We start from the raw sequence: 72,089 nt of genomic DNA, 5'->3' as shown, positions 1-72,089 counted from the left end.
TTTAATTTTTAAAAATTTGTGTTTAGTTTTCTAAAAATTTTAAGTTTGGTGTCCTTTATATGTTCTTGTGCTCTTTAACTTTTTTAGTCTTGTTCTTAGAGGTCTTGTCAATCTTCAAGGTGTTCCTGTGTCTTTTTTGTGTTTTGATCTTAAAATTTTTAAGTTTGGTGTCTCTTGGTGTTTTTCTTTCAAATTTTCGAAAACTTGGGGCATTAGATCTAAAAATTTTAAGTTTTGTGTCATTTGTGTGTTTTTCTCTTTCATGATTAAATTCAAAAATAAAAATATCTTTCCTATCTTTATTTAATTATTAATTTCGAAAATTTTAAAACAAAAATTCAGATTTTAATTTTAAAATTTTTATCTTACCTTATCTTAGTTTTCAATTTTCAAAAATCAAATCTTTTCAAAATTAAAAATCTTATCTTTTTCAAAATCTTATCTTTTTCAAATTTCAAATTTTAAAAATCATATCTGTTTCAAAAATCAAATTTCAAATCTTATATTTTTAAATCTTTTTCATATCTTTTTAATTTCTTATATTATCTTTTCCTAATTTCAAATTTCAATTTCAAATATTTTCTTATCTTATCTTTTATTTTTAAAATCTTTTCTTAATTAATATCTTATCTTCTCTCTCTTCTTTTTCAAAACTTCCTAACTAACTCTTCTGTCTCTTAATTTTCAAAAACTTCTCTTCTTTCTCTCTCTTCTATTTTTGAAAATTCATTAACTAATTTTTAATTCTGTTTAAATTATTAACCTTAATTTTCAAAAAGTAATTAATAAATAAAATAAAAACAAAAATATTTTAATTCTTATTTATCTTTTCTATTTCTAATTCTTCTCTTTTTTATTTATGCTATTTGAATTCTACTCCTCTCTCATCTTCCATCTTCACTTTTCTATCTTCTTCTTCTTTCTTCACATCTCACTGGAAGCTCTTTTGTCCAAGTAGCACAAAAAGCTTTCTTCTCTTCTTTCTTTTTTCTTCTTGTTTATGACCAGGAACAGGGATAAAGAATCCCTCTTTGATTTGGATCCTGAACCTGAAAGGACTCTGAAGAAAAGTTTACAACAAGCTAGAGCACAACACTCCAGAAGAAACCTTTCAGAGAACTTTGAACAAGAATTAGGAGACATGGCCGAACCTGAAGGTGATGCAAGAAAGGTTCTTGGTGACTTCACCATGCCTACTTCTGACTTTTATGACAAAAGCATCTCTGTACCTGCCATTGGAGCTAACAATTTTGAGCTTAAGCCTCAGTTAGTCTCTCTTTTGCAACAGAACTGCAAATTCCATGGACTTCCAATGGAAGATCCACATCAGTTCTTAGCTGAATTCTTACAGATCTGTGATACTGTAAAGACTAATGGAGTAAATCCCGAACTCTACAAGCTTATGCTCTTTCCCTTTGCTGTAAGAGACAAAGCTAAGATATGGTTGGATTCTCAACCAAAAGAGAGCTTAGACTCTTGGGAAAAGCTGGTTAATATTTTTCTGGCTAAATTCTTTCCTCCTCAAAGGATGAGCAAAATTAGAGTGAAAGTTCAAACTTTCAGACAAAGAGAAGGTGAATCCCTCTATGAAACTTGGGAAAGATACAAGTAATTGATTAGGAGATGTCCTCCTGACATGATCTTAGAATGGTCTATCATAGGCATGTTCTATGATGGTCTGTCTGAGATGTCCAAAATTTCACTAGACAGCTCTGTAGGTGGATCACTCCACTTGAAGAAAACGCCTGCAGAAGCTAGAGAACTCATTGAGATGGTTGCAAATAACCAATTCATGTACACTTCTAAAAGAAATCATGTAAATCATGGGACCTCTTAGAAGAAAGGAGTTCATGAAGTTGATACTCTAAATGCCATGTTGGCTCAAAGTAGGATCTTGATCCAACAGGTCAATATGATCTCCCAGCATCTGACTGGAATGCAAACTGCAACTTGCAGTAATCAGGAAGCTTTTTTCTGAAATAGAAGCTTATGATCCTGATCAACCCACCATAGAGGAGGTGAATTACATGGGAGAACCCTATGTAAATACCTACAACCCTTCATGGAGGAACCATCCTAACCTCTACACGTGATCGGCTAGGAAATTTGATGTGAATATTTTTGTCGGTTAGGAAATTCACACAAATAATTCCGTTGATAGTATAGTTTCCAACCAACAAATCATACTCAAATCAAATTTTAAATGTGTTTTGGTTATCACAAGTACAAACCCTAATGAAAATAAATCGAAGTATTCAAACCTCGGGTCCTCACAAGGAATTGCAATGAAGTGATCAATTATTGGCTATGAAAGAACAAACGGGGTTTGATTTATAAAAGGGAAAGAAAATAAATGGCAAGGAAATAAAGGTAACAACTAAAGAGAACAAGTAATAAAGAGAGACATTTGATGACTTGCATCATCTACCTCTTTCTCTTGACTAAAAGGACCATAGAGTTAGTAATTTCTCATTCAATTAATGTAATTACTTGAACTAATTGATGAATTTTATGGTATATTTCTTTGAAAGGGATCTTGTTTGAATTTCAGGTGAAAATAGTAACAAAAGAGGAAGAAAGTAAGAAAAATGAGCTGGGTGTGTGAACTGGGCATGCCACTTGGTGCAAACGCCAATAACTTGAATGGGTGTGGCACGCCAGCTATCAATTCCAGAAGAGAGTTCATAAAGCTCACAATGGGTGTGGCACGCCAAGGCCAGGCATGGCACGCCAGTTATCTTTTCCAGAGAAGGGACTCCAAGCTTTATAATGGGCGTGCCACTTGGACTCCAGAGAAGGCACGCCAACTACAAATTCCAGAGAAGGATCCTTGAAGACTTACAAGGGGCGTGGCACGCCAAGCTGGGCGTGGCACACCAACCCTATCATCTACAATGGGCGTGGCACGCTAGTACAACTGAACAAAGGAGAATGGAGGAAGCATCAATTGGGCATGCCACTTGAGACTTGAGGTGTGGCACGCCAAGTCAAAGACTCAATGGGCATGCCACTTGGTACTAGAGGCGTGGCACGCCAAGCTCATGAGCTCTCAACACCACTATGGCGTGCCACACCAGACCTAGGCGCGGCACGCCAGTTCATTTGACTAGAGAAGGGAAGTAAAACTCCAAACAAGGGCGTGGCACACCAGATCGAAGGCGTGACACGCCAGCACAAGCCTCCAATGAAGAAGATCAATGGGCGTGCCACTTGGGACTTTAGGTGTGGTACGCCAAGAAAAAATAATAATGGGCGTGCCATTTGATGCTTAGGGCGTGGCACGCCAACCTTGCTTGCACCATGGGTGTGCCACTTGAATCCTGGGAAGTGTCAACAATCTTACGTGGTACGTGAGTGATTCACGTTGCACATGAAGTAGTGAATTAGCCCAAATTGCTCTTTAAAAATTCACATCGTACGTGAAGTATTCCACGTTGTACGTGGACTTGAAAACCTTCAATTGCTACCTCTGTTTAGTCCTGGCATGGTACGTGGAAAATCTCACATCCCATGTGAAAGTCCAGTCGTGCGTACGCATACCTCATGCGTCCGCATGATTGTCCAAAATCCTCTTTTTGGGCGTATGCATAGGTCATGCGTATGAACAATAGCCAATGTCCCACGTCTATTCTTCTACGTGCCACACCAACTTGGGGAGTCATTGTCTTTAATTGACGTGGCACACTGCTTTCCCCACGTTGCACTTGAAGCTCTTTGTTCAGTCCAGAGAAGTTTCTGTTTGCTTTTCCCTTTCTGTTCTTTGTGATTCTTGGCTTTCTTCTTCTTTAATATTTGTCAATTATCTTCTAAATTCTTCTGTAATCAATGAATACATACTAACTCAAAGTATTGCTCAATTAATCATGAAATCAATGCTTATATTGCAATAACTCTTAGTTTATTAAATGGAATTCTAAGAGAAAAACACTAAAGATGTGCACGTAACACACACTGAGGCTTCTCCCAGAAGCTCCAGCCAGCAATCCATGAAGGTGTCTGATGAGCGGATAATTTATACGCTTTTTGACATTGTTTTTAGTATGTTTTTAGTAGGATCTAGTTACTTTTAGGGATGTTTTCATTAGTTTTTATGTTAAATTCACATTTCTGGACTTTACTATGAGTTTGTGTGTTTTTCTATAATTTCAGGTATTTTCTGGCTGAAATTGAGGGACTTGAGCAGAAATCAGATTCAGAGGTTGAAAAAGGACTGCTGATGCTGTTGGATTCTGACCTTCCTGCACGCAAAGTGGATTTTCTGGAGCTACAGAACTCGAAATGGCACGCTTCCAATTGCGTTGGAAAGTAGACATCCAGGGCTTTCCAGAAATATATAATAGTCCATACTTTGGCCAAGAATTGACGACGTAAACTGGCGTTCAACGCCAGCCTTCTGCCCAAATCTGGCGTCCAGCGCCAGAAAAGGATCCAGAACCAGAGTTGAACGCCCAAACTGGCACAGAAACTGGCGTTCAACTCCACAAATGGCCTCTGCACGTGCTACACTTAAGCTCAGCCCAAACACACACCAAGTGGGCCCCGGAAGTGGATTTATGCATCAATTACTTACTCATGTAAACCCTAGTGACTAGTTTATTATAAATAGGACCTCTTACTATTGTATTAGGCATCTTTGGATTACCTTATGATCCTTTGATCACGTTTTAGGGGGCTGGCCATCTCGGCCATGCCTGGACCTTCACTTATGTATTTTTAACGGTAGAGTTTCTACACTCCATAGATTAAGGTGTGGAGCTCTGCTGTTCCTCAAAGATTAATGAAAGTACTACTGTTTTCTATTCAATTCATCTTATTTCGCTTCTAATATATCCATTCGCACCCAAGAACGTGATGAAGGTGATGATTATGTGTGACGCTCATCATCCTTCTCCCTTATGAACGCGTGCCTGACAAACACTTCTGTTCTACATGAATTAAGCTAGAATGAGTATCTCTTAGATCTCCTAACCAGAATCTTCGTGGCGTAAGCTAGAATGATGGCGGCATTCAAGAGAATCCGGAAGGTCTAAACCTTGTCTGTGGTATTCTGAGTAGGATTCAATGATTGAATGACTGTAACGAGCTTCAAACTCGCGAGTGCTGGGCGTTAGTGACAGACGCAAAAGGAGGGTGAATCCTATTCCAGCATGATCGAGAACCGACAGATGAATAGCCGTGCCGTGACAGGGTGCGTGAGCATATTATTCACTGAGAGGAGGGGATGTAGCCACTGACAACGGTGATGCCCTTGCATACAGCCAGCCATGGAAAGGAGTAAGACTGATTGGATGAAGATAGCAGGAAAGCAGAGGTTCAGAGGAACGAAAAGCATCTCCATTCGCTTATCTGAAATTCCTACCAATGAATTACATAAGTATCTCTATCCCTATTCTATTATTTAATATTCGAAAACACCATTATCACTTTATATCTGCCTGACTGAGATTTGCAAGGTGACCATAGCTTGCTTCATACCAACAATCTCCGTGGGATTCGACCCTTACTCACGTAAGGTATTACTTGGACGACCCAGTGCACTTGCTGGTTAGTTGTATCGAAGTTGTGACAATTATGAATTAAGATCAGAGCACCAAGCTTTGGAGCTATTACCAGGATTTGTTCAAGCCTGGAGATCACAATTTCGTGCACCAAGTTTTTGGCGCCGTTGCCGGGGATTGTTCGAGTTTGGACAACTGACTGTTCATCTTGTTGCTCAGATTAGGTAATTTTCTTTTTGTCTTGTTTTCAAAAAAAAAAAATTTTTTTTCAAATATCTTTCAAAAATTTCTTCCTTTGTTTTCGAAAAAAAAATTATTTTAAAATAAAAAATGTTTTCAAAAATATATTTTCCTTTCAGAATTTTTAAGAATGAATTCTAGTGTTTCATGGAGCATGTTGAAGCCTGGCTGGCTGTAGTGTTTTGGACTGGAGCTTTCTTTGAAAGCTTGGCTGGCTAGTGAGCCATGTCTAATTCCTGGACTGAAGCTTTAGACTAAGAATGCAAGATTCCTGGAATTCATATTAAAAATTTTGGAATCCTTATTTTTCTTTTTTTTAATTAATTTTTCGAAAAAAATCCAAAAAAATTAGAAAATCATAAAAATCAAAAATATTTTTTGTTCTTGTTTGAGTCTTGAGTCATATCATAAGTTTGGTGTCAATTGCATATGCATCTTGCATTTTTTTCGAAAATATCATGCATTCATAGTGTTCTTCATGATCTTCAAGTTGTTCTTGGTAAGTCTTCTTGTTTGATCTTGATGATTTTTTGTTTTGTGTCTTTTCATGTTTATCATATGCATTCTTGAATTCTTAGTGCGTAAGCATTAAAGAATTCTAAATTTGGTGTCTTGCATGTTTTCTTTGCATTAAAAATTTTTCAAAAATATGTTCTTGATGTTCATCATGTTCTTCATAGTGTTCTTGGTGTTCATCTTGACATTCATAGCATTCTTGCATGCATTCATTGTTTTGATCTAAAAATTTCATGCATTGCATAATTTTCATGTTTTCATAAAAATTCAAAAAATCAAAAAAATATCTTTCCCTTTTTCTCTCATCAAAATTCGAAAATTTGAGTTGACTTTTTTTAAAAATTTTTAAAATCAAATTGTTTCTCATGAGTCAAATCAAATTTTCAATTTGAAAATCTTATCTTTTTCAAAATCTTTTTCAAAAATCAAATCTTTTTTCAAAATTCTTAATTATTTTCGAAAATTCCAAAAAATTTTTCAAAAATCTTTTTCTTATTTTTATAACAAATTTTCGAAAATAACATAATCAATTAATGTTTTGATTCAAAAATTTGAAGTTTGTTACTTGCTTGTTAAGAAAGATTCAAACTTTGAGTTCTAGAATCATATCTTGTGATTTCTTATGAATCAAGTCATTAATTGTGATTTTAAAAATCAAATCTTTTTCAAAAACTAATTTCTATCATATCTTTTCAAAAATATCTTCTTATCTTATCTTTTTCAAAAATATCTTTTCAAAATATCTTTTCTAACTTCCTAACTTCTTATCTTTTCAAAATTTGTTTCAACTAACTAACTAACTTTTTGTTTGTTTCTTATCTTTTTCAAAACTACCTAACTAACTCTCTCTCTCTCTATTTTCGAAAATATCTTCCCCTTTTTCAAAATTTCTTTTTAATTAACTAATTATTTTTAATTTTTATTTTTGATTTCAAAAAAAAATTTTTGAAAAAAAAAAAATTTACTAAACATTTTTCAAAAACTATTTTCAAAAATCATTAACTCTTTTTCAAAATAATTTTCGAAAAACTTCCCTCCCCCATCTTACTCTATTTATTCATTCATATCCTAACATCTCATCTCACATCTCTTCCATTCGTACAGTTGTGCTTCTTCCTTTACATTACATTCTTTATCTCCCCTCTTTTCTTCCACTCACACAGGGATCCCTATACGGTGGTATAAAGGATCTCTATTATTATCATCATTTTCCTGTCCATTCTTCCTTGTCATATGAGCAGGAGCAAGGATAAGAACATTCTTGTGGAAGCAGATCCAGAACCTGAAAGGACTCTGAAGAGAAAATTAAGAGAAGCTAAAATACAACAATCCAGAGATAACCTTTCAGAAATTTTCGAACAGGCAGAGGAGATGGAAGCCGAAAATAATGATAATGTAAGGAAGATGCTTGGTGACTTTACTGCACCTAATTCCAATTTACATGGAAGAAGCATCTCCATTCCTGCCATTGGAGCAAACAACTTTGAGCTGAAACCTCAATTAGTTTCTCTAATGCAGCAGAACTGCAAGTTTCATGGACTTCCATCTGAAGATCCTTTTCAGTTCTTGACTGAATTCTTGCAGATATGTGATACTGTTAAGACTAATGGAGTAGATCCTGAAGTCTACAGGCTCATGCTTTTCCCTTTTGCTGTAAGAGACAGAGCTAGATTATGGTTGGATTCTCAACCCAAAGACAGCCTGAACTCTTGGGATAAGCTGGTCACGGCTTTCTTAGCCAAGTACTTTCCTCCTCAAAAGCTGAGCAAGCTTAGAGCTGATGTTCAAACCTTCAGACAGATAGAAGGTGAATCCCTCTATGAAGCTTGGGAAAGATACAAACAGTTGACCAAAAAGTGTCCTTCTGACATGCTTTCAGAATGGACCATCCTAGATATATTCTATGATGGTTTATCTGAGCTATCAAAGATGTCACTGGACACTTCTGCAGGTGGATCCATTCACCTAAAGAAAACGCCTGCAGAAGCTCAAGAACTCATTGACATGGTTGCTAATAACCAGTTCATGTACACTTCTGAAAGGAATCCTGTGAGTAATGGGACGCCTATGAAGAAGGGAGTTCTTGAGGTTGATACTCTGAATGCTATATTGGCTCAGAATAAAATATTGACTCAGCAAGTCAATATGATTTCTCAGAGTCTGCATGGAATGCAAGCTGCATCCAACAGTACTCAAGAGGCATCTTCTGAAGAAGAAGCTTATGATCCTGAGAACCCTGCAATAGCAGAGGTAAATTACTTAGGTGAACCTTATGGAAACACCTATAACTCATCATGGAGAAATCATCCAAATTTCCCATGGAAGGATCAAAAGCCCCAACAAGGCTTTAATAATGGTGGAAGAAACAGGTTTAGCAATAGCAAGCCTTTTCCATCATCAACTCAGCAACAGACAGAGAACTCTGAACAAAATGCTTCTAATTTAGCAAATCTAGTCTCTGATCTATCTAAGGCCACTGTAAGTTTCATGAATGAAACAAGGTCTTCCATTAGAAATCTGGAAGCACAAGTGGGCCAGCTGAGTAAAAGGATCACTGAAATCCCTCCTAGTACTCTCCCAAGCAATACAGAAGAGAACCCAAAAGGAGAGTGCAAGGCCATTGACATAAGTGCCATGGCCGAACCTGTGAGGAAAGGAGAGGACGTGAAGCCCAAGGAGGAAGACCTCCTGGGACGTCCATTGATCAATAAGGAGCTTCCCTCTGGGGAATCAAAGGACTCTGAGGCTCATCTAGAGACTATAGAGATCCCATTGAACCTCCTTATGCCCTTCATGAGCTCTGATGAGTATTCCTCTTCTGAAGAGAATGAGGATGTCACTGAAGAGCAAACTGCCAAGTTTCTTGGTGCAATCATGAAGCTGAATGCCAAATTGTTTGGCATTGATACATGGGAAGTTGAACCTCCCTTGTTCATCAATGAACTAAGTGATCTGGATCAACTGACATTGCCTCAGAAGAGACAGGATCCTGGAAAGTTCATAATCCCTTGTACCATAGGCACCATGATCTTTAAGGCTCTGTGTGACCTTGGTTCAGGAATAAACCTCATGCCCCTCTCTGTAATAGAAAAACTGGGAATCTATGGGGTGCAAGCTGCTAAAATCTCACTAGAGATGGCAGACAGCTCAAGAAGACAGGCTTATGGACAAGTAGAAGATGTATTAGTAAAGGTTGAGGGCCTTTACATCCCTGCTGATTTCATAGTCCTAGATACTGGAAAGGAAGAGGATGAATCCATCATCCTAGGAAGACCTTTCCTGGCCTCAGCAAGAGCTGTGATTGATGTTGACAGAGGTGAAATAGTCCTTCAATGGAATGAGAACTCCCTTGTATTCAAAACTCAAGGATCTCCCTCTGCAACCATGGAAAGGAAGCAGGAAAAGCTTCTCTCCAAGCAGAGTCAACCAGAGCCCCCACAGTCAAACTCTAAGTTTGGTGTTGGGAGGCCACAACCAAACTCTAAGTTTGGTGTTGAACTCCCATATCCAAACTCTAAATTTGGTGTTGGAGAGTCTCAACAAAGCTCTGCACATCTGTGAGGCTCCATGAGAGCCCACTGTCAAGCTATTGACATTAAAGAAGCGCTTGTTGGGAGGCAACCCAATGTTTATCTAATTCTTATTTTTATTGTTTTTCATGTTTTCTTAGGGTCATGATCATGCGGAGTCACAAAATAAATAGAAAAATCGAAAACGGAATCAAAAACAGCAGAAGAAAAATCACACCCTGGAGGAGCATCTGTCTGGCGTTCAGTGCCAGAACAGAGCATGGTTCTGGCGCTGAACGCCCAAAATGGGCAGCTTCTGGGCGCTGAACGCCAGAACAGGCATGGTTCTGGCGTTCAACGCCAGAAATGGCACACAGATGGGCGTTGAACGCCCAAAATGGCCACCAACCTGGCGCTGAACGCCCAGAGTTGGGTACAAAGGCATTTTTACATGCCTAATGGTGCAGGGATGTAAATGCCTTGACACCTCAGGATCTGTGGACCCCACAGGATCATCTCAGGATCTGTGGACCCCACAGGATCCACTCAGGATCTGTGGACCCCACAGGATCCCCACCTACCTCCACTCACTTCTTCTCACCACTCTCTTTCACACAACCTCATAAACACCCTTCCCTAAAAAAACCCTTCACCAATCACCTCAATCTCTCTTCCCCATTAAACCTTCACCACTCACATCCATCCACTCTTCCCAATAAACCTACCTCATAAACTCCACCTACCTTCAAAATTCAAAACCAATTTCCCACCCAAACCCACCCATATGGCCGAAACCTAACCCCCCTTCCCTTCCCTATATAAAGCCCTCCATTCTTCATCAAATTCACACAACACACCCCTCTACACTCCTCTTGGCTGAAACCACATCTCCCTCTCCCTCTCCATATTTCTTCTTCTTCTTCCTCTATTCTTTTGTTTATTGCTCGAGGGCGAGCAATATTCTAAGTTTGGTGTGGTAAAAGCATAGGTTTTTTGTTTTTCCATTACCATTGATGGCATCTAAGACCGGAGAATCCTCTAGAAGAGGGAAAGGGAAGACAAAAGCTTCCACATCCGAGTCATGGGAGATGGAAAGGTTCATCTCCAAAGCCCATCAAGACCACTTCTATGATGTTGTGGCCAAGAAAAAGGTGATCCCTGAGGTCCCTTTTAAACTCAAAAGAAATGAGTATCCGGAGATCCGACATGAAATTCAAAGAAGAGGTTGGGAAGTTCTAACAAATCCCATCCAACAAGTCGGCATCTTAATGGTTCAAGAGTTCTATGCCAATGCATGGATCACCAAGAACCATGATCAAAGTAAGAACCCGGATCCAAAGAACTATGTTACAATGGTTCGGGGGAAATACTTGAATTTTAGTCCGGAAAATGTGAGGTTGGCGTTCAACTTGCCATATATGGAAGAGAACGCACTCCCCTACACAAGGAGAGTCAACTTTGATCAAAGGTTGGACCAAGTCCTTATGGACATATGTGTAGAAGGAGCTCAATGGAAGATTGACTCCAAAGGCAAGCCGGTTCAACTAAGAAGATTGGACCTCAAGCCTATTGCTAGAGGATGGCTGGAGTTTATTCAATGCTCAATCATTCCCACTAGCAACCGGTCTGAAGTTACTATAAACCGGGCCATCATGATCCATAGCATCATGATTGGAGAAGAGGTGGAAGTTCATGAGATTATACCTCAAGAACTCTACAAGGTGGCTGACAAGTCCTCCACTATGGCAAGGTTAGCCTTTCCTCACCTCATTTGCCACCTATGCAATTCAGCTGGGATTGACATAGAGGGAGATATCCTCATCAAAGAGGACAAGCCCATCACTAAGAAAAAGATGGAGCAAGCAAGAGAGCCCAGTCATGGAGCTCAAGAGGCGCAAGAAGCTCACTTCCATGAGATCCCTGAGATGCCTCAAATGCACTTTCCTCCACAAAACTATTGGGAGCACATCAACACCTCCCTAGAAGAATTGAGTTCCAATATGGGACAACTAAGGGTGGAACATCAAGAGCACTCCATCATGCTTCATGAAATAAGAGAAGATCAAAAAGCAATGAGGGAGGAGCAACAAAGACAAGGAAGAGACATAGAAGAGCTCAAGGACATCATTGGTTCCTCAAGAAGGAAACGCCACCATCACTAAGGTGGATTCATTCCTTGTTTTTGCTTTCTCTGTTTTTCGTTTTCTATGTTATGTGCTTATCTATGTTTGTGCCTTCACTACATGATCATTAGTAGTTAGTAACTTTGTCTTAAAGATATAAATGTCCTATGAATCCATCACCTCTCTTAAATAAAAAAATGTTTTAATTCAAAAGAACAAGAAGTACATGAGTTTCGAATTTATCCTTGAACTTAGTTTAATTATATTGATGTGGTGACAATGCTTCTTGTTTTCTGAATGTATGCTTGAACAGTGCATATGTCTTTTGAAGTTGTTGCTTAAGAATGTTAAATATGTTGGCTCTTGAAAGAATGATGACTAGGAGACATGTTATTTGATAATCTGAAAAATCATAAAAATGATTCTTGAAGCAAGAAAAAGCAGCAAAAAAAAAAAAAAAAAAAAAAAACAAAGCTTGCAGAAAAAAAAAATATAGGCGAAAAAAAAAATATAGAAAGAAAAAGAAAAAGCAAGCAGAAAAAGCCAATAACCCTTAAAACCAAAAGGCAAGGGCAAATAAAAAGGATCCCAAGGCTTTGAGCATCAGTGGATAGGAGGGCCTAAAGGAATAAAATCCTGGTCTAAGCGGCTAAACCAAGCTGTCCCTAACCATGTGCTTGTGGCGTGTAGGTGTCAAGTGAAAACTTGAGACTGAGCGGTTAAAGTCAAGGTCCAAAGCAAAAACAAAGAGTGTGCTTAAGAACCCTGGACACCTCTAATTGGGGACTTTAGCAAAGCTGAGTCACAATCTGAAAAGGTTCACCCAATTATGTGTCTGTGGCATTTATGTATCCGGTGGTAATACTGGAAAACAAAGTGCTTAGGGCCACGGCCAAGACTCATAAAATAGCTGTGTTCAAGAATCATCATACTGAACTAGGAGATTCAATAACACTATTCGAAATCTGAAGTTCCTATAGATGCCAATCATTCTGAACCTCAATGGATAAAGTGAGATGCCAAAACTATTCAAGAGGCAAAAAGCTATAAGTCCCGCTCATATGATTGGAGCTATGTTTCATTGATAGTTTGGAATTTATAATATATTCTCTTCTTTTTATCCTATTTGATTTTCAGTTGCTTGGGGACAAGCAACAATTTAAGCTTGGTGTTGTGATGAGCGGATAATTTATACGCTTTTTGACATTGTTTTTAGTATGTTTTTAGTAGGATCTAGTTACTTTTAGGGATGTTTTCATTAGTTTTTATGTTAAATTCACATTTCTGGACTTTACTATGAGTTTGTGTGTTTTTCTGTAATTTCAGGTATTTTCTGGCTGAAATTGAGGGACTTGAGCAGAAATCAGATTCAGAGGTTGAAAAAGGACTGCTGATGCTGTTGGATTCTGACCTCCCTGCACTCAAAGTGGATTTTCTGGAGCTACAGAACTCGAAATGGCGCGCTTCCAATTGCGTTGGAAAGTACACATCCAGGGCTTTCCAGCAATATATAATAGTCCATACTTTGGCCAAGAATTGACGACGTAAACTGGCGTTCAACGCCAGCCTTCTGCCCAAATCTGGCGTCCAGCGCCAGAAAAGGATCCAGAACCAGAGTTGAACGCCCAAACTGGCACAGAAACTGGCATTCAACTCCATAAATGGCCTCTGCACGTGCTACACTTAAGCTCAGCCCAAACACACACCAAGTGGGCCCCGGAAGTGGATTTATGCATCAATTACTTACTCATGTAAACCCTAGTGACTAGTTTATTATAAATAGGACCTCTTACTATTGTATTAGGCATCTTTGGATTACCTTATGATCCTTTGATCACGTTTTAGGGGGCTGGTCATCTCGGCCATGCCTGGACCTTCACTTATGTATTTTTAACGGTAGAGTTTCTACACTCCATAGATTAAGGTGTGGAGCTCTGCTGTTCCTCAAAGATTAATGAAAGTACTACTATTTTCTATTCAATTCATCTTATTTCGCTTCTAATATATCCATTCGCACCCAAGAACGTGATGAAGGTGATGATTATGTGTGACGCTCATCATCCTTCTCCCTTATGAACGCGTGCCTGACAAACACTTCTGTTCTACATGAATTAAGCTAGAATGAGTATCTCTTAGATCTCCTAACCAGAATCTTCGTGGCATAAGCTAGAATGATGGCGGCATTCAAGAGAATCCGGAAGGTCTAAACCTTGTCTGTGGTATTCTGAGTAGGATTCAATGATTGAATGACTGTGACGAGCTTCAAACTCGCGAGTGCTGGGCGTTAGTCACAGACGCAAAAGGAGGGTGAATCCTATTCCAGCATGATCGAGAACCGACAGATGAATAGCCGTGCCGTGACAGGGTGCGTGAGCATATTATTCACTGAGAGGAGGGGATGTAGCCACTGACAACGGTGATGCCCTTGCATACAGCCAGCCATGGAAAGGAGTAAGACTGATTGGATGAAGATAGCAGGAAAGCAGAGGTTCAGAGGAACGAAAAGCATCTCCATTCTCTTATCTGAAATTCCTACCAATGAATTACATAAGTATCTCTATCCCTATTCTATTATTTAATATTCGAAAACACCATTATCACTTTATATCTGCCTGACTGAGATTTGCAAGGTGACCATAGCTTGCTTCATACCAACAATCTCCGTGGGATTCGACCCTTACTCACGTAAGGTATTACTTGGACGACCCAGTGCACTTGCTGGTTAGTTGTATCGAAGTTGTGACAATTATGAATTAAGATCAGAGCACCAAGCTTTGGAGCTATTACCAGGATTTGTTCAAGTCTGGAGATCACAATTTCGTGCACCAGTGTCCCACGTGAAGTCATCATATCCCACGTTAAGACTCTTTGTCGTCCAAAGACGTGGGACATTTCTCATGCAAACTTCACCAAGCAAGGAAGATATCGCACGTCAAGCAACGACGCCACACGTCCAACTTCTCCTTCATAGGCACATCCCACGTCCAGCCTTCACATCCCACATCTAGCCTTCACATTGCACGTCCAGTCTTTACCAGCATGAGCATGTCCCACGTTGAGGAGTCATGTCCCATGTTAGGCCTAAAGGTAGTAGCTCCTAAGCCTCCAGGATCAAAGAAGTTGCACGCAAGTCCCCCATGTCCCACGTTGGGCTTGAGCCCAACAACCTTATCTCCATGCACAGAAAGATTTCGTACGTGAGGCCCCCATGTCGCACATCCAAGTTTCTTCCTCTCAAAGACGTCCCATGTCTCTCACATGGCTCACACGCCAACTTGCTCCACAGCCCCTGGGAGGTGCACCTCAAGTCCAAGACTTAATTCAAGCCCATAAAGCTTAAGGTAGCAATCAAGCACTAAAAACTAGGCCTTAATCACAAGGAATCACTTTTGATTTTTGGAAGTCATTTAGGAAAATATATTATCTTATTCGGTTTTAAAAAAGATTAATTATTAGATTTTTGTTTAGTTTAGAAATATTAAGTATTCAAAAAATTCTAAAGGAGGCACTTAGTTACTCCCGTACACTTTTGAATCCTAAATTTGTGTTTTGCATCATGATTTATGCATTGATATTTTCTTAAGAAACAAGCTTTTGTTCTTCATTACAAGGATTTGAATATATCGAAAAATAGTTTGAATCTGAATTGAATTATATATTCATCTTGAAAAAGTTGTTTGTTAGAATTAAGCTTGAAAATTTCTTCTCATGATTCTCTAGGTTTCAAAACTAGCTTGATAAGTGAACGTGTTAAATCTCTTTTCTTAAATAATTGACTAAGGAATTAGTAATAAATTAGGTTAAAGAGAAATTAAATCACTAAGGAATTGGGATTTGGTTAATTGAGGTTCACCGTGAGATACATCCTTGCATAATTAAGGTAAAAGTGAAAAGCATTTATTTTGAAAATCTCAGCATCTCTGAAACCTTAACATTTTACTTATATCACTTTTTCTACTTATTTACTGCTGCCTTATTTATATTGCTATTTTAGTATTTAAATCATCACAATTTAAATTTTTTATTATTTGACTAGAATAATCAGTTAACCATTGTTTGCTTAGTCCTTTAATCCCCGTAAGAATGATAACCCACTCACTGTGGTATTACTTGATACGATTCAGTGCACTCGTCGAGTTATGGTTTTGCAAAATTCCGCATCAGCTACTACCACCATACTCACTTCCTCATCATTAATGTATTCTCTTACTACATTTTGTATTTCTTGCATAGCCCACACCGGCCTTGTGGTTAAATGCTTTTAGAAATCTTCATTTGTCAATCCATTCATCAAGTAAAGACTGTCTATCGAGTCCATCAAACCATCTATCTTAAGACAATCATAGTTGAAACGAGCCAAATATTTTGTTTTTGATTTATAACTTCGTGGAGTCACTCCCAACAGGTCAATCAGGTGCTTGGCTTTTGCTATTTGGGTCGTAAATTGGGCTAGGAAATTTTGAAAAATGTCTACAAAGGTCGAGATTGACCCTTGAGGGAATGAGTTAAACCAATTAATTGCGGGTCCGACCAAGGTTACTGGAATGCTTGGCATCGAACCACATCAGCGACTCCCTCAACGTTCATCCTTGCTTTGAAGGGTGTGATGTGTTCTTGGGGGTCATTCATGCTATCATATCTCATGTCCATGGGTCTGTCAAAGTTTTTTGGCAAATCGACTTTTAAGATTCCAGCATCAAAAGGGGTGGCTTCGCCATGGGTTCATGCCGTAGCCTCTGCTTCCCTTCTTGGGATCTTTCCGATATCACCCTATCTCACTTGAGGCTTTGGGGGGTGAGAGATCTGTCGCTCCTAAAGTATGGATGGTCGTGATGATCGTTTTCGTCATCACGTCTCCTTTGTACCCCCAATCGTTGGAGAGGGGACCATGTACACGGGCTAGTCCTCAGCGGCTCCATCTTAGAGTGGGCCTCATGACTCAACTCAGGCCAGTAAAAATATCGAGCTACCAACTCTCTCACTCGAGATTCTAGACCCGATGCTTAAGCTCATGCATGACACGTGCTTGAACGAGTGTCGTTCCGAGGAACGGAGGACGTCGCTATGGCTCTGGTGATGGCTCCGGGTAGTTGCAATATGCATCATGCTTAGTGTACACCCACCATTAGCGGCATCTTGACCCTAGTGAGGGTCATCGTCCTTGCTTCCATAGACTCGTTGGGGGAAGGATGGAGGGTCATCCATCATTTGCCACAGCCTTGGGGTCCCCACAGACAGTATCAAATGTTATGTCATTACATAAAGGAAGTCGATAATGAAGAAAATCTGGTGCTGTATATACGGAGGTGCGATAGTGCTAGTAACTTGAACGGGGGTGGTACTTGCAAGGCTAGTTCGACACTGAAGTCAATGAATATCCGTTGAGGAGGCTAAAATAAAGGTTACTTACCTTCCTTATATACTCGAGGTCAATATCAAGGATCTGTTCTGTAGTCTTTCTGGTGGAGGATGATCCACTATTTCCTAGATTTGGAGATATTCCGTAACTGTTTTCTTTCAAAAACACTTGGTATGGATGTTCAGTAGATTTACCACGTGGTCTTGTAGCTAGCACACTAGTGGGTCTTAATCCTTGAAGTCTAAGAGCTTGCCTAGAACAAGATGCATGCTTATTAATCATAATGGATCATTATCATCATCAATTAATTGACAGACCTAAAAAAATTTAGTTATGGGAGCAAAAATATGCCAAAATAAATTTTGTTATACATTAATATATTTATAAGTTAAAACTAAAATTACTCCAAAAAAAACTAGACTTACATATAAACATTGAAAAGTATATGAATTTAAAATAATAAAAAATTAGTTGATAATGGTTTTTTCTCTTTATTTTTAAAAGAATTAAATATTATTTTTATATTTTTAAATTTAATTTTGATATTCTACTGTTAATTTAAAAAATATTAATTAATGAATAAATAATATTTTTTTCAACTAATTTTTGAAAAAAAATTAATAATTCCACTTATGTTCAAAAAATTAAGTTTTAACTTGATAATTAGTTAATTGACTAATTTCAAAAAATACATTATCACTATTTATTGATTTTTTTTATTAAGTTGATTTATTTATTTGTTTAGTTTTAATCTTGATACTTATAACAAGATAAGTATTATTTCATGTTAATTTTAATAAATCAAATCTTTTTTAACATAGGTTTCAATGGAGACCAAGATAATTTAATACTTAGAATAAATATATTCATCTATATATAATTTTTACTTTTTTTCAAATTTTTAGTGGGGGCAAGGGGCCCCTCTTCTCGTTAGGTCCGTCTATTCATCATCATCTCATCACAAATTTTCTATCATTAGTACCACCGTCCATAATAGTACAATAACACATGCCCACCGTTCAAAGTTTTTCAACTATATATGGGGCTCAATATATGCCCCCCTCTTTGTTTCTATTTGTCAGGGTTGAAAAACAGTTAATTAATTATAACCGTAGTTATGTGTCGATTATATAATTACATAGTGATGAGAAATAATAAGGATATCAGAATTTATTTATTTTTTTATTATTACTTGGTTATTAATATTATTTTTTTAATTTAATAATTTAATAATATTTTTTATTTTATATTTTTAAATATTAATAATTAACTAATAATTAAAAATAATAAATTCTAATAATTCTCTATATTTTTCTTATACATTAGTAATGCAGTTCGAACCATAAAAGTATCTTTATTTTACTTAACTTTTTGTAGAGAGTAGTTTTAGAATTGTCTGATGGACTTGAGATGGTATATTAGAAATAGAATCACAACCTTTAATTTATTGTTTAATTTATAATAAAAGTTAGAATAATTATATTAAATATACACTAAAAATTACTTACCAACATAAAATATATTTAAAATATAAAATAAATATTAAAAATAAATTACATAATACACGTATTTGTATATAAAATATAAAAATTAATTTAATAAATAATTTTTAGTGTATGTCTAACATTGTTAAAGTTAGTATTTCATATTAAACTTCAGTCTGAATGTGCATGTTTTTTAACTGAGCTTACATTGTGGACTTAATTAATTTCTCAAACCATCATAACTTAAAAAAAAAAAAAAAACCAGAATTCAATTAACCGAAATCTTAATAATTAAGATTTAATTGACTTATTTTTAAGAATATATGTTAAAGTTATTATTAATAAAAAATTTTAAATTTTTTACTTTGAAAAAGAAACAACGAATATATTAAAAGATTAAATTTTATATTTTTATATAATTTTTTCATTAGTAATTTTAAAGTATACTCTTACGTAGTGTTTGTTTTGAAATACTGAGATGAAGATTAGAGAATTGAGACTCAGTATCATGTTTGTTGGCCTAGAGATTGGTATTAAAATTTCAGTCATCATCTCCAAAATTTTAGTATTTCAATACCTCTAAAAAATAGAAACACAAAAAACTAAAATTTTTTAGGACGAAAACTAAAACTTTAACAAATAATTCTTTCCAAAATACCCTTATCCCAAATTACTAATTTTAAGTTCACCCTCGTTCAGTTTTTCAACCACCACCTCTGTCCTATTGCTGCTGCCAGGACCACCATCTCTCACCTTCCAACTCCACCCCATCTCTCATTCCTACTATCTCAACCATCATCCTTCCTTGCATCCATCATTACTAACAACAATAATATCAAGACAATAGCAAAATTAGAACAATAATACCAACAACAATAATATCAAATATATCTCAAAATCAGAATAGAGAGAGAAGAAAGAAAGGAGAGGAAGGAAGGTGGAGGAGATGGCAGCATAGAAAGAAGAGCTGCCGACGGGTGCTGGGTGATAGCGATGGAGTGCGAGAGTGAGAGCATGAGAGCGCGAGAGAGATGTGGGTGCTGGGCAACAGCAACGGAGCACGAAAATGACCTGGGTGCTGGGCAACGGCGATGGAGTGCGAGAAAGAGCGTGGGCAATGACAGAGAGTATGTACGGGAGAGAGAGAGAGAGAAAGAAGGAAGTGAAATCAGCAGTGAAGAGTGGAATAAGGGGTGTGATTATTGTTGACGGAGGCAAAAGCCATTGAAATCGGCAATGAAGAGTGGATTCTGCAATGAAACGAAGAAGAGAGGGGAATAAGAGATATGATTATTGAGATTCAGTAAAAAGAGGAGAATGACTAGGGGGTAGGTAGGGTTCTTTTTAAATTTTTTTAATTAGTGAGGGTATTTTAGTATTTTTACTTATTTAACTCTTTGTATTTATTTTAAACTAAATAAAATATTAAGACATAATTCAATTTTATACATTTTTACACTAAACACAATACAAAATTTATTTTAATCTCCATCTCTTAGTCTCAATTTCTCAGACTCTTAATTTCAATTTTTCAGTGTTTGTTTCTCTTCTAAATACTATCTTAGATAAACCCTTACGTGTTTAGACTTTTAGTCACTACAAGAAAATACGTCTATTGCCACGCTTTTAAAGCGTGGCGAAAAGCTAAAAAAAGCGTGGCGATAGCTTTTTGCCACGCTTTTTGAGCTACCGCCACGCTTTTGAAAGGGTGACCTATTGCCACGCTTTTTTTTTGCCACGCTTTTTCAGCCTATTGCCACGCTTTTTTTTGCCACGCTTTTTTACAAACTGCCACTTGTAAAAATGTGGCCTTATGTGGAAGATATGGCCACGCTTTAAAAGCGTGGCCATATGGGAGATATAGCCACGCTTTTGAAGCGTGGCGATAGAGAGAGATATGGCCACGCTTTCAAAGCGTGGCGATAGAGAGAGATATAGCCACGCTTTTGAAGCGTGGCGATAGCAAGATATGACCACACTTTAGAAAAGTGTGGTCATAGCTAGAGATACGGCCACGCTTTAAAAGCGTGGCAATAGCCTTGTAAAATTTAAAAAAAAAATCCTTTTTTTTTATTTTTACCTTTATCAATATAAAATATAAATTTTTCATTTCTTTTTTATTACCAAACTTATATTACAAGACAAATCAAATAATAATTATAGACATATATAATTTTTGTTATAATTGTTTTATACATTAAAAAATATACTCAAATACAAAATAAATCTCGAGTTCAAATTCTAAAACTAAAAACTGAAGAAAAATACAAAAACAATACAACTTAAATCTTAAGTCCTTCGCTGTTCCTCCTTCCTCTAGCCCTCTTAAACTTCTTTCCTCTAGATCATACATAATTGTAGCTAATGTTACTATAACTGTAGAGAAGACCTCCAAATAATGCATTTTAAATATGGTATTTGAGAGCAGATAGTAATACCATCGTTGAGAATGGCTATGACAAGAACCATAAAGGGAGGAAAGTTAAATTCCCAAATGCATGTGAGTAACATAAAGCCAACCTGCAACCCAAAATAAACTGAAAATGAGAAGGAAAGAAAATGATGGCTTGATCACTGCTAAATTCTCCATATATCATATATGCACTTATAACTTACCACAATACGGATGGTGATAGATACATCATATATCTGCAAAAGAAAAATAAAATAAGGTTTTGAATTTTTTCTTACAACAAGGACTATTGCAATATTTTCTTAATATGTTCGTAGTTGGGGGATTACTGTGTAGTTTTTCATTCTTTGGAAAATTGCACGGCTAGTTAAAACAGCACTTATGATCACACTCAACCCAGGTTCTGTTAGAACTATATCAGAGGCACTTCTTGCAGCATCTGTTGCATCTGCTACAGCGATACCTATGTCTGCTATCTTCAAAGCTGGTGCATCATTCACTCCATCACCAGTCATCCCACAAATGTGCTTTCTAGCTTGTAACCTCTTCACAATCTCATATTTGTGCTCTGAGGGAACATATATAATCAGAAAATAGACAAGAATTTGGATTAGAGCTTTTCTGTGATTGCTATTATACTTACCAGGAAAGACACCAGCAAAACCATCTGCATTCTCTATAAGATCATCGACGGGAACAAAAGCAAAATTATCTTTGCTTTCTCCTAGCAGCGACGAAGAAGGATACATGTTAGAGCCCATTCCAAGATGCCTTCCTGTTTCCTTAGTAATTGCAAGCTGATCACCTGTAAGGGTATTTTTTTTCAAGAGTATGAGATGTGATCCGTTTCCCTTCTTGGTTACAAACAATTAATTCCTGAGACAAATTTCTGGAGGTAAAATCTCCCACTAGTAGTCAGTAAGGCATCGGTTTTATTTTTTAGTTTTTCAAATGATTCGAAGATGATCCAAAAGAGTAACCAGGTTGGTAGTTGAAATAGTACCTCCTTTGGGTCTGCTAACATAGATACAATTGCACAATCAATTGCATCTTGGTTCTCTAGCCTTGATGCCCTTGCAGCCATAAGTACAACCATGTGCTGATTAACTCCATCAGCAAAGACCTGCCAGATATTGATCATTGTTGGAAAAAGAAGAAACAGGTTAGTATTTTGAAAACACATGAATGGCTGTATAGACAATGGAGTTACTCTTTGTCTTTCCATTATCTTCTTTCTTTAAGAAATTATCTTCTTTACATTTAACTATGTTTCAAAATGTTAGGACAAATGAGTTATCAAACCTCAATTAGATTCTTGTCCACTGTAAGCTTGTTGAGAGTTAATGTGCCTGTTTTATCACTGCATAGGATATCCATTCCGGCCATTTCTTCAATTGCAGTCATTCTCTTTGTTATAGCACCCTGCAAAGATTTATATCATTAGTACCTAACCTATAATCATTAGATAATAACTTTTATCATTAAAGGATAACAAGTAGGCCCTGTTTGGTAACTGCACCAAGACAAAAATATAGAGTACAAACCTATTTGAAGGAGATAGATACAGAAATAGAAAAAAAGTTTCTATCTAGGAACAAAATGTGCCTGATTTTCTATGTAGTCTCTGTCTTCGTGTTTCTATATTTTAGTTCTCAGGCACTTAAGTACAACATTACATTCCATCCTATATAGCTCAACAAAATGTGTGAATCAATAAACTAAATATAACCTGCTGAGACAATTTGTGTGAACCAATAGCCATTGTAACTGAAAGGACAGTTGGCATTGCAATAGGAATTTCGCCAATCAGTAACACAAGGAGGTTATCAATACCAACTCGGTATTTTCTTTGCTGTGGACCCCTGATGCTATTTTACAAATGCTATGTTTACAAATGCTATTTTACAAATGCATATCATGGACAAAGGAGCAAAATTGATTAGTAAGTTTCTGATGGTGCTTTCATGGTAAAATTTATCTTGCTAACAAGAAGTAAGCAATAACAATGAAGCATGTTGAGTATAACTAAAATTATAATTGAAAATAGCAGTGTTATTGAGCACAAGCTGATAGAAATTCTTCCCATGACTGCATGAGTATGAGAGCAAGTGTGTGCCTGTGCATGGTACGTTATGCACCTTAACCACGGGGTCCGTAGAAATCATCTAGTACTTGGATCACGAGACGGCCAGCAGGCCAAGAAAGATTACAAGCTGCTCCAATGGAAACCATGTACTATGAATAATAATAATCAAATAAAAATATGGTGTTAAATAAATAAAATGACAAAAATTAAATAAGTATCAACTCAGTTTTCTTCTCATCAAACTTAGTACTATGAATCAAGCAACTCAATATTGAGATTTCAATTAGTTCATGCAAGTAAAAGAGCTCATTAGGTCAAATACAGATGAACCAAGCGGTGCTGAAGAAAATTAAACAAAGTAAAAGCATTAATAAGAGAGTTATATATATATAGGTACCATTGAATAAATGGATTTCTGGTTCATGCAATACTCCTCAAGCTTTTGAAGCTCTTGAGAGAAGTTCTGCAAATATAGGAAAAAGGCACCTGAGGCTAAGATTGGAATAGAGTCAGGTAGCAGCAGCAAAGCAAAAGCAGATAAGCTATTCAATCAATCAGTTTATAATTTCTTATAAATATAAATCAAGCTCATTAACAGCTTCTCATATCAGATTATATTGTTCTAGTATGATTTTCAAATGAAAAAAATATGGAATCCATGAATTACCTTTTTCAATGATTTGGAGTGCTTACAGCTAAAGAACCACACTCAGCAATGATTTTGTTCAGCATAAACACAAAAAAAAAGAACAAAACTTAGTTGCACAAATGAACCAATTAACCTTCTGAGATTTAACTACTATAATGACAGCAAAAGAACCACGTTCGACATTATTATATGAGGCTCAAACAAATATCATTTAAACTTCTCTAACTACTTACGAATGGAAGAATCAGGGAACTAGGGAAGCACAAATGAATCAGAGAATAAACATAAACAAAGAAGCACAAATCAATTTTTTTCAGATGAGAAGCCAAACCCTGCTACTAACCTTGTTCTTAGGGAACTTGACGGCACCATCGGTTCTCTCCTTCCACCGGTTTCTTTCCTTGTCGAATCTGTAAAACTTCGATTTCCTAAAATCAATTGGAAAAGAGTAATAACAATTAAAAGCATAGATTTACTCAACAGCTGCAACGGTTCTCGCGGCTCCCTCATCGGCAACCAGGAAGCACGACGGTGACTGGCGAGGGAGCAGCTCCTCTTTCCCCTCCTCGGCGGTGGCGAAGTGCGAAGCTCCTCCAGCGGCGATGATGCGTTTGGTGACGGCTGATGGGATATTTTCGCGGAGAAACGAATTTCTCCAAAACACCCAAAACTAACCGGCAAGTGCACTGGGTCGCATCAAGTAATGAAACTCACGGGAGTGAGGTCGATCCCACAGGAATTGATGGATCAAGCAACTTTAGTGGGTGATTAGTTTAGTCAAGCTATCATTTAAGTGAGATTGGGTGAAATTGTAACCAACAGGAAGTAAAGGACAATGAATTTAAAGTTGCAGAATGTAAATTGGCAAGTAACTTAAGGGGCAAGAAATGTAAATTGCAAGAATCTTAAATTGCAAGAAATGTAAATTGCATGAAATTAAAGGGGAATAGGTGCTGGAAATTAAAAGGAAGCAGTAGATCAAGTAACTGAAAAGTTAAATTGCAGGAAGAATAAATCAAGATCATAACAACTTAAACGTAAAGTGCAGAGGAACAAAAGTGCTGGAAAATAAATTGGGAACAAGGAGATCAGAGAGCAATCACTCCAAGAATCAGAATGTGAAATCAAATGCAGCAGATTTTAAACAGAAGTGCTTGAAGAATTAAAAACAGAAAGTAACTGTGCTTAATTTGCAGCAATTTAAAAGGATGTTGAAGATCTCAGGAGTGGATCCTTCCTTGATCCAACAAGAGAAAAGTTGCAGAGAATTAAAAGAAAGATTGCAGAAGAAGTAAAGAGAAGTTGCAAATAGAGAATGAAAACAGAATTCCTTCCAATCTCAATTCAAGATTCAAAACAGAAAATGAAAATTCAGAGAGAGAGAGCTCTCTAGTGGAGTCACCCTCCCTTCTCTCTATTCGGGCCTCCCTTCTAAAATGAGAATGATGCCTTATATAGGCATTTTTACAAAATGAAAATGAAATTCAAAATAAATTACAATTAAAATAAAATTTCTATTCTAACTATCTCTTGTGCCTTTGAGTGTTGATAATGGGCCCTTGCTCTTGATGGAATTGGGTTGATAGAGGCCTTGGTTGATTGCTCTTGGAGTTGGAGAGAGAACCGAATTGAACTGGGTTGGAATCATGAAAGCTTGAGTAAAAGTTGGAGTAAAAGTTAGGGTCTAACTTTTGCTCCAACTTTTCATATCAGCACCCTTCCTTGCTGATACCAACGTTGGGGCAAAAGTTAGGGGTCAAACTTTTGCTCCAACGTTGGCCCCCTTGTGTGCATGTGTGGGGTGCTACTTTGTCCTCTTGTCAACGTTGCCAATTTCATGCCAACTATAGACTATTATATATGGTTGGAAAGCTCTAAATGTCAGCTTTCTAACCCAATTGGAATCACCTCAATTGGACATCTACAACTCAAGTTATGCTCCTTTGAAGAGGACAAGGTTGCTGGCCTTGGTGTGCAGCGTTTGAGGTAAAGTTTGCCTCAAACGTGATCGAAAATGGCAGTTCTAGAGGCTCAAACATATTGTCCACCCCATACTATTAGACATTGTTGGAAAGCCCTAGATGTCTACTTTCCAATGCCGTTGGGAGCACATCATTTGGAGCTCTACAGCTCGAGTTACACTCCGTCGAAGGTGCAGAGGTCAGTTGGCCTCACTGCCGGTTGCCACCATGTTCATTTATGCTCATTGCGGGGCAGTTTTCTCCCTCAATTTTAGTGTCCACCATGCAATGCCATATATGCTTGGAAAGCTCTTAATTCCTACTTTCCATTGCTTTTTGAATCACCTCATTTGGAGCTCTGTAGCTCAAGTTATTCTTGTTGGAAGTATACCCCTTGCACACTCATGGCGCCAACGTTAGCCAAAAAGTTAGGGGCTAACGTTGGCGCAAACTTTTGCTAGCCCAGGGAGTGTTTTTCATGTGCCAACGTTAGCCAAAAAGTTAGGGGCTAACGTTGGCGCAAACTTTTGCTCATCCAGGGAGTGTTTTTCATGCCAAAAGTTAGCCAAAAAGTTAGGGGCTAACTTTTGCTCCAGCTTTTGCCCAAAAGTTAGCCAAAAAGTTAGGGGCTAACTTTTGGTCCAGCTTTTTGCTTCCTGGTTCATTTTCAATTAATCCAAAAGTTTGAGCTAAAGTTTGAGGCAAACTTTTGCTCAAACTTTTTGTTCTCTATTCCTCCTAGCCATTCCTTCTTGCATCAACCTTTCTCCTAGCTTTCTTCACCTATCATTAATCAACCAAACACATCAAAGCTATGCTCAAAATCATGAGATATTCATTCTTTCATAATATGTGACAATTATAGCATAAAACCTCATGAAATTGCATTAATTCATACATGGTTGATTAAATCAAAGGAAACATGAAAATCTACCCAATTGGCTTGCTTATGGCTCAAGAAAGTGCATAAAACCTATTGAAAACAAATGAAAAAGCATAGAAAAACATGACATGGTGACATGTCATCACAACACCAAACTTAAACCTTGCTTGTCCCCAAGCAAGAAAAGAATCATGCAATAAAGATTGACAATCCAAGGCAAGAAGAATAGCAACTCAATGTTCATGGTAAGCTAGTTTTCTAAGCATGCTACAATCACAAAAGAAATGTAAATGATTGATGCTTCCATCTAGCTCAATTTATGAAATCTTTTTCTTATATTTCTTCCTTGAAACAAGCTTTTGATTTTCTTATTAGCTTCTCCTTTTGGGTGCTTTGCCCCATGAGTTGATAACAAAGCTACGACTTCTAAATGCTTTGTTTTCAAGTATTACCACTTGATACATAAGCACCACAAGCATTTGATTAGAGGACTTCATTAAGCTCATTTTTTCTTTTCTTTTCTTGACTCTCTAATCATTGATGCTCAGAGCCTTGAGCTTTGAGGGAGTGCTTTTGCACTTTGAGCCTAACCTTGACTTCTAAGTGTTTTGTTTTCAAGCATTTAGCTTGATACATAAACACCACAAGCACTTAACAAATAAATTACCATTGGTACTCAGAGCCTTCAGCTTTCTCATTCTTTCCCTTTTTCTTTTCTTGCTCTTTTTTGCTTTTTCTTTCAAGGTTTTCATGATTTTCAAAAAATGTACTAGATGAAAACTTCAATTAAATAAAATCCAATGCAATTGAGCAACAATTAATCATACTAGCTTTCCAATACTTTTATGCACATGCTAAAATCTTCTTTAATGCCTTGTTTGTTTATGATCATGATACTTTGTTGCTTTTGAATTCACAAAACTCAAGTTGGTAATCATAATGACACAGCACCATGTTGCAAATTAGAAATCAAACTATGCCTTTTCATACACACATGCATACAGAGAAGGTAAAGACAATCATGCAGTTTATAGTGCTTGAAACAAATGAGAGGAAAAGGAACTTTACAACCTTGTAGTTCATCTTCTCTATTGTTGTCATTTTCCTCTCATTCTCCTCCTTCCCATACCAAACTCAGAATGCTTGCTCATCCTCAAGCAACTATTAGAACCGTGGCTATGGGGCTAAGATGGATCATGAATGTCTTACACAAGAAATGTTAGTAGTACATGTGTTTCAAGCAAGCAAAATTAAAGATAATAATCAAGGCACAAGAGACAGAGACATTGTGATTGCAAGCTTAAGAAGGTGAGCATAATACTTTGCATAAAGAATAAGTGGCACACCAAACTTAGTGTGACACTTTCACTTGGAATCAATGCAAGTATCCAGTAAAGATTTGAAGCAAATTGTGTTGCATAGCAACACCAAACTTAGAATGCAATCCTATGTCAATTTATTTGAACTAAAACTAAACAAAAGAAACTGTTATATGTTAAATACAATCACCAAATGAAGAATCTGTTATGAATAAGGATGTCTTGGTGATGTATGAACAAAAACAGTTAATGAAGGAAAGCATTAAAAACAAGTAAATAAATGAAACAAAGAGAAAACAAAAATTATCCAACTAAGAAGAAAAATAGCACTGTAAAAGGCAATATAATTATGCAGACAAGTGATGTTGCTGGATTCATTGCATAGAAAATTAAGTGGCACACCAAACTTAGAATCTTAGCGTGACACTTCATGCAGAATTGATGCAATCATCCAAACGGGATTGAAAATAATTTGTTGCAAGGCAACACCAAACTTAGAATGTGATCATATGCCAATTTATTGAAATTTAAACAAAGCAAGGAGAAGAAATGTACCTACTGTCTACCTGTTCTTTACTTTCTTCCTTTTCTTCCAATTTGTTAAGAGAAATGACTTCAAAGGAGGAGAAGTTTCAGCTACTGTCCCTTCCCTTGGCCTTTCCTCAGCAAGCTTCCTTTTGCAAATGGCTTGATTGATCTTGCTTGCTGGATCAGGGACAGGATTGGTGCTCTTGTTAGTTGCCTTCACTTCTTTGAATCCAAGTCTTGGTTGCTGTGTGATTATTGGAGTTTTGTATTCATCCAGAGCCTTTTGAACTGATGGTTCCATGAACTCCTCCTTCATGTACTTCTCTGCCTCACTTGAGTTTGGAATGACTTCCTCACTTTCTTGCTCCTCCACTTCCTCTTTTACACTCAACATTTGTTTTAATAGCTTTTTCATTGAGGAGGTTTGTTGATCTTCCCAACATTTCTTCATCTCCTCTTCATATTTTTCGATCACAGATTCAAGGGAAGTTTGTGAGGGTTGTGAATGTTCATGTTCCTTTATCACCTCAAGAGCAGTTTCAGGTTCCACTACTTTCACCACCTCTTCTTTTTTTGTAATTTCACTTGACACAGGGACCTTGCATTCTTGTTTTTCCATTTTCTCCTTCCTTGCATTCAACAATTGGCCTACCATCACTTCCATATTTTTGAGGGAGTTTTCTAGTTCTTTATGGTATTTCTCTTCCTCCTCCGCAAATCTTTTGAGCATGGACTCAATCTTTGAGAGGCTTTGTGGTGCACGAATTGCGAATCACACTTTTCACAACGCGTACCACTAACCAGCAAGTGCACTGGGTCGTCCAAGTAATACCTTACGTGAGTAAGGGTCGAATCCCACGGAGATTGTTGGTTTGAAGCAATCTATGGTTATCTTGTAAATCTTAGTCAGGAAGTCAATTATGTTTATCAATTGAATTGTGAGTAACCAGTAGAGCATAAATTAAAAATTACTTGTTGTGCAGTAATGGAGAATATGTTGGAGTTTTGGAGATGCTTTGTCTTCTGAATCTCTGCTTTTCTCTGTCTTCTTGTTCACGCACGCACGTCCCCCTATGGCAAGCTGTGTGTTGGTGGATCACCGTTGTCAATGGCTACCTTCCGTCCTCCCAGTGAAAACTACGCTCACGCGCTCTGTCATAGCACGGCTAATCACCGGTTGGTTCTCGATCCGGTTGGAATAGGATTTACTATCCTTTTGCGTCTGTCACTAACGCCCAGCCTTCAAGAGTCTGAAGCTCGTCACAGTCATTCAATCCTTGAATCCTACTCGGAATACCACAGACAAGGTTTAGACTTTCCGGATTCTCATGAATGCTGCCATCAGTTCTAGCTTATACCACGGAGATTCTGATTAAGGAATCTAAGAGATACTCATTCAATCGTATATAGAACGGAGGTGGTTGTCAAGTACACGTTCATGATTTGAGGAAGGTGATGAGTGTCACAGCTCATCACCTCCATCACAGTTAAGCGCGAATGAACATCTTAGATAGGAACAAGCGTGTTTGAATGGAAAACAGAAATACTTGCATTAATTCATCGAGACACAGCAGAGCTCCTCACCCCCAACAATGGGGTTTAGAGACTCATGCCGTTAGAGAATACAAAGTTTTGATCTGAAAATGTCATGAGATACAAAATAAGTTTCTAAAAGATGTTTAAATACTAAACCAGTAGCCTAGGGTTACAAAATATGAGTGGACTATGATGGATGATGCAGAGATCCACTTCTGGGGCCCACTTGGTGTGCTGGGGCCCACTTGGTGTGTGCTGGGGCTGAGACTTTAAGCAATTCACGTGCAGAGGCCATTTGTGGAGTTGAACGCCAGTTTTTGTGCCAGTTTGGGCGTTCAACTCCAGTTTTTGATCCTTTTCTGGCGCTGGACGCCAGAATTGGGCAGAGGACTGGCGTTGAACGCCAGTTTACGTCGTCTAGCCTTGTGCAAAGTATGGACTATTATATATTTCTGGAAAGCCCTGGATGTCTACTTTCCAATGTAATTGGAAGCATGCCATTTCGAGTTCTGTAGCTCCAGAAAATCCAATTTGAGTGCAGGGAGGTCAGAATCCAACAGCATCAGCAGTCCTTTTTCAGCCTGAATCAGATTTTTGCTCAGCTCCTTCAATTTCAGCCAGAAAAATACCTGAAATTACAGAAAAATACACAACTCATAGTAAAGTCCAGAAATATGAATTTTTCCTAAAAACTACTGGAAATAAACTAAAAACTAACTAGAACATACTCAAAACTATATGAAATTATCCCCAAAAAGCGTATAAAATATCCGCTCATCACAACACCAAACTTAAACTGTTGCTTGTCCTCAAGCAACTAGACAAATAAAATAGAAGACTAATAGGTTGAGAAGCAATAATATCTCAGAGTTTTTGATTGAAGCTCAGATCCTAATTAGATGAGCGGGACTAGTAGCTTTTTGCTTCTGAACAGTTTCGGCATCTCACTTTATCCATTGAAGCTCAGAGTGATTGGCATCTATAGGAACTCAGAATTCAGATAGTGTTATTGATTCTCTTAGTTCAGTGTGATGATTCTTGAACACAGCTTCGTTATGAGTCTTGGCCGTGGCCCTAAGCACCTTGTTTTCCAGTATTACTACCGGATACATAAATGCCACAGACACATAACTGGGTGAACCTTTTCAGATTGTGACTCAGCTTTGCTAAAGTCCCCAATTAGAGGTGTCCAGAGTTCTTAAGCACACTCTTCTTTTTGCTTTGGACCTTGACTTTAACCGCTCAGTCTCAAGTTTTCACTTGACACCTTCACGCCACAAGCACATGGTTAGGGACAGCTTGGTTTAGCCGCTTAGACCAGGATTTTAGTCCTTTAGGCCCTCCTATCCACTGATGCTCAAAGCCTTGGGATCCTTTTTATTTGCCCTTGCCTTTTGGTTTTAAGAGCTTTTGGCTTTTTCTGCTTGCTTTTCTTTTGTTTTTTTTTTTGCAAGCTTTGTTCTTTGCTGCTTTTTCTTGCTTCAAGAATCATTTTGATGATTTTCAGATTATCAATAACATGTCTCATGTTCATCATTCTTTCAAGAGCCAACATATTTGGCAGTCTTAAACAACAAATTCAAAAGACATGTGCACTGTTCAAGCATTCATTCAGAAGACAGAAAGCATTGCCACCACATTTAACCAATTAGAATTTCTTTTATTAAACTCGAAATTTTATTGCTTCTTATTCAAAAGATCTACTATTTTATTCATGTTTAATGATGATGAGAAAAATAAACTATAGCTTAATTGGAGATAAAATCAAATAGATACTAATTACTATTATATGACTTCTAAGGTAAACTTTTTATAAGGACACTGTCACAGAGTTAAGGCAGAAATTGGAAATTAACAACCTTTATTCTGGGGGTATGGGAGTTCCTCTGATCCTTGGGAGGCTTGGTATCACAGAAGACTTTTGTCGCTTCAGTTCCCTTAAGTCACGTCCCTGCTCCTCTTGTTCTTTAAGCATATGGGTCAGCATTTGACTGTGTTCCTTCTGTTGTTTTATTATTTGCTCCATAGCTTCCTGTATCTTGGTGACAGACGTCTCAAGATATTCCCAATATTCCGCTTGAGGAATCTCTGGGAGGAATTCCTGTGCTCTCTTCTTGATATGTTCCTCCTGTGCTTGTTGTCTCTCCATTGATGCTTTGGTGATTGACTTTTCAATTAGGATATATTCAGTTATTCCCATCTTGACTCCAGCGTCCTTGCAGAGCAGAGAAATCACGCTTGGATAAGCCAACCTGGCCTCTCTTGAATTTTTGTTAGCAATCTTATAGAGCTCTGTTGAAATCAGCTGATGAACCTCCACTTCCTTTCCCATCATGATGCAATGAATCATCACTGCTCTTTTAACTGTGACTTCAGAACGATTGCTGGTGGGCAACAGAGAATGCCCAATGAAGTCCAGCCATCCTCTGGCAACTGGTTTGAGATCCTCCCACTTGAGTTGATTTGGGACGCCCTTTGTGTTGGTGGTCCACCTGGCTTCAGGGATACAGATGTCCTCTAGAATCTTATCCAGGCCAATGTCTGCTCTCATCATCCTCCTGTTGAAGGAGTCTGGATCATCCTTTAGCTGCGGTAGCTTTAATATCTCTCTGATCTTGTCAGGGGTGGTATGAACAATCTTTCCCCTGACCATGGTCCGAAATTCGTAGCAGGCTGTTCCAGATAGTCTTTGCTTGTCAGTCTGCCACATATTAGCATAGAACTCCTGGACCATGTTCCTTCCTACTTTCGTTTCAGGATTAGCTAGGACTTCCCAGTTCCTGATTCGAATTTGCTCCTGGATCTCCGGATATTCATCTTCTTTCAGATCGAATCTCACTTCCGGGATCACTGATCTCAGACCCATTACTTTAAGATAATGGTCTGAATGTTCTTTAGATAAGAACTTTCCTTGATTCCAAAGTGGTTTTGGAACGCTCTCTTTCTTGCCTCTTGGAGTGGATTGTTTTCCTTTGGGAGCCATGATCTTAGTGATCTCGGATAAACACACCAAACTTAGAGGTTTGCTTGTCCTCAAGCAAAAGAAAAGAAAGGAGAGGGATAGAAGGAGATCGAGGTGCACTTGTTGATGGAGGAGGGGGGAGGCCGAACCCAATTTAAAGGGGTGGGGGTGGATTTTCGAAAAATTGGAAGAGATAAGATAAAAAGATTGAGTTGAAAAAGATAAGATAGAAGATATAGTTTGATTTTGAAAAGATAGGATAGATTTTTGAAAAAGATAAATCTGGGTTTTTGAAAAAGATAATATGAAAAAGATATTGAAAAGATTTTAGAGTGAAAAAGATAAGATAGAAGATATAGTTTGATTTTGAAAAGATAGGATAGATTTTTGAAAAAGATAAATCTGGGTTTTTGAAAAAGATAATATGAAAAAGATATTGAAAAGATTTTAGGGTGAAAAAGATAGATTTGTTTTTGGAAAAGATTTGAAAAGAGTTGGATTGATTTTGCAAAGAGGGTGTGTGCTTATGAATTAAGATACATTTGATATTTTGAGGGTAGGATTTTTAAAAATCAGGGTTCTTGACATGTTTATGTAAATAAAATCATGTATTGAATCATAAAATTATAAATTAGAATGGAAATACGTGTGGGATTACTGGATTTGGCTCCTCCCTGTCCTCCTGGCGTTTGAACGCCCAAACACTGCCTGTTTTGGGCGTTCAGCACCCAAATGCTGATCTCCTGGGCGTTCAGCGCCCAGTTGCTGCCATTCCTGGCGTTCAACGCCCAGTGGGTGGCCATTTCTGGCATTGAATGCCCAAATACTGCCATTACTGGCGTTCAGCGCCCAGTGGATGCCCATTTTGGGCGCTGAACGCCCAAAATGCCCCTTTACTGGCGTTTTCTTCCCATTGAGCTCTTTTACTCTGTTTTGTGTGCCAAGGTCTTCTATAAATGATTATTTACCTTGTTGTCAATGAACTCTATATAAAAAATAAAGATAGAAATAGGGCAAAATGCTTAGAGGATTGTTGCCCCACGGCTGGGTTGCCTCCCAGCAAGCGCTTCTTTATTGTCTTTAGCTGGACCTTGCTGAGCTTTTAATCTAGCTTCAGCCTTGAGCATTCTTGCTCAGTGTTGCCTTCAAGATAATGCTTGATTCTCTGTCCATTGACAATGAACTTCTTATCAGAATCAATATCTTGAAGCTCCACATAACCATATGGTGATACACTTGTAATCACGTATGGTCCCCTCCACCGGGATTTCAGTTTCTCGGGGAATAGCCTGAGTCTAGAGTTAAACAATAGGACCTTTTGTCCTGGTTCAAAGATTCTAGATGACAGCTTTCTGTCATGCCATTTTTTTTATTTTTCTTTATAAAGCTTGGCATTTTCGAAAGCTGTGAATCTGAATTCCTCTAGCTCATTTAGCTGGAGCAATCGTTTTTCTCCAGCTAATTTGGCATCAAAGTTTAGGAATCTGGTTGCCCAGTAGGCCTTATGTTCCAGTTCCACGGGCAAGTGGCATGCCTTACCATACACGAGTTGGTATGGAGAGGTCCCTATAGGGGTCTTGAATGCTGTTCTGCAAGCCCACAGGGCATCATCCAAGCTCATTGCCCAATCCTTTCTACGGGTATTTACTGTCCGTTCCAGGATTCTCTTTAATTCTCTGTTAGAGACTTCAGCTTGCCCATTGGTTTGTGGATGATATGGTGTGGCCACTTTGTGGCAAATTCCATACCTAACCATGGCAGAGTAAAGCTGTTTATTGCAGAAGTGAGTGCCCCCATCACTGATTAACACTCTAGGGACACCAAACCTGCTGAAAATATATTTCTGGAGGAACTTCAGCACTGTTTTAGTATCATTGGTGGGTGTGGCAATAGCCTCAACCCATTTTGATACATAGTCAACTGCCACCAGAATATAAGTGTTTGAGTATGATGGTGGGAAAGGTCCCATGAAGTCAATTCCCCATACATCAAACAACTCTATTTCCAAGATCCCTTGTTGAGGCATGGCGTAACCATGAGGCAGGTTACCAGCTCTTTGGCAACTGTCACAATTACGTACAAACTCTCGGGAATCTTTATAGAGTGTGGGCCAATAGAAGCCACATTGGAGGACCTTGGTGGTTGTTCGTTCACCTCCGAAATGGCCTCCAAATTGAGATCCGTGGCAATGCCATAGGATTCTCTCTGCTTCCTCTCTGGGGACACACCTACGGATAATTCCGTCTGCACATCTCTTAAAGAGATAGGGTTCATCCCACAAGTAGTACTTTGCATCAGTAACTAATTTCTTCTTTTGTATTCTATTGTACTCCTTGGGTATGAACCTTGCAGCTTTATAGTTTGCAATATCGGCAAACCATGGTGCTTCCTGAATGGCAAATAGATGCTCATCAGGGAACGTCTCAGAGATCTCAAGAAAGGGGAGGGACGTCCCTTTCACTGGCTCTATCCGGGACAGATGATCAGCCACTTGGTTCTCTGTCCCTTTTCTGTCTCTTATTTCTATATCAAACTCTTGCAGAAGCAATACCCATCTGATGAGCCTGGGTTTTGAATCCTGCTTTGTGAGTAGATATTTAAGAGCAGCATGGTCAGTATACACAATCACTTTTGATCCTACTAAGTATGATCTGAACTTGTCAATGGCGTAAACCACTGCAAGTAGTTCTTTTTCTGTGGTTGTGTAATTTTTCTGGGCATCATTTAGAATGCGACTGGCATAATAAATGACATGCAGAAGCTTGTCATGCCTCTGTCCCAATACTGCACCAATGGCATGATCACTGGCATCACACATTAACTCAAATGGCAATGTCCAGTCTGGTGTAGAAATGACTGGTGCTGTGACCAGCTTAGCTTTCAGCGTTTCAAACGCCTGCAGGCATGCTGTGTCAAACACAAATGGCGTGTCAGCAGCTAGCAGATTGCTTAGAAGTTTTGCGATTTTTGAAAAATCCTTTATAAACCTCCTATAGAATCCTGCATGCCCCAGAAAGCTTCTGATTGCCTTAACATTGGCAGGTGGTGGTAATTTTTCAATTACCTCTATTTTTGCTTGATCCACCTCTATTCCCTTGTTTGAGATTTTATGCCCAAGAACAATTCCTTCAGTCACCATGAAGTGACACTTTTCCCAGTTTAAAACTAGGTTGGTTTCTTGGCATCTTTTCAGAACAAGTTTCAGGTGATCAAGACAGGAGCTGAATGAGTCTCCATATACTGAGAAGTCATCCATGAAGACTTCCAGAAATTTTTCCACCATATTAGAGAAAATAGAGAGCATGCATCTCTGGAAGGTTGCAGGTGCATTGCATAGCCCAAAGGGCATCCTTCTATAAGCAAACACTCCGGATGGACATGTGAATGCTGTTTTCTCTTGATCCTGGGGATCTACTGCAATCTGGTTATAGCCTGAGTAGCCATCCAAAAAGCAGTAATAATCATGACCTGCTAGTCTCTCTAGCATCTGGTCTATGAATGGTAAAGGAAAATGATCCTTTCTGGTGGCTGTATTGAGCCTTCTGTAGTCAATACACATGCGCCACCCTGTAACTGTTCTTGTAGGAACCAGTTCATTTTTTTCATTATGAATCACTGTCATGCCTCCCTTTTTTGGGACGACTTGAACAGGGCTCACCCAGGGGCTATCAGAAATGGGATAAATAATCCCAGCCTCTAGTAATTTGGTGACCTCTTTCTGCACCACTTCCTTCATGGCTGGATTTAGCCGCCTCTGTGGTTGAACCACTGGTTTGGCATTATCCTCCAGTAGGATTTTGTGCATGCATCTAGCTGGGCTTATGCCCTTAAGGTCACCTATGGACCACCCAAGAGTTGTCTTGTGTGTCCTTAGCACTTGAATAAGTGCTTCCTCTTCCTGTGAATTTAAAGTAGAGCTTATGATCACTGGAAAGGTGTCACCTTCTCCTAGAAATGCATATTTCAAGGATGGTGGCAGTGGCTTGAGCTCTGGTTTAGGAGGTTTTTCCTCTTTCAGAAGAAAGTTCAGAGGCTCTTTCATGTCCCCTGAATCCTCCAAATCAAGCTGAACATCTTTAAAGATGTCTTCCAACTCTGATTCGAGACTCTCAGCCATGTTGATCTCTTCTACCAAAGAGTCAATAAGGTCAACTTTCATGCAGTCTGTTGATGTGTCTGGATGCTGCATGGCTTTGACAGCGTTCAACTTGAACTCGTCATCGTTGACTCTCAGGGTTATTTCCCCCTGTTGGACGTCAATGAGGGATCGTCTAGTTGCTAGGAAGGGTCTTCCTAGAATGAGAGTGGCACTCGTGTGCTCCTCCATTTCCAGCACAACAAAGTCAGTGGGAAAGGCGAATGGCCCAACTCTGACAATCATGTCCTCAATCACGCCTGATGGGTATTTAGTGGAACCATCAGCAAGTTGGAGACATATCCGGGTTAGTTTAACTTCTTCAGTTAAGCCAAGCTTCCTGATAGTGGATGCAGGTATTAGGTTGATGCTTGCCCCAAGATCGCATAAGGCTGTCTTGGTGCAATCACCTTCCAATATGCATGGTATCAGAAAACTCCCAGGGTCTTTAAGCTTTTCAGGAAAGCTTTTCAGAATGACTGCACTGCATTCTTCAGTGAGGAGAACTCTTTCTGTTTCTCTCCACTCCTTTTTATGACTCAAGATCTCTTTCATGAACTTGGCATAAGAAGGTATTTGCTCAAGTGCCTCTGCAAAAGGAATCTTTATTTCAAGAGTCCTTAGATAATCTGCAAAGCGAGCAAATTGCTTATCCTGCTCCTCTTTCCGGAGTTTTTGAGGATAAGGTATCTTGGCTTTATATTCCTCAACCTTAGTGGCTAAAGAAGCCTTTTTAGAGGGGTTGTTATCAGCACTTGTGTGTGTCTGATCCCTCACTGGCAATTGAGTACCAGAGTCAGAAGCTGGAGTGACGTTAGACGCCAACTCACTGTCTGTTCCTGGCGCCTGAACGCCAGAAATGTGCCCATTTTGGGCGTTCAACGCTGAATTATGCCCTCTTTGGGCGTTCAACGCCAGATTCTTGCCCATTTCTGGCGTTGAACGCCAATCCTGCCTTGTTTCTGGTGCTGAACGCCAGTTTTGGGCATGGTCTGGGCGTTCAGCGCCAGCCTTCCACCCATTTTCTGGCGTTTTAGTGCCAGAATTATTTTTCCCTGGGCTCTTACTATCCTCAGGGGAATCTTTGGTGGGTCGCTCATTTCTTGAATTTTTGATGCCTTGAGGTGGGGTATTTAATGTTTTCCCACTTCTTAATTGAACTGCTTGGCATTCTTCTGCTATTTGCTTTGATAGCTGCTGCTTTGTTTGCTTAAACTGTTCGTCCATATGTATATTAGCTATCCTTGTCTCCTGTAACCTGTCTTTGAATTCAGCTAGCTGTTTTGTTAGAAAATCTAATTGCTGATTGAATTCAGCAGCTTGTTTTACAGTACTGAATTCAGCAGTTACTGTTTTAACCTCTTCATTCATGGAAGGGTTGCTGCTTAGATACAGATGCTGATTCCTGGCAACTGTATCAATGAGCTCTTGAGCTTCTTCAATTGTCTTTCTCATATGGATAGATCCACCAGCTGAGTAATCTAAAGACATCTGAGCTCCTTCTGCAAGCCCATAGTAGAAGATGTCTAACTGAACCCACTCTGAAAACATTTCAGAGGGGCATTTTCGTAGCATCTCTCTGTATCTCTCCCAGGCATCATAAAGAGATTCATTATCTCCTTGTTTAAAGCCTTGGATGTCCAGCCTTAGCTGTGTCATCCTTTTTGGAGGGAAATATTGATTCAGGAATTTTTCTGTCAGCTGTTTCCATGTTCTTATGCTGGCCTTAGGTTGGTTATTTAACCACCTCTTAGCTTGATCTTTTACAGCAAATGGAAACAGTAATAGTCTGTAGACATCCTGATCTATTTCCTTATCATGTACTGTGTCAGCAATTTGTAAAAATTGTGCCAGAAACTCTGTAGGTTCTTCCTGTGGAAGACCGGAATACTGGCAACTTTGCTGCACCATGATAATGAGCTGAGGATTCAACTCAAAGCTACTGACTCCAATGGAGGGTATGCAGATGCTACTCCCATATGAAGCAGTAGAGGGGTTAGAATATGACCCCAGAGTCCTCCTGGACTGTTCATTTCCACTTATGTCCATGATGGATCTATCGATATAACTTGGACTGATTTACCTTTTTTATTTATTTTATTTTATAAGAAGTAAATACTTAAATAAAATAAAATAACTAAAAAGAATTTGAATTTTGAAGTTAAAAAAAATATTTTTTTTTTGTTTATAAAAAAAAGAAATTATTTAGTTAAAAAAAGAAATTTTTGAAAAAGAGGGAAGATATTTTCGAAAATTAGAGAGAGGGAGAGTTAGTTAGGTGGTTTTGAAAAAGTTAAGAAACAAACAAAAAGTTAGTTAGTTAGTTGAAACAAATTTTGAAAAGATAAGAAGTTAGGAAGTTAGAAGAGATATTTTGAAAAGATATTTTTGAATTTAGTGAGGAGAGAGAAAAACAATAAGATAGTACAAGATTTAAAATTTTTAGATCTAATGCTCCTTGTTTTCGAAAAATTTGGAGGGAAAACACCAAGGAATACCAAACTTAAAAATTTTAAGATCAAGACACAAGGAAAACTCAAGAACACTTTGAAGACTCACAAGAACACAAGAACATGAAGAAAGAACACCAAACTTAAAATTTTTAGAAAACCAAACCAAAATTTTCGAAAACCAAAGGGAAATCAACAAGAAAATACCAAACTTTAAGTTTGGCACAAAATTTAATAGAGAAACTATTATTTATGAAAAAGAAGGTTTTGAAAAGAATATAAAAGACTCTAACCCAATTACCAAGAACACAGATTAATGCTCTAGCCAAATGAGTTATGGGACCTTCAAAAATTTTAAAAAAGATTATTTTTGAAAACACCAAACTTAAAGTTTGGCACAGGATTTAATAGAAAAATTATTTTTGAAAAAGGTTTTTAAAAAAAAAATATGATAGCCAATTATCATGAACATAAACACCACGTTCTAAATAACTGAGCTATAAGTTTAAAGTATTTTAACAAGGGATAAATAATAAAAGACTCTAAACCAAAAAAAAAAGAAAGATTTTTCCTAATCTAAGCAACAAAATAATCCGTCAGTTGTTCAAACACGAACAATCCCCGGCAACGGCGCCAAAAACTTGGTGCACGAATTGCGAATCACACTTTTCACAACGCGTACCACTAACCAGCAAGTGCACTGGGTCGTCCAAGTAATACCTTACGTGAGTAAGGGTCGAATCCCACGGAGATTGTTGGTTTGAAGCAATCTATGGTTATCTTGTAAATCTTAGTCAGGAAGTCAATTATGTTTATCAATTGAATTGTGAGTAACCAGTAGAGCATAAATTAAAAATTACTTGTTGTGCAGTAATGGAGAATATGTTGGAGTTTTGGAGATGCTTTGTCTTATGAATCTCTGCTTTTCTCTGTCTTCTTGTTCACGCACGCACGTCCCCCTATGGCAAGCTGTGTGTTGGTGGATCACCGTTGTCAATGGCTACCTTCCGTCCTCCCAGTGAAAACTACGCTCACGCGCTCTGTCACAGCACGGCTAATCACCGGTTGGTTCTCGATCCGGTTGGAATAGGATTTACTATCCTTTTGCGTCTGTCACTAACGCCCAGCCTTCAAGAGTCTGAAGCTCGTCACAGTCATTCAATCCTTGAATCCTACTCGGAATACCACAGACAAGGTTTAGACTTTCCGGATTCTCATGAATGCTGCCATCAGTTCTAGCTTATACCACGGAGATTCTGATTAAGGAATCTAAGAGATACTCATTCAATCGTATATAGAACGGAGGTGGTTGTCAGGCACACGTTCATGATTTGAGGAAGGTGATGAGTGTCACAGCTCATCACCTCCATCACAGTTAAGCGCGAATGAACATCTTAGATAGGAACAAGCGTGTTTGAATGGAAAACAGAAATACTTGCATTAATTCATCGAGACACAGCAGAGCTCCTCACCCCCAACAATGGGGTTTAGAGACTCATGCCGTTAGAGAATACAAAGTTTTGATCTGAAAATGTCATGAGATACAAAATAAGTTTCTAAAAGTTGTTTAAATACTAAACCAGTAGCCTAGGGTTACAAAATATGAGTGGACTATGATGGATGATGCAGAGATCCACTTCTGGGGCCCACTTGGTGTGCTGGGGCCCACTTGGTGTGTGCTGGGGCTGAGACTTTAAGCAATTCACGTGCAGAGGCCATTTGTGGAGTTGAACGCCAGTTTTTGTGCCAGTTTGGGCGTTCAACTCCAGTTTTTGATCCTTTTCTGGCGCTGGACGCCAGAATTGGGCAGAGGACTGGCGTTGAACGCCAGTTTACGTCATCTAGCCTTGTGCAAAGTATGGACTATTATATATTTCTGGAAAGCCCTGGATGTCTACTTTCCAATGCAATTGGAAGCATGCCATTTCGAGTTCTGTAGCTCCAGAAAATCCAATTTGAGTGCAGGGAGGTCAGAATCCAACAGCATCAGCAGTCCTTTTTCAGCCTGAATCAGATTTTTGCTCAGCTCCTTCAATTTCAGCCAGAAAAATACCTGAAATTACAGAAAAACACACAACTCATAGTAAAGTCCAGAAATATGAATTTTTCCTAAAAACTACTGGAAATAAACTAAAAACTAACTAGAACATACTCAAAACTATATGAAATTATCCCCAAAAAGCGTATAAAATATCCGCTCATCACTTTGGTTCATGGAAGTTTGTGTGGTTGGTGAGTTTTGACAGAGGCTTTCTGTTGAAGCGTGGTCAAGTGATGATATCTTCGGATGAATATCATATGGAGCATTAGAATTCCCTTCCCAGCCACCATTAGAATCATGACTTGCATCATTTTGTGGTGGAGGGAAATATCCCATATGATTTTCTTTCTCATCTTGTGGTTCTGAAGCATAGCTCCATGAATTGGAGTGCCCAGAATTTGAAGTTTCTTGGTGATATTCCCAACCACCATTAGAGATTGGTGATGGTGGGTGATATCCCATAAAATTTTGTTTGACCATAAGATGAGTTGAACTCCATTTGTATTTTGTAAACATCAATGAAATTTGAAATTCATGTCATAGAGAAAGAATTTCTTAGTGAGGCAATAACTCAAACACCTTGGTTTCAACTTAGAACAGAGAACAAAAATAAAGAAAATGCTTAATCTAGACTTCTCACCCACTTAATCATTGTTGATCTAAATCAATCCCCGGCAACGGCGCCAAAAACTTGATGGGATATTTTCGTGGAGAAACGAATTTCTCCAAAACACCCAAAACTAACCGGCAAGTGCACCGGGTCGCATCAAGTAATAAAACTCACGGGAGTGAGGTCGATCCCACAGGGATTGATGGATCAAGCAACTTTAGTGGGTGATTAGTTTAGTCAAGCTATCATTTAAGTGAGATTGGGTGAAATTGTAACCAACAGGAAGTAAAGGACAATGAATTTAAAGTTGCAGAATGTAAATTGGCAAGTAACTTAAGGGGCAAGAAATGTAAATTGCAAGAATCTTAAATTGCAAGAAATGTAAATTGCATGAAATTAAAGGGGAATAGGTGCTGGAAATTAAAAGGAAGCAGTAGATCAAGTAACTGAAAAGTTAAATTGCAGGAAGAATAAATCAAGATCATAACAACTTAAACGTAAAGTGCAGAGGAACAAAAGTGCTGGAAAATAAATTGGGAACAAGGAGATCAGAGAGCAATCACTCCAAGAATCAGAATGTGAAATCAAATGCAGCAGATTTTAAACAGAAGTGCTTGAAGAATTAAAAACAGAAAGTAACTGTGCTTAATTTGCAGCAATTTAAAAGGATGTTGAAGATCTCAGGAGTGGATCCTTCCTTGATCCAACAAGAGAAAAGTTGCAGAGAATTAAAAGAAAGATTGCAGAAGAAGTAAAGAGAAGTTGCAAATAGAGAATGAAAACAGAATTCCTTCCAATCTCAATTCAAGATTCAAAACAGAAATTGAAAATTCAGAGAGAGAGAGCTCTCTAGTGGAGTCACCCTCCCTTCTCTCTATTCGGGCCTCCCTTCTAAAATGAGAATGATGCCTTATATAGGCATTTTTACAAAATGAAAATGAAATTCAAAACAAATTACAATTAAAATAAAATTTCTATTCTAACTATCTCTTGTGCCTTTGAGTGTTGATAATGGGCCCTTGCTCTTGATGGAATTGGGTTGATAGAGGCCTTGGTTGATTGCTCTTGGAGTTGGAGAGAGAACCGAATTGAACCGGGTTGGAATCATGAAAGCTTGAGTAAAAGTTGGAGTAAAAGTTAGGGTCTAACTTTTGCTCCAACTTTTCATATCAGCACCCTTCCTTGCTGATACCAACGTTGGGGCAAAAGTTAGAGGTCAAACTTTTGCTCCAACGTTGGCCCCCTTGTGTGCATGTGTGGGGTGCTACTTTGTCCTCTTGTCAACGTTGCCAATTTCATGCCAACTATAGACTATTATATATGGTTGGAAAGCTCTGAATGTCAGCTTTCTAACCCAATTCGAATCACCTCAATTGGACATCTACAACTCAAGTTATGCTCCTTTGAAGAGGACAAGGTTGCTGGCCTTGGTGTGCAGCGTTTGAGGTAAAGTTTGCCTCAAACATGGTCGAAAATGCCAGTTCTAGAGGCTCAAACATATTGTCCACCCCATACTATTATACATTGTTGGAAAGCCCTGGATGTCTACTTTCCAATGCCGTTGGGAGCACATCATTTGGAGCTCTACAGCTCGAGTTACACTCCGTCGAAGGTGCAGAGGTCAGTTGGCCTCACTGCCGGTTGCCACCATGTTCATTTATGCTCATTGCGGGGCAGTTTTCTCCCTCAATTTTAGTGTCCACCATGCAGTGCCATATATGCTTGGAAAGCTCTTAATTCCTACTTTCCATTGCTTTTTGAATCACCTCATTTGGAGCTCTGTAGCTCAAGTTATTCTTGTTGGAAGTATACCCCTTGCACACTCATGGCGCCAACGTTAGCCAAAAAGTTAGGAGCTAACGTTGGCGCAAACTTTTGCTAGCCCAGGGAGTGTTTTTCATGTGCCAACGTTAGCCAAAGAGTTAGGGGTTAACGTTGGCGCAAACTTTTGCTCATCCAGGGAGTGTTTTTCATGCCAAAAGTTAGCCAAAAAGTTAGGGGCTAACTTTTGCTCCAGCTTTTGCCCAAAAGTTAGCCAAAAAGTTAGGGGCTAACTTTTGGTCCAGCTTTTTGCTTCCTGGTTCATTTTCAATTAGTCCAAAAGTTTGAGCTAAAGTTTGAGGCAAACTTTTGCTCAAACTTTTTGTTCTCTATTCCTCCTAGCCATTCCTTCTTGCATCAACCTTTCTCCTAGCTTTCTTCACCTATCATTAATCAACCAAACACATCAAAGCTATGCTCAAAATCATGAGATATTCATTCTTTCATAATATGTGACAATTATAGCATAAAACCTCATGAAATTGCATTAATTCATACATGGTTGATTAAATCAAAGGAAACATGAAAATCTACCCAATTGGCTTGCTTATGGCTCAAGAAAGTGCATAAAACCTATTGAAAACAAATGAAAAAGCATAGAAAAACATGACATGGTGGCATGTCATCAACGGCTCCTCCTCTCTCATCGTTGCACACACTCTCTCGGGTTTGACTCGACAGCGGCGGCGGGCTGGTCTTCGACGGAGCTGGCAGCAAAGTGGCGTCTCCTTCCTCGAGCTCTCCTCTTCCGCGTGCGTGAGGTGGTGCGTGTGAGTATTGTGTTGTGTGCGTTGGAGAGGGAAAAAGGGGGAGTGGGGCTGCGGCGCTGTTGTGAACTCGATCGATTAGGGTGGCCAGGGTGAAAGGGGATGTGAGCTCGATCGATTAGATTAGGGTAGCTAGGGTGAAAGAGTTGGGGACTGGGTTGAAAGAGTGTCATTAGGGTGGGGACCGGGTTGGGGGCCGGGTCATTAGGGTTTTTCTTTTTTAAACCTTTTGGCCACGCTTTTAAAGCGTGGCCGTAATGAAACCCTATCGCCACGCTTTTAAAACGTTCCTGTTTCTCTCTATAGCCACGCTTTTGAAGCGTGACAAAAAAAAAACGTGGCCGTTTTTCTAATCAATTGCCACCCTTACAAAAGCGTGGCTGTTGACTCTTTTCGCCACGCTTTTGAAGCGTGGCAAAAAACAGTGGCCAAATCTCTAATCTATCGCTACCCTCACAAAAGCATGGTCATTGACCACTTTTGGCCACACTTTTAAAGCGTAGCAAGAAAAAAGCGTGACCATAAGTCTTTTTTCTTGTAGTGAATTAGTTCAATTGAAGTATTCAACTACCGATGTTCTGGTTATATTTTACATACTGCTAAATTCAATATCAACACCATCTAATGTCACTGCTAAGTTGAGGTTAATGTAAAAGACAAAAAAAAAAAAATGGTTGAGGTGGTAATTATTAATAAAAAATTGGCACTGCTATCAGAATATGTTCGATTTAGAGATTGAGTCACATAAAGTATGTTAATTTTTTTTTGAGTGTCTTCATTTTTTGTTTGAATTTTTTTTTAAACACAAATGTAATTTTATATTTTAATTTTTATTTACCAAAAATAACAAATTATAATTTTTGTGTTTAATTATTACGGTTGAAGAAAATTTATTTTTTTTGTCAATTCTATTTTTTATACTTATTTATAATATGAAATACTAAGAATAATCATCAGCATTCTTAGTATTTATTTTTTATGGTTATATTTCATAAACAAATATTTTTTTTATGGATGTTGTTGTTTTTTCTAGGAGCTTTTTCTTTAATGTTCTCTTATGCATACTGTTGATTTTTTTTTATAAAATTTGTAGTACTTGTTATTCATAAAAAATTTTAATAATTTTTATTGATACATATTTTTTATGAAATTTTTCTTTATTTTTTTTGTGTTTAGTTTTCTATAATTTTTACTGTGAGTTTTTAAATTAAATGCATTTTGCTTATTATTGTTATTTTTTTTATAATATAACTTAAATTTATTAAAAAGATCAAAATTAAATAAAAAATATTAAAAAAATCATGACTAAAAAAATATTAAATTTTAACACATAAAAGGTAAATGACATGTTAAATAAAATGGGACTGAAAATTACACAAATATAACATTTGAGATTTTGTTACACTGCAGTTATGTTTTAGATTTATATAAACCGCGACTTAGCTTGTTGTAGGGTTTTAGCTAGCAATTTTAACGCAAACCGTTGTAGTTTCTAGCAGTTTACATTAGTATGACTATAAAGCATAAGCAGCCAATTTGTGTGCATAAACTGACTGGTGATGAATTAAAGTTATTTACATAGAATTAAAATTTAAATATTAAAATTGCTAAAACCCTACAAGTCACCGTTTATATAAAACTAGTATTTTTATCCGTAATACTATTACGGAAATATAAGTCTTTTAAAATTATGTAAGTCCTGGTATTATAGATTACGACATGAAAAATTTATAGTATTAAATTATTTTTATAAAATTGTATTAAGGGACAAAAGTTTCCATCGACTAAGAAGACCAGAATCTTAAACAAAATTAAATAATAACTTTTTTAGTTATTATTTTCAAATGAAAGAGTTTAATTTTTTTACTTAATTTTAACATTCGTTATCTAAAATTTAAAAGAATTTAACGTGTATATTTTTATATTTGATTAGGTATTAAGTTTGTTGCACAAATAGGAATAATTAATTTTTATACTTGCTATTTAAAAATAATATTTTTTTCTATATATATAAAAATATAATTAGATATTAATATAAAAAAATTTATATTTATAGTTATAAAATTAACTCATTTTTTTAAAAACAATTGAATCTTGATTCTAACTTTTAATCACAACATTAATATTTTTTTAAAATTATATGTAATAAATATTTAAAAGAAAAAAAATAAAAACATATATTAAAAAGATAAGCACTAAAATTTAAATTTAAATAAAATATATGTATATAATAATATTTTTTTATTTAAATTATATTATGTTGTTAATTTTACTTTTATGAGAGAAAAGAGAAAGAAAGATAAAGAAGAAGAATGAGAGAGGGAGTTTGTTAATTTTGGAAGTTAAGAAAATTTTTTATTTTAATTATAATGAAAATATCTAGTGACAAATTTTGATTTGTCAAATTACTAATATAAAATATGAATTATAAATTATATATAGAGTAGGAAGGATAAAGAGAAATAGAAAAAAAGAGAGGTAGATAAGAAAATATAAGAAGGATGTTTACTAATTTTAGAGGAAAATATTTTCTCTAAATTTTAATAAGAGAGTGTCGTATGACACATTTTAGTTATTAAATTAGTTAGTAATATATAAATATAATATAAAATATAGCTATATTTCAATTTTAGTATTTTAATTTAATTTAAATACAATTAGAGAGAATGTTATATTGTATATTTTGATTGTCAAATTCGTAATTAGTCATTAATAATGATAATGATATATAAGAGAGATAAAGTGAGTGGAGGAATGAGAGAGATAGAGAAAGGAAGAGAGAAGAGGGGAGAGTTTTTTAATTTTAAAGGGAAAGATTTGATTTCAATTGCAATAAGGGAATGACATGTGGCACATTTTGGCCTTAAAATTAGTAATATATAATAGATATAATAGATATATAAATATAATAGATAATATAGCTATATTTTAATTTTAGTATTTCAATTTTAATTTTAATTTAATTTAAATACAATTAGAGAATGTTATGTTGTATATTTTGATTGTCAAATTCGTAATTAGTCATTGATAATGATATATAAGAGAGATAGATAGAGTGAAGAAATGAGAGAGATAGAAAAAAGAAGAGAGAAGAGAGGAGAGTTCTTTGATTTTAGAGGAAAAAATTTTATTTCAATTGCAATGAGAGAGTGACATGTGGCACATTTTGACCTTAAAATTAGAGATATATAATAGATAATAGATTAAAACAGAACTGTAATGTAACAAAATCTTAAATATCAGTTCTATTTTATTTAAATGTCATTTATCCATACATAAATATCAGTTCTTTCACAAAAAAATTATAACAAAAAAGATATTGAAAAAAAGTTAAATAATATAAATTTATGTCTTTTTAATAATTTTTATATAAATTTTGAATAATATAATCTATTTATTTAATATCAATTTATTTTTACTCAAAATCAAGTTTATAAAATTATTTTAATATAAATTTCTATTTATAAATTTTAATCCAAACCTACACTTAGTCAGTGATTAAAATAATTGTGTTCAATTTCACATTTTAAACGATTTTCTTAAACTGGAGTTAGTATTTTAAAAGAAAATATAACTCCCATAGTACTGATTATTCACCTGAGAAACGAATCTGAAACCATTGGCCGGTTAAGACAGAAAATTGAAATATTTGTTAGTCCAACCGATAATTTTAATTAATTTATGAACAAAATTATCTGGACTCTTCTGGATGCCTTAGGACATAGGAGAACTTGTAAGTTCAAACAATGCTAATTATATTGGACCACTCCTTTTATGTTAAATTAAAGGACAAAAGTCACGGTTTTGTGTAATTCTGATTAATCATGAATATTGTATTTTTCTTCTCGATGCATAATATATGTACTAGAAGGGACTGGACGACTGGTAAATGTAATATTATAAAATCATTGCATTTCCCCTTTATTTTCGTTATCATCTAGTACATTTTTGTCATCATGTATGCATGCTTATGGTCGGCAAACTATTATAATTTAAGTCGTGAATTATGAATAGAGACTCGGATATTTTTTAATGCAATTATGAGCATGATTCATATGTCCACATATGTTTCCTACGATCTTTTATCCTAACTCTGTTCTGATGGGGGATGTTTATTAATTTATTTATTTTTTTTTGGTGACTGTTTATTAATTTATTTGATATGTGACAAAGTAGTTATATATATTAGCTATATATATAAAAGAAAGTGAATAAAGAAACTAATTATTTCAAATTCGGTCACAAATAATTAGATATTGATTCGAAAGTATATATATACCTTCCTTACCTTGTAATATGCATAATGAGTGTAAAACTATAGTTTCGTACAATTGTAACTGCAAAATAATATTACTATTGTGGTATCAGACATGAATTCAAATTCATTCATACACAATTTGTTTTTTAATTATTGATATTTCCGTAACCTCAATGTAAAATACGATGGAAAAATATAGGTAGACAATGAAAATATTAAATAATATGAACATGAACAATAGATATATCGGATGTTAAATTTACTAGGTGTACGAATAATTATTCTAATATTAAGATTTAAGTGGATAATTTGGGGTATAGTGTGTTTTTACTTTATTAGGCCAATTTCAGAATCTATTGTTCACATTGTTCACAAAAATCATTGTCTACCTAACAAAGTCTAAATACAATATAGTTGCAATCGAATTATAAAGCACAAATATCATAAGTGCATGATAGAAAACACCAGTCAACATTAAAGATATCAATTACATAAGTCAGTTACAAATTAGTTTTGTAATGGGCCTTGTATAATGATTGGCCCAATAACACTCTTTCTAAAGGCACGTCAGCTTATTCAAAGAACAATTAGATTGTATGAAGTAGAAAGTCTGTTTAAATCTATCAGCGTTGTCTCTCAAAATGGAGAGAATCCTCTCTCACTAGGAGAGTATCTCAGAATTCTTAGTTCTGTACTTAAGAAGTAAGTAACATTTTACCTCAAAACTTCTTTCCGTATATCTTCATCTCAAAACTTAAATCCACCCTAATCTCACTCACCACAACTAGCAACTATAAATCCTACTCATAAACCATAACACATTATGCTCAAAATCGATATCACTCACCCCATATTCGTTTAATCCGTCTTTTCTTATTTGCCTCTTCATTCTGACTTCATACATTCTTGTCTGCCACAAGTACATAAGTATCCACCCTTTTGGCTTTATCCCACCTATTCACATATCACTCAGGCATGGCAAAACTTAACAGCACCAGATACATCACCTTTTTTTTACACTACATTTCTCACGCTATCACACTTTTCATCTACTAACTATCACATAACCTAGCTATAAAATGGCTAGACCAAACATGGGAACCGACCCCATTGAAGGAGTCACCATCACTCTTAACCCACAATCTAGCCCAGGTTTCAAAATAGATATCTTCAATTTGGTTGGCAAAATTATCACAGATAAATGGCTCAAATTTAAAACCATTAAGAACTCCGTTCGTGACATGTGGAAAATCGCCAAAGAGGTCTTAATTTTAGAAGTGAGGAGAAACAAAATCTTTATAAGTTTCAAAGATAGTCGAGTGGAAAAAAAGTTTCTCAACAATGGTCCCCAAAATGTTAGAGGGAATTCGCTAAACCTCCAAAGATGGCTTTATGGAGAGGCGACATTGGATGTTAGCCATGACTATTTGGAGTTCTAGATTCAAGTACATAGACTTCCGATTGAGCACCTAAATGCCGAATAGCAAAAACCATTGAAAATCTCATCGGAATACCGGGAGAGGTGAAAAACCCAATAAAGGGCGAAATACTAGAGAAATTTTCTATGCTTTCGGGCTGCCATTAACATAACCCAACCTCTTCAGATAGGTTTTTGGCTTAACCAAAACAATAAAATTAGAACTTGGATTTGTTTTAAATACAAAAGGCTTCAAGATTGCTTCTGTCTTAAATGCGGTGTTATTTGACACAAGAAGAAAAATTGCAGCAAGCCAGTAGCCATGGCATGTTGGGATCTAATGAAACTAAGGTTCACCAAGGATCTAGCAACAGAGAGGGTCAGACCTTTGAAAGCAGGAAAGGAGAAAGAGAAATCGGAACAACAATTCATGGAACATGAAGAAGCATGTGAACATCACGCAAGGGAGGATGAAGGTAGTCAAAGCTCAGAGAACAAAGCCAAGGACCAACGGATACTAGAGGTTTTAGAGATACCGGTGTCATCGAAAAAAGTAAGAGGCCAAGAAGTGATGGGGAGTGGCAGTGAAAAGAAAGAAAGAGATAGAGAAGCTAAACCACTGCCACAAGAAAAGCAACCGGATGATCAAGAAGAGTGCCTTCTCAGTCTCTTAGAAATAGCATTGAAAAACCTGAGGGTAGCAAAAGGAAATGGCGTGAAAAATAAAAAAGAAAGCAAGCAAAAGGAGAAAATGGTACAAGGTATAGAAGAAAAGATGTAAAGGGAAAAAGATATAGTTGGGTCATCCAATTGGACCAAACCAAAAGGCACTCACACAAATAAAGCTATGAAGATAGTGGAGCAAGCCCAACAAGAACTAAACAACTTTCATGATTTTAATAATTTGGGCCTACTCAATTATCACCCATGTGGACTTCAAGCCTCTCCAACAAACCATAAAGAAGGCCACAAACCACAAAATGATTTTCAAGGCCATCTACCTCAGGCTGTAGACCTCAAGCAACATCAACCAGACCTGTAGAAGCAACGATCAGAAAATAAAGAAAAGGAAAAAGAGCAAAAAGTAAAGTGGGCTATAAGAGAAGAAGTAGAGAAGTGGACGAATATCAGAAAGCACAAAAAGAAACAACCTTTCAGAAATGAAAAAGGAAAAATCTAGTACTATGTAAAAATGACATCAGATAAGAAAGATAAGGAATCAAAGGCAAGTAACCAATTTAACAGCAACTTGAAGATTTGGGGGGGAGGTCCTCAGCATAGGAATACAATACAATCTGGAAATCAAAATGAAAAGAGAAGGAATAGAACCTATGATATTGACTAACTCCAACTGGGAGGATGATCAAGAATCAAGGAACAGCAAAGGGAGTAAGAATGTAAACTAGCAGGATAAATGCAACATAACCAAAGCTGAGGAGGCGGGCCTAACCATGATCATCCTAGGTTGGAATTGTCACGGAGTGGTAGTGGCTGTGACAGCTTCCGAGTTAAAAAATCTGTGCTTGAAGCACAAGCCGACCATAGTATATCTAATGGAAACTAGGGCTAAGGAGGACAAAATTAGAAAAATTGCTAGAAAGCTCCAATTCAGAAATGTATTTTGTGTAGAACCTCGGGGCTTCTCTTGTGGTCTATGTCTTTTATTGAATGAAAAAGTTAATGTTTCAGTTTATTCATAGTGCCAAAATTTTATCACTGTTGATATTAAGAGCAACAACAATTTAAATTGGAAATGTTGTTTTACCTATAGAAACCCCAAATTCAAGTAAAGATGAAGAACATGGCAAGCATTAGCCCAGTCAAAGGACCTGGTGGATGAGCAAAGTTGGTTCATTGGGGACTTCAACGACATACTCAATCAAGATGAAAAGATTGGCAAACACCCATAACCGCCTATCCAAAGAGAAGTGTTCAAAGAATTAGTGAACTAGAAGAATCTCATGGATATGGATGTAAGAACCAGCTTAACTGCTTTAGTAAAATAATAATTTTTTAAGTGCCCGGAGTAGATTCAAAATTTAGAAGTTTTAATTTGAAAATATAAAGGTGAAATTTGATTTCAATGAATTTTTCTGAGTTGGAAAATGTATCCTTTTCGAAAATTTTTCGTAAAAATGCGTACTGGCGCTTAAGCCGGTAGTACCAGCTATAGTCTGTCCAGAACTGTGTATTTTTGGAAAATAAGATTTTGAAAATTGATTTATTGTTTTGAAAGGATAAAAAAAATAATTTAGAATTGAAAACTGGGCACTGATCTTAAAGGTTTTGGCCTAAAGTGGGTCAAACGGACCAAAAATGCTAACGGGTTGGACCGAACCCAAATCTGGTCCAATGCCCAATATATATATGCTCATTTAATGAGCGTTCAGCTCATTCTTGCCCCAAAATAAGAAAGAGGCGGTTTGAGAGAAGAGAGGAAAAGAGGTGATGTTACTATTCACATCCATCTTATGGGAGCCATAACTTGAGCTACGGAACTCCGATTGACAAGCCGTTTGTGGCCACGCGAAGCTCTCGTCGAGTTCTTCATTTCTATATAAGAAAATATGGTAAGAACTCGAAACTCACACCCCAGTTTCTTGCCCTAAATTTTTGCGTTTTTGGAGTTTAATTTTTGAGTAAGTTTTGTGGTTTTGGTTGTTTTGGTAATCTCTAGTAGTGGGTAATTGTTGGATTTTACCCCTAAACTTGTTGGATAAGGTAAGTCTCTTTAAACTCTGGTGGTTTGATATTTTGGTTAGCCATAGTGTTGATTCTTGGTATCTTATGTGTATAGCTTGATAGTTGGTGAGTTTTGAAAGTGGTGTTGGTGCTTGAGGCTTGTTGATCTTGTTAGAATCAAACTTTGGGTGTTTACGCATGTTGGGAATCATCCAAGATATAGTTTCAGTTTCCTTTATGTAATATATAATGTTTCGTGAACCTTAGGCTAGTTAACTGGTGCATGAAATTACAATCACACTTTTGCAACTCCGCACAACTAACCAGCAAGTGCACTGGGTCGTCCAAGTAATACCTTACGTGAGTAAGGGTCGATCCCACGGTGATTGTTGGCTTGAAGCAAGCTGTGGTTATCTTGTAACTCTTAGTCAGGATATCAATAATTCTCAGATTTAATTGTAAAAAGTAAAAGAACATGAAATAAATACTTGTTATGCAGTAATGAAGAATAGGTTGAGGCTTTGGAGATGCTTTGTCTTCTGAATCTCTGCTTTCCTACTATCTTCTTCTTCATGCACGCAAGGCTCCTTCCATGGCAAGCTTTATGTTGGGCATCACCGTTGTCAATGGCTACATCCCATCCTCTCAGTGAAAATGTTCCAAATGCGCTGTTACCGCACGGCTAATCATCTGTCGGTTCTCGATCATATCGGAATAGGATCCATTGATCCTTTTGCGTCTGTCACACACCCAACACTCGCGAGTTTGAAGCTCGTCATAGTCATCCCTTCCCAGATCCTACTCAGAATATCACAGACAAGGTTTAGACGTTCTGGATCTCAGGAATGGCCGCCAATAATTCTAGCCTATACCACGAAGACTCTGAATTGAATCATGAGGCTAATAGATATGCATTCAATCTTAGGTAGAACGGAGGTGGTTGTCAGGCACGCGTTCATAGGTGAGAATGATGATGAGTGTCACGGATCATCACATTCATCAAGTTGAAGTGCGAATGAATATCTTAGAATGGAAGCAAGCGTAATAGAATGGAAAACAGTAGTAATTGCATTAATTCATGAAGAACAGCAGAGCTCCTCACCCCTAACAATGGGGTTTAGAGACTCATGCCGTAGAGAACACAACAAGAAATGTGTAAAGTGTCATGAGGTACAAGATGAATCACTGAAAGTAGTATTTATAGTAAACTAGTGACCTAGGGTTACAGAAAATGAGTAAGCTAGGGTGTTTATTGTAAAAATCCACTTCCGAGGCCCACTTGGTGTGTGCTTGGGCTGAGCATTGAAGCTTTCATGTGTAGAGACATTTCCTGGAGTTAAACGCCAGCTTTTATGCCAGTTTGGGCGTTTAACTCCAGCTTTTGGGCCAGTTCTGGAGTTAAACGCCAGAATTCTTGAGCTGACTTGAAACGCCTGTTTGGGCCATCAAATCTCGGGCAAAGTATGGACTATTATATATTGCTGAAAAGCCCAGGATGTCTACTTTTCAACGCAATTAAGAGCGCGCCAATTGGGCTTCTGTAGCTCCAGAAAATCCACTTTGAGTGCAAGAAGGTCAGAATCCAACAGCATCTGCAGTCCTTTTTCAGCCTCTGAATCAGATTTTTGCTCAGGTCCCTCAATTTCAGCCAGAAAATACCTGAAATCACAGAAAAACACACAAACTCATAGTAAAGTCCAGAAAAGTGATTTTTATTTAAAAACTAATAAAAACATAATAAAAACTAACTAAAATATACTAAAAACATACTAAAAACAATGCCAAAAAGCGTATGAATTATCCGCTCATCACAACACCAAACTTAAATTGTTGCTTGTCCCCAAGCAACTAAAAATCAAATAGGATAGAAAGAAGAGAATATACAGTGAATTCCAAAAACATATATGAAGATCAGTATTAATTAGATGAGCAAGGCTTTTAGCTTTTTGCCTCTGAACAGTTTTGGCATCTCACTTTATCCTTTGAAGTTCAGAATGATTGGCTTCTATAGGAACTCAGAATCCAGATAGTGTTATTGATTCTCCTAGTTAAGTATGTTGATTCTTGAACACAGTTACTTTATGAGTCTTGGCCGTGACCCTAAGCACTTTGTTTTCCAGTATTACCACCGGATACATAAATGCCACAGACACATAACTGGGTGAACCTTTTCAGATTGTGACTCAGCTTTGCTAAAGTCCCCAATTAGAGGTGTCCAGAGCTCTTAAGCACACTCTTTTTTTGCTTTGGACCACGACTTTAACCGCTCAGTCTCAAGTTTTCACTTGACACCTTCACGCCACAAGCACATGGTTAGGGACAGCTTGGTTTAGCCGCTTAGGCCAGGATTTTATTCCTTTAGGCCCTCCTATCAACTGATGCTCAAAGCCTTAGATCCTTTTTATCACACTTGCCTTTTGGTTTAAAGGGGTATTGGCTTTTTCTGCTTGCTTTTCTCTCTTTTTTTTTCATACAAGCTTTCTATTCACTGCTTTTTCTTGCTTCAAGAATCAATTTTATGATTTTTCAGATCATCAAATAACATTTCTCCTTTTTCCTTCATTCTTTCAAGAGCCAACAAATTTAACATTCATAAACAATCAAATTCAAAAATATGCACTGTTCAAGCATTCATTCAGAGAAACAATAGTATTGCCACCACATCAAAATAACTAAACTGTTTTAAAATTCGAAATTCATGCACTTCTTTTTCTTTTTCAATTAAAAACATTTTTCATTTTAAGAAAGGTAATTGATTCATTTTCATAGCTTTAAGGCATAGACACTTAGACACTAATGATCATGTAATAAAGACACAAACATAAATAAACATAAAGTACAATTTTCGAAAAACAGAAAATAAAGAACAAGGAGATTAAAGAACGGGTCCACCTTAGTGATGGCGGCTTGTTCTTCCTCTTGAAGATCTTATGGAGTGCTTGAGCTCCTCAATGTCTCTTCCTTGCCTTTGTTGCTCCTCTCTCATGGTTCTTTGATCTTCGCTAATTTCATGAAGGAGGATGGAATGCTCTTGGTGCTCCACCCTTAGTTGTCCCATATTGGAACTTAATTCTCCTAGGGAGGTGTTAATTTGCTCCCAATAGTTTTGTAGAGGAAAATGCATCCCTTGAGGCATCTCAGGGATTTCAAGATGAGGATTTTCCTCATGCTCTTGTTGAGGTCCATGAGTGGGCTCTCTTGTTTGCTCCATCCTTTTCTTAGTGATGGGCTTGTCCTCTTCAATGAGGAGTCTTAGCCACAACTTCATAGAAGTGGTCTTGATGGACCTTTGAGATGAATCTCTCCATCTCTCATGACTCGAAGGTGGAAGAAATTGCCTTTTCTTTCCTCTTTCTAGAGGTTTCTCTGGCCTTAGGTGTCATAAATGGTTATGGAAAAGCAAAAAAGCTGAGCTTTTCCACACCAAACTTAAAAGGTTTGCTCGTCCACGAGCAAAAGAATGAAGAAAGGATAAGAACATGAAGAGATGAAAGAGATGGAGGTGCGTGAATTATTCGGCCAAAGGGGGTTTTAGGTGGTTATGATGTGGAAAAGGAAGGAGTGATGGTTTGAATTTGAGTGGGTGGGTGTTGGTGGTTTGTATGATGGTTTTGGAGGAGTAATGGAGGTGATTGGTAGAGGTTATTTTGGGAAGATTATTATGGAAAAGGTGTGAAGAAGTGAGAGAGAGTGAGTTGAGGTTGATGGGGATCCTGTGGGGTCCACAGATCCTGAGGTGTCAAGGATTTCTCATCCCTGCACCAATTAGGCGTGCAAAATGCCCTCTGCTGCCAATCCTGACGTTAAACGCCAGGTTGCTGCCCATTTCTGGTGTTTAACGCCAGCTTTTTACCCTTTTCTGGCGTTAAATGCCAGTCTGGTGCCCATTTCTGGCGTTAAACGCCCAGAATGGTGCTGATGAGCGGATATTTTATACGCTTTTTGGGGATAATTTCATATAGTTTTGAGTATGTTTTAGTTAGTTTTTAGTCTATTTTTATTAGTTTTTAGGAAAAATTCATATTTCTGGACTTTACTATGAGTTGTGTGTTTTTCTGTAATTTCAGGTATTTTTCTGGCTGAAATTGAAGGAGCTGAGCAAAAATCTGATTCAGGCTGAAAAAGGACTGCTGATGCTGTTGGATTCTGACCTCCCTGCACTCAAAGTGGATTTTCTGGAGCTACAGAACTCGAAATGGCATGCTTCTAATTGCGTTGGAAAGTATACATCCAGAGCTTTCCAGAAATATATAATAGTCCATACTTTGCACAAGGATAGACGACGTAAACTGGCGTTCAACGCCAGTTTTCTGCCCAATTCTGGCGTCCAGCGCCAGAAAAGGATCAAAAGCTGGAGTTGAACACCCAAACTGGCATAAAAACTGGCGTTCAACTCCACAAATGGCCTCTGCACGTGAATTGCTTAAGTCTCAGCCCAGCACACACCAAGTGGGCCCCAGAAGTGGATCTCTGCATCATCCATCATAGTCTACTCATATTTTGTAACCCTAGGCTACTAGTTTAGTATTTAAACAACTTTTGGAGACTTATTTTGCATCTCATAACATTTTTAGATCTAAACTTTGTATTCTCTGACGGCATGAGTCTCTAAACCCCATTGTTGGGGGTGAGGAGCTCTGCTGTGTCTCGATGAATTAATGCAAGTACTTCTGTTTTCCATTCAAACACGCTTGTTCCTATCTAAGATGTTCATTCGTGCTTAACTGTGATGAAGGTGATGATCTGTGACATTCATCACTTCCTCAAACCACGAACGTGTGCCTGACAACCACCTCCGTTCTATATCCGATTGAATGGGTATCTCTTAGATTCCTTAATCAGAATCTCCGTGGTATAAGCTAGAACTGATGGCGGCATTCATGAGAATCCGGAAAGTCTAAACCTTGTCTGTGGTATTCCGAGTAGGATTCAAGGATTGAATGACTGTGACGAGCTTCAAACTCCTGAAGGCTGGGCGTTAGTGACAAACGCAAAAGGATAGTAAATCCTATTCCAACCTTATCGAGAACCAACCGGTGATTAGCCGTGCTGTGACAGAGCACGTGAGCGTAGTTTTCACTAGAAGGATGGAAGGTAGCCATTGACAACGGTGATCCACCAACACACAGCTTGCCATAGGAGGACGTGCGTGCGTGAACAAGAAGACAGAGGAAAGCAGAGATTCAGAAGACAAAGCATCTCCAAAACTCCAACATATTCTCCACTACTGCATAACAAGTAACCTTTAATCCATGCTCTATTGTTTATTTGCAATTCAACTGATAAATATAATTGACTTCCTGGCTAAGATTTACAAGATAACCATAGATTGCTTCAAACCAACAATCTCCGTGGGATTCGACCCTTACTCACGTGAGGTATTACTTGGACGACCCAGTGCACTTGCTGGTCAGTGGTACGAGTTGTGAAAAGTGTGATTCACAATTTGTGCACCAAGTTTTTGGCGCCGTTGCCGGGGAATTGTTCGTGTTTGGACAACTAACGGTTTATTTTGTTGCTTAGATTAGGAAAAAATTTCTCTTTTTTTGGTTTAGAGTCTTTTATTATTCATCCCTTGTTAAAACACTTTAAATTTATAGCTCAGTTAGTTAGAACGTGGTGTTTATGTTCATGGTAATTGGCTATCATATTTTTTAAAAACCTTTTTCAAAAAAAAAAAAATTTTCTATTAAATTTTGTGCCAAACTTTAAGTTTGGTGTTTTCTTGTTTATTTCCCTTTGGTTTTCGAAAATTTTGGTGGTTCTCTAAAAATTTTAAGTTTGGTGTTCCTTGGTGTTTTCCCTCCAAAACTTTCAAAAACAAGGAACATTAGATCTAAAAATTTTAAATGTTGTGCTATCTTATTGTTTTTCTCTCTCCTCACTAAATTCAAAATTATCTTTTCTCTCCATTTTTAAAACAAATTTTCGAAAATTATAAAAAAAAAAAATTTAAAATCTTTTCCAAATCATATCTTTTTCAAAATCTCCTAACCACTTTCTCTCTCCTCACTTTTTCGAAAATCATAATTTTTGTTATTTTTATTTTTGGTTAAGTTGTCCTCTTTCTATAAAATAAAATAAATAAAAAGGTAAATCAATCCAAGTTATATCCCTTTATCCATCATGGACATAAGTGGAAATGAACAGTCCAGAAGGACTCTGGGGTCATATTCTAACCCCTCTACTACTTCATATGGGAATAGCATATGCATACCCTCCATTGGAGTTAGTAGCTTTGAGTTAAATCCTCAGCTCATTATCATGGTGCAGCAAAGTTGCCAGTATTCCGGTCTTCCACAGGAAGAACCTACAAAATTTCTAGCACAATTTTTACAAATTGCTGACACAGTACATGATAAGAAAATAGATCAGGATGTCTACAGACTATTACTGTTTTCATTTGCTGTAAAAGATCAAGCTAAAAGGTGGTTAAATAACCAACCTAAGGCCAGCATAAGAACATGGAAACAGCTGACAGAAAAATTCCTGAATCAGTATTTCCCTCCAAAAAGAATGACACAGCTAAGGCTGAACATCCAGGGCTTTAAACAAGGAGATAATGAATCTCTTTATGATGCCTGGGAGAGATACAGAGAGATGCTACGAAAATGCCCCTCTGAAATGTTTTCAGAGTGGGTTCAGTTAGACATCTTCTACTATGGGCTTGCAGAAGGAGCTCAGATGTCTCTAGATTACTCAGCTGGTGGATCTATCCACATGGAAAGATAATTGAAGAGGCTCAAGAGCTCATTGATACAGTTGCCAGGAATCAGCATCTGTACCTAAGCAGCAACCCTTCCATGAATGAAGAGGTTAAAACAGTAACTGCTGAATTCAGTACTGTAAAACAAGCTGCTGAATTCAATCAGCAATTGGATTTTCTAACAAAGCAGCTAGCTGAATTCAAGGACAGGCTACAAGAGACAAGGATAGCTAATATACATATGGACGAACAGTTTAAGCAAACAAAGCAGCAGCTATCAAGGCAAATAGCAGAAGAATGCCAAGCAGTTCAATTAAGAAGTGGGAAAACATTAAATACCCCACCTCAAGGCATCAAAAATTCAAGAAATGAGCAACCCACCAAAGATTCACCTGAGGACAGTAAGAGCCCAGGGAAAAATAATTCTGGCACTAAAACGCCAGAAAAGGGGTGGAAGGCTGGCGCTGAACGCCCAGACCATGCCCAAAACTGGCGTTCTACGCCAGAAACAAGGCAGGATTGGCGTTCAATGCCAGAAATGAGCAAGAATCTGGCGTTGAACGCCCAAAATGGGCACATTTCTGGCGTTCAGGTGCCAGGAACAGACAGTGAGCTGGCGTCTAACGTCACTCCAGTTTCTGACTCTGGCACTCAATTGCCAGTGAGGGATCAGACACACACAAGTGCTGATAACAACCCCTCTAAAAAGGCTTCTTTAACCACTAAGGTTGAGAAATATAAAGCCAAGATACCTTATCCTCAAAAACTCCGGAAAGAGGAGCAGGATAAGCAATTTGCTCGCTTTGCAGATTATCTAAGGACTCTTGAAATAAAGATTCCATTTGCAGAAGCACTTGAGCAAATACCTTCATATGCCAAGTTCATGAAAGAGATCTTGAGTCATAAGAAGGATTGGAGAGAAACAGAAAGAGTTCTCCTCACTGAAGAATGTAGTGCAGTCATTCTGAAAAGCTTTCCTGAAAAGCTTAAAGACCCTGGAAGTTTTCTGATACCATGCATATTAGAAGGTAATTGCACCAAGACAGCTTTATGCGATCTTGGGGCAAGCATCAACTTAATACCTGCATCCACTATCAGAAAGCTTGGTTTAACTGAAGAAGTTAAACCAACCCGGATATGTCTCCAACTTGCTGATGGTTCTACGAAATACCCATCAGGCGTGATTGAAGACATGATTGTCAGAGTTGGGCCATGCGCCTTTCCCACTGACTTTGTTGTGCTGGAAATGGAGGAGCACAAGAGTGCTACTCTCATTCTAGGAAGACCATTCCTAGCGACTGGACGATCCCTCATTGACGTCCAACAGGGGGAAATAACCCTGAGAGTCAATGATGATGAGTTTAAGTTGAACGCTGTCAAAGCCATGCAGTATCCAGACACATCAACAGACTGCATGAAAGTTGATCTCATTGACTCTTTGGTAGAAGAGATCAACATGGCTGAGAGTCTCGAATCAGAGTTGGAAGACATCTTTAAAGATGTTCAACCTGATTTGGAGGATTCAGGGGACATGAAAGAGCCTCTGAACTCTCTTCTGAAAGAGGAAAAACCTCCTAAACCCGAGCTCAAGCCACTACCACCATCCTTGAAATATGCATTTCTGGGAGAAGGTGACACTTTTCCAGTGATCATAAGCTCTGCTTTAAATTCACAGGAAGAGGAAGCACTTATTCATGTGCTAAGGACACACAAGACAGCTCTTGGGTGGTCCATAGGTGACCTTAAGGGTATAAGCCCAGCTAGATGCATGCACAAAATCCTATTGGAGGATAATGCCAAACCAGTGGTTCAACCACAGAGGCGGCTAAATCCAGCCATGAAGGAAGTGGTGCAGAAAGAGGTCACCAAATTACTGGAGGCTGGGATTATTTATCCTATTTCTGATAGCCCCTGGGTGAGCCCTGTTCAAGTCGTCCCAAAAAAGGGAGGCTTGACAGTGATTCATAATGAAAAAAATGAACTGATTCCTACAAGAACAGTTACAGGGTGGCGCATGTGTATTGACTACAGAAGGCTCAATACAGCCACCAGAAAGGATCATTTTCCTTTACCATTCATAGACCAGATGCTAGAAAGATTAGCAGGTCATGATTATTACTGCTTTTTGGATGGCTACTCAGGCTATAACCAGATTGCAGTAGATCCCCAGGATCAAGAGAAAACAGCATTCACATGTCCATCCGGAGTGTTTGCTTATAGAAGGATTCCATTTGGGCTATGTAATGCGCCTGCAACCTTTCAGAGATGCATGCTCTCTATTTTCTCTGACATGGTGGAAAAATTTCTGGAAGTCTTCATGGATGACTTCTCAGTATATGGAGACTCATTCAGCTCCTGTCTTGATCACCTGAAACTTGTTTTGAAAAGATGCCAAGAAACCAACCTAGTTTTAAACTGGGAAAAGTGTCACTTCATGGTGACTGAAGGAATTGTTCTTGGGCATAAAATCTCAAACAAGGGAATAGAGGTGGATCAAGCAAAAATAGAGGTAATTGAAAGATTACCACCACCTGCCAATGTTAAGGCAATCAGAAGCTTTCTGGGGCATGCAGGATTCTATAGGAGGTTTATAAAGGATTTTTCAAAAATTGCAAAACCTCTAAGCAATCTGTTAGCTGCTGACACGCCATTTGTGTTTGACACAGAGTGCCTGCAGGCGTTTAAAACGCTGAAAGCTAAGCTGGTCACAGCACCAGTCATTTCTGCACCAGACTGGACATTACCATTTGAGCTAATGTGTGATGCCAGTGATCATGCCATTGGTGCAGTATTGGGACAGAGGCATGACAAGCTTCTGCATGTCATTTATTATGCCAGTCGCGTTCTAAATGATGCCCAGAAAAATTACACAACCACAGAAAAAGAACTACTTGCAGTGGCTTACGCCATTGACAAGTTCAGATCATACTTAGTAGGATCAAAAGTGATTGTGTATACTGACCATGCTGCTCTTAAATATCTACTCACAAAGCAGGATTCAAAACCCAGGCTCATCAGATGGGTATTGCTTCTGCAAGAGTTTGATATAGAAATAAGAGACAAAAAGGGGACAGAGAACCAAGTGGCTGATCATCTGTCCCGGATAGAGCCAGTGGAAGGGACGTCCCTCCCTTCTCTTGAGATCTCTGAGACGTTTCCTGATGAGCATTTATTCGCCATTCAGGAAGCACCATGGTTTGCCGATATTGCAAACTATAAAGCTGCAAGGTTCATACCCAAGGAGTACAACAGGATACAAAAGAAGAAATTAATTACTGATGCAAAGTACTACTTGTGGGATGAACCTTATCTCTTTAAGAGATGTGCAGATGGAATTATCCGTAGGTGTGTGCCTAGAGAAGAAGCGCAGAGGATCCTGTGGCATTGCCACGGATCTCAATATGGAGGCCATTTCGGAGGTGAGCGAACAGCCACCAAGGTCCTCCAATGTGGCTTCTATTGGCCCACACTCTATAAAGATTTCCGAGAGTTTGTACGTAATTGTGACAGTTGCCAAAGAGCTGGTAATCTGCCTCATGGTTACGCCATGCCTCAACATGGAATCTTGGAAATTGAGCTGTTTGACGTATGGGGAATTGACTTCATGGGACCTTTCCCACCATCATATTCAAACACTTATATTCTGGTGGCAGTTGACTATGTATCAAAATGGGTTGAGGCTATTGCCACACCCACCAATGATACTAAAACAGTGCTGAAGTTCCTCCAGAAATATATCTTTAGCAGGTTTGGTGTCCCTAGAGTGTTAATCAGTGATGGGGGCACTCACTTCTGCAATAAACAGCTTTACTCTGCCATGGTCCGGTATGGAATTCACCACAAGGTGGCCACTCCATATCATCCACAAACCAATGGGCAAGCTGAAGTCTCTAACAGAGAATTAAAGAGAATCCTGGAACGAAACAGTAAATACCCGTAGAAAGGATTGGGCACGAAGCTTGGATGATGCTCTGTGGGCTTACAGAACAGCATTCAAGACCCCTATAGGGACCTCTCCATACCAACTCGTGTATGGTAAGGCATGCCACCTGCCCGTGGAACTGGAACATAAGGCCTACTGGACAACCAGATTCCTAAACTTCGATGCCAAATTAGCAGGAGAAAAGCGGTTGCTCCAACTAAATGAGCTAGAGGAATTCAGATTCACAGCTTTCGAAAATGCCAAGCTCTATAAAGAAAAATAAAAAAAATGGCATGACAGAAAGCTGTCATCTAGAATCTTTGAACCAGGACAAAAGGGTCTGTTGTTTAACTCTAGACTCAGGCTATTCCCCGGGAAACTGAAATCCCGGTGGAGGAGACCATACGTGATTACAAGTGTGTCACCATATGGTCATGTGGAGCTTTAAGATATTGATTCTGATAAGAAGTTCATTGTCAATGGACAGAGAATCAAGCATTATCTTGAAGGCAACATTGAGCAAGAATGCTCAAGGATGAAGCTAGATTAAAAGCTCAGCAAGGTCCAGCTAAAGACAATAAAGAAGCGCTTGCTGGGAGGCAACCCAGCCATGGGGCAACAATCTTCTAAGCATTTTGCCCTATTTCTATTTTTATTTTTATTTGTTTATATAGAGTTCATTGACAACAAGGTAAATAGTCATTTACAGAAGACCTCGGCACACAAAACAGAGAAAAAGAGCTCAATGGCAAGAAAACGCCAGCAATGGTAGCAATCTGGGCGTTCAACGCCAGAAATGGCCACCCACTGGGCGTTGAACGCCGGGAATGGCAGCAACTGGGCGCTGAACGCCCAGGAGATCAGCATTTGGGCGCTGAACGCCCAAAACAAGCAGTGTTTGGGCATTCAAACGCCAGGAAGGCAGGGAGGAGCCAAATTCATTTTTCCACACGTTTTTCCATTCTAATTTAAAATTTTATGATTCAATACATGATTTTATTTACATAAACATGTCAAGAACCCTGATTTCTAAAAATCCTAATTTCAAAAAAATCCTACTTTCAAAATATCAAATGTATCTTAATTCATAAGCACACACCCTCTTTGCAAATTCAATCCAACTCTTTTCAAATCTTTTCCAAAAACAAATCTATCTTTTTCACTCTAAAATCTTTTCAATATCTTTTTTTCATATTATCTTTTTCAAAATCCAGATTTATCTTTTTCAAAAATCTATCCTATCTTTTCAAAATTAAACTATATCTTCTATCTTATCTTTTTCAACTCAATCTTTTTATCTTATCTCTTCCAATTTTTCGAAAACCCACCCCCCACCCCTTTAAAATTGGGTTCGGCCTCCCCCCTCCTCCATCAACAAGTGCACCTCGATCTCCTTCTATCCCTCTCCTTTCTTTTCTTTTGCTTGAGGACAAGCAAACCTCTAAGTTTGGTGTGTTTATCCGAGATCACTAAGATCATGGCTCCTAAAGGAAAACAACCCACTCCAAGAGGCAAGAAAGAGAGCGTTCCAAAACCACTTTGGAATCAAGGGAAGTTCTTATCTAAAGAACATTCAGACCATTATCTTAAAGTAATGGGTCTGAGATCAGTGATCCCGGAAGTTAGATTCGATCTGAAAGAAGATGAATATCCGGAGATCCAGGAGCAAATTCGAATCATGAACTGGGAAGTCCTAGCTAATCCTGAAATGAAAGTAGGAAGGAACATGGTCCAGGAGTTCTATGCTAATATGTGGCAGACTGACAAGCAAAAACTATCTGGAACTGCCTTCTACGAATTTCGGACCATGGTCAGAGGGAAGATTGTTCATACTACCCCTGACAAGATCAGGGAGATCTTAAAGCTACCTCAGCTAAAGGATGATCCAGACTCCTTCAACAGGAGGATGATGAGAGCAGACATTGGCTTGGATAAGATTCTAGAGGACATATGTATCCCTGGAGCCAGGTGGACCACCAACACAAAGGGTGTCCCAAATCAACTCAAGAGGGAGGATCTCAAACCAGTTGCTAGAGGATGGCTGGACTTCATTGGGTGTTCTCTGTTGCCTACTAGCAACCGTTCTGAAGTCACAGTCAAAAGAGCAGTGATGATCCATTGCATCATGATAGGAAAGGAAGTGGAGGTTCATCAGCTGATTTCAACTGAACTCTACAAGATTGCTAACAAAAATTCAAAAGAGGCCAGGTTGGCTTATCCAAGTGTGATTTCTCTGCTCTGCAAGGACGTTGGAGTAAGGATGGGAATAACTGAATATATCCTAATTGAAAAGTCAATCACCAAGGCATCAATGGAAAAACAACAAGCACAGGAGGATCCCATCAAGAAGAGAGCACAGGAATTCCTCCCAGAGATCCCTCAAGCTGAATACTGGGAGTATCTTGAGACGTCCGTCACCAAGATACGGGAAGCTATGGAGCAAATAATAAAAGAACAGAAGGAACACAGTCAAATGCTGACCTATATGTTTAAAGAACAAGAGGAGCAGGGGCGTGACTTAAGGGAACTGAAGCGCCAAAAGTCTTCTCTTGTAGGACCAAGCACCCCAAGGATCAGAGGAACCCCCGTGCCCTCAGAATAAAGGTTGTTAATTTCCAATTTCTGCCTTAACTCTGTGACAGTGTCCTTATAAAAATTTACCTTAGAAGCCATATAATAGTAATTAGTATCTATTTGATTTTATCTCACAATTAAGCTATAGTTTATTTTTTTTCATCATCATTAAACATGAATAAAATAGTAGATCTTTTGAATAAGAAGCAATAAAATTTCGAGTTTAATAAAAGAAATTCTAATTGGTTAAATGTGGTGGCAATGCTTTCTATCTTCTGAATGAATGCTTGAACAGTGCATATGTCTTTTGAATTTGTTGTTTAAGACTGTTAAATATGTTGGCTCTTGAAAGAATGATGAACATGAGACATGTTATTGATAATCTGAAAAATCATAAAAATGATTCTTGAAGCAAGAAAAAGCAGCAAAGAATAAAGCTTGCAAAAAAAAAAAAAAAAAAAAAAAGAGAAAAAAGAAAGCAAGCAGAAAAAGCCAAAAGCTCTTAAAATCAAAAGGCAAGGGCAAATGGAAAGGATCCCAAGGCTTTGAGCATCAGTGGATAGGAGGGCCTAAAGGACTAAAATCCTGGTCTAAGCGGCTAAACCAAGCTGTCCCTAACCATGTGCTTGTGGCGTGAAGGTGTCAAGTGAAAACTTGAGACTGAGCGGTTAAAGTCAAGGTCCAACTCCAAAAAGAAGAGTGTGCTTAAGAACTCTGGACACCTCTAATTGGGGACTTTAGCAAAGCTGAGTCACAATCTGAAAGGGTTCACCCAGTTATGTGTCTGTGGCATTTATGTATCCGGTGGTAATACTGGAAAACAAAGTGCTTAGGGCCACAGCCAAGACTCATAAAGAAGCTGTGTTCAAGAATCATCACACTGAACTAAGAGAATCAATAACACTATCTGAATTCTAAGTTCCTATAGATGCCAATCACTCTGAGCTTCAATGGATAAAGTGAGATGCCAAAACTGTTCAGAAGCAAAAAGCTACTAGTCCCGCTCATCTAATTAGAATCTGAGCTTCAATCAAAAACTCTGAGATATTATTGCTTCCCAACCTATTAGTCTTCTATTTTATTCATCTAGTTGCTTGAGGACAAGCAACAGTTTAAGTTTGGTGTTGTGATGAGCGGATATTTTATACGCTTTTTGGGGATAATTTCATATAGTTTTGAGTATGTTGTAGTTAGTTTTTAGTCTATTTTTATTAGTTTTTAGGAAAAATTCATATTTCTGGATTTTACTATGAGTTGTGTGTTTTTCTGTAATTTCAGGTATTTTTCTGGTTGAAATTGAAGGAGCTGAGCAAAAATCTGATTCAGGCTGAAAAAGGACTGCTGATGCTGTTGGATTCTGACCTCCCTGCACTCAAAGTGGATTTTCTGGAGCTACAGAACTCGAAATGGCATGCTTCCAATTGCGTTGGAAAGTAGACATCCAGGGCTTTCCAGAAATATATAATAGTCCATACTTTGCACAAGGATAGACGACGTAAACTGGCGTTCAACGCCAGTTTTCTGCCCAATTCTGGCGTCCAGCGCCAGAAAAGGATCAAAAGCTGGAGTTGAACGCCCAAACTGGCATAAAAACTGGCGTTCAACTCCACAAATGGCCTCTGCACGTGAATTGCTTAAGTCTCAGCCCAGCACACACCAAGTGGGCCCCAGAAGTGGATCTCTGCATCATCCATCATAGTCTACTCATATTTTGTAACCCTAGGCTACTAGTTTAGTATTTAAACAACTTTTGGAGACTTATTTTGCATCTCATAACATTTTTAGATCTAAACTTTGTATTCTCTGACAGCATGAGTCTCTAAACCCCATTGTTGGGGGTGAGGAGCTCTGCTGTGTCTCGATGAATTAATGCAAGTACTTCTGTTTTCCATTCAAACACGCTTGTTCCTATCTAAGATGTTCATTCGCGCTTAACTGTGATGAAGGTGATGATCTGTGACATTCATCACCTTCCTCAAACCACGAACGTGTGCCTGACAACCACCTCCGTTCTATATCTGATTGAATGGGTATCTCTTAGATTCCTTAATCAGAATCTCCGTGGTATAAGCTAGAACTGATGGCGGCATTCATGAGAATCCGGAAAGTCTAAACCTTGTCTGTGGTATTCCGAGTAGGATTCAAGGATTGAATGACTGTGACGAGCTTCAAACTCCTGAAGGCTGGGCGTTAGTGACAGACGCAAAAGGATAGTAAATCCTATTCCAACCGGATCGAGAACCAACCGGTGATTAGCCGTGCTGTGACAGAGCGCGTGAGCGTAGTTTTCACTGGAAGGATGGAAGGTAGCCATTGACAACGGTGATCCACCAACACACAGCTTGCCATAGGAGGACGTGCGTGCGTGAACAAGAAGACAGAGGAAAGCAAAGATTCAGAAGACAAAGCATCTCCAAAACTCCAACATATTCTCCACTACTGCATAACAAGTAACCTTTAATCCATGCTCTATTGTTTATTTGCAATTCAAATGATAAATATAATTGACTTCCTGGCTAAGATTTACAAGATAACCATAGATTGCTTCAAACCAATAATCTCCGTGGGATTCGACCCTTACTCACGTGAGGTATTACTTGGACGACCCAGTGCACTTGCTGGTCAGTGGTACGAGTTGTGAAAAGTGTGATTCACAATTTGTGCACCAGGTGCCAGACTGGGCGTTTAACGCCCATTCTGCTGTCTTTACTGGCGTTTAAACGCCAGTAGGCTTCTCCTCCAGGGTGTGCTATTTTTCATTCTGTTTTTCAGTTTGTTTATGCCTTTTCAATTGTTTTTGTGACTTCACATGATCATCAACCTACGGAAAACATAAAATAACAATGGAAAATAGAAATTAACATAGATAAGTAAATTTTGGGTTGCCTCCCAACAAGCGCTTCTTTAATGTCAGTAGCTTGACAGTGGGCTCTCATGGAGTCTCACAGATACTCAGAGCATGATGATGGCCTCTTAACACCAAACTTAGAGTTTGGTTGTGGCCTTCTAACACCAAACTTAGAGTTTGAATGTGGGGGTTTTATTTGACTCTGTATTGAGAGAAGCCTTTCATGCTTCTTCCTTTTCCTGTCTGCAAACCATGGTGCTTCCTGAATGGCGAAGAGTTGCTCATCCAGAAAGGTTTCAGAGATCTCAGTAGGAGGGTGGGACGCCCCTGCTACTGGTTCTATCCAGGACAGGTGATCAGCTACCTGGTTCTCTGTCCCTTTTCTGTCTCTTATTTCTATATCAAACTCTTGCAGAAGCAACACCCATCTTATGAGCCTGGGTTTTGAATCCTGCTTTGTGAGTAGGTATTTAAGAGCAGCATGGTCAGTATACACAATCACTTTTGAACCTACTAAATAGGATCTAAACTTGTCAATGGCATAAACCACTGCAAGTAACTCTTTTTCTGTGGTTGTGTAATTCTTCTGTGCATCATTTAAAACATGGCTAGCATAGTAAATGACGTGCAGAAGCTTGTTATGCCTCTGTCCCAACACTGCACCAATGGCATGGTCACTGGCATCACACATTAGTTCAAATGGTAATGTCCAGTCAGGTGCAGAGATGACTGGTGCTGTGACCAGCTTGGCTTTCAGGGTTTCAAACGCCTGCAGACACTCAGTGTTAAACACAAATGGCATGTCAGCAGCTAGCAGGTTGCTCAGAGGTTTTGCAATTTTTGAAAAATCCTTTATGAATCTCCTATAGAATCCTGCATGCCCCAAAAAGCTTCTGATTGCCTTAACATTGGCAGGTGGTGGTAATTTCTCAATTACCTCTACCTTGGCTTGATCCACCTCTATTCCCTTGCTTGAAATTTTGTGCCCAAGGACACTTCCTTCAGTCACCATAAAGTGACATTTTTCCCAGTTTAAGACCAAGTTAGTCTCTTGGCACCTTTTCAAGACAAGTGCTAGATGATCAAGACAGGAGCTGAATGAGTCTCTAAATACTGAAAAGTCATCCATGAAGACTTCCAGGAACTTCTCTACCATATCAGAGAAGATAGAGAGCATGCACCTCTTAAAGGTTGCAGGTGCATTGCACAGACCAAAAGGCATTCTTCTGTAAGCAAATACTCCAGAAGGACATGTGAATGCTGTTTTCTCTTGGTCCTGAGGATCCACTGCAATTTGGTTGTAACCTGAATAGCCATCCAAAAAGCAGTAATATTCATGACTTGCTAGTCTCTCTAGCATCTGGTCTATGAATGGTAAAGGAAAGTGATCCTTTCTAGTGGCTATATTGAGCCTTCTGTAATCAATACACATACGCCACCCTGTAACTGTTCTTGTGGGAACCAGTTCATCCTTTTCATTATGAACCGCTGTCATGCCTCCCTTCTTGGGGATAACTTGGACAGGACTCACCCAGGGGCTATCAGAAATAGGATAAATAATCCTATCCTCTAGTAACTTAGTGACCTCTTTCTGCACCACTTCCTTTATGACTGGATTTAGCCGCCTCTGTGGTTGAACCACTGGCTTAGCATCATCCTCTAATAGGATCTTGTGCATACATCTTGCTAGGCTAATGCCCTTAAGGTTACTTATGGACCACCTGTAACACCCTAATATTCAAATCCTTATGCTCTAGTCATAAGTCAATGATATTACGGTGGTACGACTCTCAGGTGGATTTTTAATATATAAATATAGGTAATTTTCGAAAGGAGTATTAATCGAGAAGCTTGAAAAGAGTAGAAATAAAATCGCGAAGACGTATCACTCACGTTTCGACAACGAAAAGTTAAACTGCTAAGCCGAACGCGATATATGGACAAGGCATAAAGGAGATTAAGAGATAGATAACAGATAGATATTTATAGCATAAGTAAATAGCCACTAGTCGCGACCTGCGAAGTTTAGGCCGGCTAGGGTAGAGTATGAAAGTAGATGACAACAGTATATCCTAATCTCTCCCAAAGGAAACATAAGAGCCTCTATAGGCAAGTTCCAAAAGAGTTCAATACATAATATAATCTTTTCAAAACAAAGGTGGAGAGATTCTAAGCAAAACACAAAGTAGAGAAAATAAATATCTTCGCCGTCTCTCAGACGAACCACAACTCACTTCTGAGCACCTGGACCTGTATCTGAAAAACAAGAGATATATACGGAATGAGAACCCCGGGCCCATGGGTTCCCAGTATGGTAAAAGTGCCAAATAAATTCAATGTACTGCAATAAAAACTCACTAAGCATCCTAAACTTCTTCACCAATTATTCATCCTAGGTTCTCGCTAATCCATGAATAGGCAACTGTCATAAGGGAGTGCTAAATTCAATTCATGTTTCACATGTTTCCCAACTCGCTGACTCTTCCACGAATCAGACTCAGAATTATAAGCAAAACCATCACCAGTTGTTCTGCCTCAGCAATTCTATATCAATACATCATACACTCGCCTGGAGCTAGTGAAACCACATCACTGCGTCTAGCCAGGAAGCTCCAGTTATCTCATTCAATATTCATCATCATCATGCAATCGCATCATCAATTCATCCCATCAAGAACAGCCCTCACATCCACCGACACCAGCATGAGGGGCCTCTCAGTTGTACAAACACAAGCAATACAGGCAAGTAATACACAAATATGGTACAAGTAGAACAAGTAGCATATAGTCAG

The 72,089-nt window shown here is 38.1% G+C and overlaps 1 protein-coding gene across 1 annotated transcript; it reads right to left on the bottom strand.

The window, feature by feature from the left end:
* Positions 1 to 21,099: 21,099 nt before the first annotated feature.
* LOC110271527 (plasma membrane ATPase 2-like) lies at positions 21,100 to 50,052 on the bottom strand. Its single transcript, XM_088484679.1, has 13 exons — positions 49,996 to 50,052; positions 49,170 to 49,227; positions 24,354 to 24,498; positions 24,221 to 24,305; positions 23,626 to 23,691; positions 23,551 to 23,567; positions 22,872 to 23,010; positions 22,445 to 22,564; positions 22,146 to 22,265; positions 21,786 to 21,993; positions 21,472 to 21,710; positions 21,346 to 21,378; positions 21,100 to 21,249 (listed from the first exon to the last, which is right to left on the bottom strand). The coding sequence occupies exons 1-13, from the start codon at positions 50,050 to 50,052 to the stop codon at positions 21,100 to 21,102; spliced, it is 1,437 nt and encodes a 478-aa protein (XP_088340805.1).
* Positions 50,053 to 72,089: the final 22,037 nt, after the last annotated feature.

Source organism: Arachis ipaensis, chromosome B4, assembly GCF_059453495.1.
Source record: "Arachis ipaensis isolate K30076 ecotype BB chromosome B4, ASM5945349v1, whole genome shotgun sequence".
NCBI classification, from domain to species: domain Eukaryota; kingdom Viridiplantae; phylum Streptophyta; class Magnoliopsida; order Fabales; family Fabaceae; genus Arachis; species Arachis ipaensis.
The sequence above is the reverse complement of the archived record's forward strand: the minus strand, read 5'-3'. Positions and strand labels throughout refer to the sequence as shown.

What these genes read in the sequence shown, in the direction of transcription:
- LOC110271527 (XM_088484679.1), bottom strand. Translation starts at nt 50,052, where the DNA reads ATGTATGAAGTCAGAATGAAGAGGCAAATAAGAAAAGACGGATTAAAC. An exon ending in CATATTACAAGGTAAGGAAG is followed by an intron (nt 24,499 to 49,169) that starts GTATATATATAC and finishes ATATCCCATCAG; the next exon opens with CCGTCACCAAACGCATCATC. An exon ending in AGAACCGTTGCAGCTGTTGA is followed by an intron (nt 24,306 to 24,353) that starts GTAAATCTATGC and finishes AATTGATTTTAG; the next exon opens with GAAATCGAAGTTTTACAGAT.